This window comes from Cynocephalus volans, chromosome 11 (genome assembly GCF_027409185.1).
Source record: "Cynocephalus volans isolate mCynVol1 chromosome 11, mCynVol1.pri, whole genome shotgun sequence".
NCBI classification, from domain to species: domain Eukaryota; kingdom Metazoa; phylum Chordata; class Mammalia; order Dermoptera; family Cynocephalidae; genus Cynocephalus; species Cynocephalus volans.
In genome coordinates this window covers 90,919,316-90,990,560 of record NC_084470.1, presented here as the reverse complement: position 1 = coordinate 90,990,560, position 71,245 = coordinate 90,919,316, and the positions used below count along the sequence as shown (strand labels likewise).

The following is a 71,245-nucleotide window of genomic DNA, read 5'->3' as shown; positions in this document are numbered from 1 at the left end:
AAGCAATCTGAATGGAAGTGTTCATGCAAACTGGCTGAACGTTGGCTCCAACTCACATCTTACGTGATTGCATTTATGTCAGTTTTCCCAGAGCCACTCATAGAGCTCAACCATTCTGGTCACTGATTATCAGTGACCTTATAAATCCCATAGCTTTTGTTTGTGTGTTAGTCCAGGACTTTCTCAGAAGCAAGGGGACTTTGCGGCCTCCATGGCCAGGATGGGATGGGAACTTGCGGGAACCAGGGCTTCAGAGACCGGAGTGGGGTTTGCTGCCATCCAGATGCGCTTGCTCTCACTCCCCGTGTCTATCAGGTCTCTGCTAGTCTCTAAAGGGCTCTGTGTCTTCCTTCTGCCAAAAACCTTTCTTCATTGAGCTGGGAAGGTGGCCTCAGTCTTATCTTGAAGTCCATCTGGCACAAAGGCAGGGCTGCTTCGGTCCCAGCTCTGAAGATGTCATCACCAGGGGAGGGTTATGCTAGTTGGATCTGGGCAATGGGGACCTGTGATGGCTAGCTCAGGTCTCAGGCTTACTCCTTGCTATAAGGGTCAGGCCTGGGGTGGGACTCCCTTAGCAGAAGAAGATTAGGAAAGCCTGTTGGTGAGACCAAGCAATATACTCACAATCCACCCCTGTGCCTGGGCCAGTGTCTCCTTAAAGTGGCAATTGAAGATTCCAGGAAGACTTTTGCAGGGTGCAGCTTACTTTTTGGGAAGAGATTTTTATCCTTCTGAATCATCCCATTTATTCCAGTGGAATAAAGAATAGTGTTGGGATTTTTTTTTTTTACATTAAATTCATTTTGGTCCATTCCCTAGCTGCGGAGGTGCTCATCTATAAATGTTCCGTGCAATGCTTTGAGTGCTTGCAAACGCTGACAGATCACTGGAAAGAATGACGGCCCTGCAGCATTATGAAGTCCTGGTGCTCCAGAGTTCTAAAATTCTATAGCTGAGAGAAAGCCAGGAGTTCATTTAGCCCACCTGCCCACCTTTGGGCAGTTTCTTTTCTTCTGCAAATTCATCAAGACTGGAATCTTTCAGCTTCTTCTGGTGAATGTGGAGGGCATTTTTCATTCTTGGCCACCCAGAATCTGAACTTCTTTCCTTTGTTTGGAGCAGTACCTCACAGGCCAGAGTCCACCTTCTGGGACAATGTGGCGGCCAGTTGTCCCGGTATGGCTGGGACTGAGGGGGGTTGCAGGATGTGGGACTTGCAGTTTTAAAACCAGGACCATCCTAGGCAAATCAGGACAGGTTGGTCACCCTGTTCTAAAAATGCCAGCCATCCACTCCCAGCCTCCCTTGCAGCTGAAGGGGGTACATGACCTGGAATCCTCCGATCAGGTGCAGCCACACCTTTGATTCAGATGCTGGGATTGGAGGAGAGGGGCAGGCAGCATTGGCGGCCTCGTCCAGTTCCTATGGCAGCAATTCTCATGACAGTGCCCCTTATCCCATGTGGGAGGTTTGGGGGGTAGCAGGAGTGCCTATGCCCAGTGGCACCTTCACTGGCCCAGTGCTGTGACATAATTTTGAACACTGGTCCTGGCTGGGCAAACCTAATGTCATAAACCTCTTAAAAATTCTGTGAGCTCCCAAATAACCTTTTATTGTATTAATTCTCTGTTAAAATCTGCTAGTTTCAGTTGCTTTTGCACTATTTTATCAGCTCATGTGTAGGACATTTTTCTTCTTTTACAGCTGAAATCTTTTTTATTTGTTCACCTCTCTGGGTGTCTAGAGAAAACAGTTGGCTAGAATCTTAGCATCTTTTCTATTTAAAAAAACAAGCAATCAACTAACTAAAAACAAAGTTTACAACTGAAAGTATTCTTTATTCTGCTCTTCTTGTCATTCAGATCATATTAATTTTTCCTCATTGAACTAAAACTTACTCTCACCAGTCACTTCTGCTGTGTAAATTTCATCTGAATCCCTTTCTGTCCACTGGGACATTGGGAAGCACTGGGATTTAGAGGGTAGGGGAATCCTATTTTGTGCTTCCTGTGACTGAGAAATATCATGCTGTGAAAAATAGGAGTAACCCATCTTTCTATGTTTGGTTTTCAAGTCTGCATGACAAGTCCCAACTGGGGGTGGCCCATCCTGAGCTGAGTGGCATCTTAAGGTTGATAAGCAACTGTTATTATTATTTTTAGGTCTTCTGTGAGCTGTGTCTACTGGCCACACCTCTCGAAGTGTGTCTGTTCAGGGGGCCACATCTTGGCTTGGCCCCTTAGACTCTGAGTGCCTCCCTGAGCCTCAGTTTCCCCATTAGTAAAATGGGGATAAAATGCCCTCCTCACAGCCTCACTGGGCTGTGGGGAGAACCAAATGCAATAGGTGATAATAACAATAATTATTATTTTATTATGATAGTATAATGACATGATAACTGTGACAACAATATTATTACTTGTAATAATAATAATTATTAGTGTAGCATAATGGCTAAGAGCATGGACTCTGAAGCCAGATTTCTGGGTTCAGATCTTGGCCCTGATACCTTCTAGCCGCATGACTTTGAACAAGTTTCTCAGTTTCTTCGTCTGCAAAATGGGAATAGTAATCATAATGCCAACCTCAGGATCGCAGGGAGGATTAACCGAGATAATACATGTGATATGTATTATCGCATCGTCACTATTGCCACCACCACCATCGTTATTCCTTTAAAGGTCCCGCTATTAACCTTGAGCATGGATGTTCCACATCAAACACCGTGGGGACGCTTAGAACGAAGGCCCAGGGCTTTCCCCAGCTCTTTCCTCCATTCTCCCTGCAAACCCGGGGGTGAGCAGGCTGAGCAATTTTGAAGTCCGCCTTCTTGGTACTATGTAAAAATGTCACCATTCTACATTGCAACTTTTAAAAAAAAATTTTTTTTTGAATCAAAATTGATTATACATATTTTTTGGGTTCAACATTGAGATATGTTGATCAAATCAATATTACTAGCATATATATTGTTACAAATTGTAATTATTCTTTATGCCCCTTGTCCAATCCCTCCCCATCCCCCTCTTCCACCCCCCTGCCCCCTCTAATTACCCTAGATTTCTTCTCTCCTTCTGAAAGAATAATGGTTACTCTGTTACATTGCAACTTTTTGAATTCACGGTAGCAGCCCCTTATCTGTGGTTTCACTTTTCATCGTTTTAATTACCCATGGTCAACTGTGGTCTGAAAATATTAAATGAAAAATTCTAGAAACAAACAATTCATAAGTTTTAAATAACTTTTGTTACAGTAGACTGTTATAATTGTTCTTTATTATTATTAAGTATTGTTAATCTCTTATTGTACTGAATTGATAACTTAAGCTTTATCATAGGTATGTACAAGGAGTCTTCAAAAAGTTCATAGAGAGATTCTTGTAATCCTAATTCCATCTTTCAATGAACTTTTTGACGTACACAATTATAAGAAAAAAACCATAGTGTATATAGAGTTTGGTGCTATCCATGGTTTCAGGCATCCACTGGGGATCTTGGAACATTTCCCCCAAGGATAAGAAAGGGCCTATTGTACTTTGAAATAGGGTGGGGATAGAAGATGTTATTATATCAATTTTACAGAAGAGGAAACTGAGGCCCAAAGCAACTTTTCTCTGGTCACTCAACAAGGGTGAAGCAGGATGCCTGACCCAGTGCCCTTCCATGATGCATGTGGGTTCTCCTAATCCCTGTCTCCTCTCTCTTTCAGAAGCCCTGATCGCATTTAACCTCTTTAAGGAGACCATACTGTCACTCTCCAGAGGACGCAGCAGATAATGCTCAATTTTCAGAGTGAACACTCTTAAATTTCTGTTTCTTTTGCAGATGTAACGTCTGTTTAGAATTAGCTTTAAGTGAGGTTCCTGAGAGACATATTTATCCATCTCAATTTCCATGCTAAAATCAAGGATGGAGAACTCTCCAATAGACAATGTTTGCAGAACTGAGGGGGAGTCCTATTGATTGGAGAGGCTGACGGACGCTTGGGAAGACCATCTGACTTGGTTGTTTATGTGTTTGCTTCCTGCTCTACATGCTGAAATCATCTAGAGACTTGTCTATGATTGTTTGCAGAATGCCCTGTGCCCAGATGTCAGGTGGTAGCCCCTGTCCCTCGTCATGGAGATGACATTAACTTGGAGTTCCATCTCCATACCCTGCGAAAGTCCAGACCCCCTCCCCAAAGTCTCAGTGAGTTCCCAAGGAGGGATTCTATTCTTATGATGACTTTTAACTCTGGACTCCTGCTTCTTTAACATATAGGTCATCCTGCTTTCTCTAGTTTGCACTTGCCAGGTCCAGATGTGAAACTGTAATTCCACTCCAGGTCAAAGCCCCATGCACGAGTGGCAGCTTACACATGTGGTAGGCTTTCCCTTGTGAAGGAAGGAGGGAGAGGAAAGATTGGATCCCGCATCCCCACTGTGAATGGAGCAGTGCATGACTCTGCCTGAGCCCTGCAGCGCCCCCTGCAGACCTTTGGTATAATGGCGCCTCTGTCATCTCTAGAGCCCCCCTTTTCAGGCCATCTTGTCCCCATTTTCTCTCTCCCTTCCTTCCTCTGCACATTCTTGGACAGTTCCAGTGAACCGCAGTTTGGTTCTCCCTTCCTTTTACTCTGACATCCTCTCTTGACATCTTCTCCATCAATGTCTCATCCAAGTATCTTCCCAAGTAAAGACAGCTTCCTCATTAAGAGGATGAACATTTTACCCCACTCTAGATGGACAATGTCAACTAAAATGCCCAGGTCTCCAGCCCCTGGCATCCCTGCCTGAGGCTTCTTTCCCTCCTTAGAGCCACCATCATTCTTACAAAGTCTTTGAAGCAAGGGGGGTTTGGGCCTGAACCTCAGCTTGTCCACTCAGTTGCCTTCCTGAGTGAGTCCCATGTCTCTTTTGGGACGTCAATTTTCTTATCCAGTCAGTTTCCAGTTGACGCACTGTGACAGAGATGGGTGGATTTAACATACACTGAGTGAAAAATCATACCCAGTATTTATAAAGACTACAACTCTCGGGACAAAAATCCAAAAATGTAAGAATGATATATCACATCACAAAAATTGCTTGGCAAAAAATATAACTCCAGGCTTCCCATGTTGATAAAGTAACTTGCTATTGTCTGTTTTGCAACCAAGTCCTCCTTTAGTTCCATTTTAGAATAAGCTTCTCTAACATCAATTTGTCATTGAGCAGACCTTCTGGATAATGCCGCAGGCAGGCTGGATGATCAACTGCAATATGGAGCATTATCTTCTTTTGTGAGCCAGTGAGTCCAGCTCTTTGCACTCTGTTGTTCTTTCTACCCACACAGCAATAACAGTTTTCAAAGCTCTCACACACTGGAAACACTGAATCTCTGAGACTAGCCATGAGACAGGTAGGACAGCGGCTATAAGTCTCATGTGATCGCTGAGTGGGCTGGGGTTTAGAGGGTTAAGAAATGCGTCCCAATCAGGCTGCAGGTGGAGCCCAAGACTGGCTGCAGAGGCAGGGGTGCTGGCTCACTCACCTTTCCTGCTCACTTCTGCCCTTGCTGAGCCCTGGGAGCACCTGGCCACAAGGTGTCTGATTGGAATGTCAGCTGGAGCTCTCATGTGCTCCTCTCTCTGGAGCTGCCCCAGCCATTTGCATCTCTGAGTTCATGAAGCAAAGGAAGTGGGAAAGGATCAGGGTGCTACAGCCAGAGGTTGGGGACTGAGAGACCTGCTCCTCATCCTGCCTCTCTGCTACTTTGCAGTGTGTCCTCAGGCAGGTCATTTCACTCCTCAGAGCCTTGGACAGTTGAGATTCAGCTCAGTCTGGAGCTAAATGAAGTTGTGCAGTGGATCATTCATGGCCCTCACCCCTTTGGGGATTTCTTTCTACCCGGTCCTCTCCCAGATGACACCTCTATTATAATTGGCCCCAGAGTGCTGTGATTTTTGAAACTTTTAAATGCCGTACGTAGCTTTTTCATTTCTTCTCTCTCTGCCAACTGCTCCTTCTCATCACTTTCAGACACCTCCCAAATTTCTGCCTCCTTTTAATTCATTATTTCTAATCTGCTGTGATCTAGAGTATCAGATAACTAACCTTGTTAAAATTCTGTCTCAGCTATGAGTCATGGCTACGAGCAAAGGCTTTGGTAGATGCACTTGGTGATGACAATAGCTTTGACTTTGTCAAAGCCCTTTTGGCTTTTTTCTATACTGAGTCATGTTCTGAAAGGTGAAATTCCCAGATCAAGTGACACTTGACCCTAGTGGGCAAGCGTAATAGTGTGGCTCTGGGGTGGAAGGAATGGCAGATGAGATGGGATATTGCTGGTGGCCTTGTGCTCAGGTGGGTGGGAGGTGAGCAGCCCTGAAGGCCCGTCCGGGCTCCCTCCCAGGCAAGCAGCACCAGGCACAGTGATTCCCCCTTTCATACCTGCAGACAGGTAAGTACCTTGACTCCATGGAGAACCACTTCAGGCCCTGGACTTAGAGAGCTGACACTTGGCGCTTGGTTATTAAGAAGCAATAGCAACTGTAGCCAAGATCACAGGCCATGGATGGAATTGAAAGGAGCTAATGTGATTAATCCTGGCACTGGAGACTTTAAAAGGTAGATCTTCCAATCATCCAAGGCTCACATACATTAAAGAAAAAAAATCCAAATTTAAATAATCTAAAAAAGATTATCAGTTACTTATAATGGCAAAAAATTAGAAACAATAATTAAGGAACACGTATATCTGTAATAGGGTGCTGTACAACGATTAGAATGTTGCACGTTCACTGTGTGCCAACATTCTGTTTAGCTCTTTGTATACATTATATCTTTCTGAGCCTAGTTCCTGAGAAAATCACAGTACTTATTTCATAAAGTCCTTGTGGGGATTAAATCAGATAATCCAAATACCATGCTACAATAGGACAGAACCCAATAGACAGCAATTCCCTTTCAGTTCGAGGCCTGGGGTTTCATTCCTTGGTGGAATCTGTTCCATTTCGCCTGCTCCCACTAATTCAAGGACAGTGAATGGATGGTGGGAATGATTGCAATAGATTGCTTACTCAAAATACGTAATTTTCCCCTTTTCAGTACTGATTCAAAATATTTAATTTTTTTTCTTTTCTTGGTTTCTTAAAGAAAGGAAGCTCATTCCAATCACAGAGATGGTTTACGAGTGGAAAGTAAAATATGACTCATATTCTGTCTTTGGAAAATTGCTCCAGGTATACCCTGAGAATAATCCAGTCCCCTCCGCCACCTTCCACAGCCACTGCTTGGCACCTGCGGAAGCTTTGGGAGGCTCTGTTATGCATGCAGTGCCGACTTGTTTTTCTAGTAAAATTAGATGAGCATGTAAGCACTTTCATATAAATGACTTTGTCAGATAAACAAAACTTCTCTAAATTCCAAATACACACACATACACACATATATATTTCTGTAAATGGTCTGTATATTGTATCCTTTCAGGATGGAGGGTTTTTAGCTGCCAGCTCGAGCTCAGGCACTTCATGTACATTCTCTCTTTAGCTCTCACAACAACCATGTAAGACAGGGACTGACTCCTCGTGCCAAACAGTTTTTTTTTTTTTTAATGTGGTTGCTACAGGAAGTATCAAAAGCAATCATTCTGATGACTTCTTCTTTTTGACCCCTCCCATGAGTTAGACTCCCTCCTGCCTTCGCGGGAAAGAAATCAGAGTAAGTGTGCACAGGTCTGCCCCGGCTCCCTTATGCAGAGGGAGGCTCGGCTCACAGGCTCCCGCTGTGCCATCTGTGTCTAGGGAAAGACACAAGGATTGTGACTGATTGGTCCCAGGGATAACTAGATTCCATGGACCACTCCCCCCCGCCCCAGGCCACCCCTGACACTGTTGGTCACTCTGAACATGCAACCAGCCTCGCCTCATTTATGTCCCCCCCTTCTTCTCTTGGGATGCTGTTTACTGACTGTGGCAGCAAATACCCTCTTCCCTTGTATTTCCAAGGCTCATATCATGTGTGGATCCATGTTAATTGCAAAGAATGGGACATAATTTGTTTGGGAGGGGTTATGTCTAAAAATGCTGAGCAATGTCACCACAGAGTCCTGTTGTCTTGAAAGAAATTTGAGTGAAGTATTGTGTGGCGAGAACACAGATATTGATATATTCATGGCTTCCCTGTCCCCTTGAAGGATCCTGTGTTACTTGCTTTGGACTCTGGTGGGGAAGCTCGTGCTATGGGATGGGCCGGGGCATCTGCAGGAGCCAGGAAGGTTAAGTTCGTTTCCTCCAGAAAGGAGAGGGAAGAATTGAATAAATGGAGGATTTAGGGGGCTGTGGAGGGCATGAGATGAATAAACAAGGAAGTCTGTGCGCTAGGAACAGTGAAGAGATGAGTGGAGACTGTAAGAGCCCCAGCATGTATTGATGGGGTGTCCTGCAATAGAATTCTCTATGGGAGTTTTTTAAAGAGACTTGTGGAAAGGTTTAATCAATAAATATTTACCTTGCTTTTCACAATGGACCCAATAAAAAAAAATCAAATAAACAAAAGACAAAGGGAATACATATGTCTGTATGTATTTTTATGAGCAGAAAGAACTATAAAATTAACACCTAACTGGTCATTTCAAGGGGTGGGCCTGGGGTGGGGGAGGGAGCGTGAAGTTTTTCTTTGTGCCTTCTGTTTGGTTTGACTTGTTACAATAAGCAACGTGCTACTTTTTTAAAATTTCAAATAATTGTAGCCTTGCAATGATGTTACAAAGAGTTCTCATGTACTGTACTCAGTTTCCCCTAACGTTAACATGGCAGACTTATCAAAACAAAGAAATGAATGCTGGTACAATACTAAATAAGCTACGGAATCTATTCACATTTCACCAGTTTTTCCATTCATGCCCTATTCATGTCCAGGGTCCCATCCAGGACCCCATGTTCCATTTAGTCATGTGCCTTCTTGGTCCCCTTCAACCAGTGATTGTTTCTCAGTCTTTTCTTGTCTTTGATGATCTTGACAGTTTTAAGAATAGTGGTCGGGTATTTTGTAGAAGGTCTCTCAACTTGAGTTTGTCTGATGCTTCCTCATGTTTAGATGGATTGAGGTTATGGAATTGGGTGAAGGATGCCACCAAGGTGATGTGCCCTTCCCGGTGCGTGACACTGGAGGTGCGTGATACTGGTATGTCTATTTCTGGTGATGTTAACCTTGATCATGAGGTTAAGGGGGTGTCTGCCTGCTATCCCCCAATGTAAAGTTGCTATTTCCCCTTTTGTAATGTTTTGGGGGGAAATTCTTTGAGGTTATCAAATATCCTGTTTCTCTTTAAACTTTCACCTGCTGATTTTAGGATGCTTTGGTGGATCTTGCAGCAATTATTGCTGTAGAACTCTGAGTGGTGGTTTTCTATTTTTCTCTTTCCTTCTCCATTTGTTATTTGAATTCTTTTGCAAGGAAGAGTTAGCATTTCTCCCTCACTTACTATTTATTCCATCATTTTTAATATCCCTATGGGCTTAGGGTTGTTTATTTTATTCTTCAGGTTATAATCAAATATTATTGTTATGTATTTTATTGCTCAGATTGTTCCAGCTTTGGCCACTGGGAGCTCTTTCAGGTCAGCTCCTGTGGTTTTTTGACATGATACATCACCTTTGTAGTTTAAAAACACAACAAAGTACAAATAATGAGAATTGCTGTTCACTGCTCTTTATTAAGTTGAAGTGGTGTTTTATATGAAGTTTGCTGAGAAAAAAAAAAAAGTTTGGAGCAGCAGTGGGTTATCTGGGTTTCACAGACAAATCTTTACACAACCCCTTCCTTCCTTCCTCCCTTCCTTTAAAGGCACAATTCCCTTTGGCATATGAGGTTGGATGGTACTGGAATATAGAATCAGGAATCTACCTATGTTATGAAATTAACATCTGAAATAATTTTTTTTAATCACATAGAAAGACAAGAACTTCATGCTGTTGAAGAGACTCATGACATTTCTGAAACTGAGTGTTGCCAAAACTTCACTTGGGGAGGAAATTACACATAAATTCCAGAGTATTGTTTTGTCTGATTTTTACAGTCAAAGGATGAAAATATGACTTAGCCAAGAAAATCAAATTTCAAGGTTAATTCATCACCGGTAAAGGAAAATTGTGCTCTCGGCTTGTTTATGCAAGTTGCATTAAAAAAACAAACAAACAAACAAACAAACAAAAAAAACTGTGTTCCTAAGCCCAGGAGACTGCTCTTTAAATTGATCTTTGAAGCACAGTCAACATTCTTGGAAGTAATGAACTGGATGAGAAATTAAAAAAAAAAGATTGGGTGCCTACTGATGCAATTTCAGCAATACTAGATTCAAGATTAGCATCCTGGACAAAAATCCAAGAAAAGATTAATCTTTTTAGGATGTCTATCACTGCCCAGCATTGGAGTGAAAAACTCCATGACAGTAGCTCCACCTGCCTGTGAAGGTGGTCAGCCTGTGAGCGACAGTGTGTTAAAACATCAGCCCATTTGCTTTTGTGTGTGAAGATTTGACTGCTGATCCCAGGATATGCAGGTTCTCAGGCTTGTTTACTGCCACAGGGAAATTAACCTGGCTGGAATTGACAAAGACAGTAGTTGCTTTATTTGTGGAATACCCAGGGAAAGACCTTTTCAAATTTTCAAATATGTTAACTTTGCACATAGTGGGGTGTAGCAGACACTCATAGGGCTTCACCTGGAGTCCCTGGCTTCTGTGAGCTTTACTTCTGGGATTGGCACCTGCTGGTTTCTCCCCGGACCACCCTTGGGCTGCTGGGGCCCTTTGTCCACAGGCACCTCCTGGGGGTTTCATCGCCTGGGGTGGCCATAGCCAGTGATGGTAGAGGCTGAATGTGAAAGCCCAGCTCCAACGTGGGAGGGTGGTTGCAGGTTCTAAGGTGTAACTCATCTTCCAGACATGGTCCCTGCCTGGCTTTTCCCTGTCACTGTCCTGCTTCCCTCACTCCTTATGGGTTTCTCCTGCATAAACCGCTCACAGCTGCGTCTTCCCCTGGGTCTGCTTCTCTGGCCTAAGATACTTGGCCTTCTTAGCAGGTATATTTGAAACTTTGGATATACTGATTGTAAAACTTTAAGAAATAAACATCCGCATTATTTCTCAATATTGCCTATATCAAGAAATTATAGCCTGCATTTATCTATAGATGCATTATATTGGTGTTAAAAATTTCTTTTTAGTGTTTATATTCGACAATGTTCCTGCTCTTGAGGGAAAAGTAAGTTTCACCTAATGCATCTGCAGGGGGGATTCAGGATGTGCCTTTTTCTTCCTTCTGATATCGTGGCTGAAGAGCACATTTGAAACTCTGCAAGGAAACCTTTTCTCACTGGTGCTCAGTCTTTGCCAGATCTCTCAGAGGTGTTTTTGGGACTCAACTTGACTCAGAGGCCAAGACAACTTAATCAAATTGGCTTAAAAAAAATTTTTTTTGGGGGGGTTGTGCAAATTATCTCCTTGATCCCCTGAACACAAGTAAGCATTTGTGGTACCTCATTTCTCATTTTGGTCAATATGATAAAGAGGCAGGCAGCAGCCTTGATGTTGAATACGATCTTGGTTACATTTCAGCTGCCAGTTTTGACCAAGAGAGAGGAATTTGGGCCATCAAGCAGATTGATATCACATGAATAAAACAAAGATTCTATTTCTCTTGCAGGAAAAATAAATTGTTTTCATCTAGAATTGCATAGCCTCGCTTTGTTTTGAGTAATAATATCTAATTTGTTCAGACATTTCAAGTGATATTAAAGGAAGTGGGCGTTTTTTGTTTGTTTGGCTTTTGGGTGAACAGAAAGGGGCCAGAAAGTCGAGAGGACTCCCTCAGTGATCTCTGTGGTCTTTCCCTGCTCTGACATTCTTTGATAATAGGATTCATTTTTTTTCTTAGCTAAGGCTTAAGTCTGAGTCAGACTGCCCTTTCCCCCAACCAGCAGCTGTTGGGGAAGTTGCATTAAATTTTGGTCTCAGGCTCAAGAACCAAGGGATAGATGATCCCTTCCTGTTTCGACAGATAGTGCTAATTAACATGGTTGTCTTTGGCTGTTCTGATGTTTATGGCAGGAACATCCACAGATGACCCAGGGTCCTTGTTATCCAGACGTTGTCCCTCTCTGACCCTCCCTTGCTTTTCCTTTCTTCTCTCTTTTCCTTCTCTTCATCTTCCTGCTCTTCCAATTCATTTTTCTTTCTTTCTTCCTTTTCTCTTTTCCCTATTTATCTCACAGCAACTGAAATGCACCCATACCAAAATGACTACAGTCAGCATATTATCTTTTTGGCACTAAATGTTCCAGTGCACTGACACAAGAGGTCTCCCGCCATTGAGCATGAAGCAGAAAATTCAATGGAAAAAGAGTGGGTGTAGATGGCAGGAATCATTCTTATGAGGGTTATTCTTCAGGGGCATTTCTAAGGGTGAAGTCTGCAGGCACTAGATGCCAGACAGAATAAATGCTCAGTGTCTTAGATGTTAATTCACATTTGGAAATGACTTGCAGGAATTGAAATGTGCCCTTCCTGAGAAATGTTTGAGTTGAGTTGATGTGGATCTTGAAAACCTATCTAAGTTACCTTCTGGATGCCTTAACTTGCTTTTCTGTAGAATGGGGCAACAATTTTGGCTCTTTTCTGTAAGTTAGAGACATTGGGAGGGTCAGTGTTGCATTGGAAGGCCGGGTGGTGGCGAGGAGGTCAGAGCACCAAGTCAGAAGCCAGATCTGGGCCTTAGACTCAGCTCTGCTATTTTCCAGGTTGGTAATCTTCAGTGAGTACTTAGCTTCTGAAGATCTGTTTCCTCATTTGTGAAATGAGACTGTCGGATTTCTCAAAATGGGATGCATTTCCTCTCTTCAAAGCTGTGCTCCCACCTCCCCCACACTTTTGAATAAATGTTTAAAAAAAGCATAGAATCTGGCAAAATACAGTCCTCAGAAATGTTGTGGAATGAGCAAATAGATGGATGAAGGAATGAATGCTCGTATTCAAGGCCTCCAAGCATGGCTGTGCAGGCTGTGCTGTAGACAAGTGCAAGGGGAAGGGGGCACCGCTTGTGAAAACTGTGATGGGAATCACAGCCCCTGGAGGTGTGTAACATGGCAGCCTGCTCCCAATGGACAAGCATTCAATGACCTGAAATTGTTAAGAAGAATGTGAGGTTCTTGAAAGATGTCACATCCTGATGTCCCTCTATCCTGCTTCATTTTCTAGAAGCTACAGAACAATCCACTTGGGCTCCCCATCTCTTACCTCCAGAAACACAGGTCCAGGAATGCTTTCCAGGCTAGCAGTAGCCACAGGCTCCATGACCTGCAAAGAGCCTCCGGCAAGACACCTGGACCAGCAGACGCCTTGCATTGACATGGGTTGGGCTAACTTATTAAATAATCTAGGTCTTCAAGCCCTTTCATTAGAAGCTGTATTTTGGAATTTAGAAAATCAAAGAATCCCTCACTTCCTACCCAAGGAAAATAATTATGCCCCAGCCAGAAAGCAAATCTGTTCTTTGCCAAGTGCATGTAGCTAAATGAAAACAAAAAACTTTTTAGAAGATGCATAATTACTTATAAAAAGTTTATAAGTTCACCTGTGTGCCTTCAGCAATTACCTTGTGTGTCACCAGTGGTACCCAGGGGACCACTCATTAGGAAACCTTCCCTGAGGTAAAGACATCAGGTGGCTTTGGGCTGAGGCTGCTTAGTTCATCAGTTAACAAATTCATAGCACCCCCTGGTGGACATCACTGCTCTAATTGACTTAACCAAATTGAAAATGGCATTCTCAGCCAGACATCATCCATCCCACCCTGATGCTGTGATTCTCAGCCATTCCACTATTTCATCCCCAACCACAGTTTCTTAATTGCCTCTGTGTTTGTTTCTAAGTGCTTTTGTGTTTGTTTCTCACAAAGTCCTGATGAGGCTGTCAGAGAACAAAAGATGGAGACAGAGACCTGAAGCTGGAGCTAGGAATTTCAGTTCCAGGTGCTTCCTTGGACTCCACACATGAACTGCTGTTCTCCTGGCCTCTGTTCCTCTCTATATTGAATGGGAGGGGTGGCCAATGTCCAGGGCTCCTTGTAGCAGAATAACGCTGTGTGGTAAAGCTTGGGCTTTGGGGTCGGGCAGGCCTGGGTTTCTATCTGAACTTAGAACTTGAGGCAAGTTGTTTCGCATCCATGAACTCTACTTTTCTGGCATGCATAATGGGGATAATAGTGATAATAGCTGTCCCTGGGGTCATGGTGAGAATCACATAGGTGCACGTAGGTAAAGCCCTACTCAGCACCTGGCACTTTAATTATCATGTTCAGTTTGTGGCAGTGGCTATTTTTATTAGTGCTATGATCTGCTTATGATTTGGCTCATGATACAGCTGCTGAAGAGAGCAAAGCAATTTCTAAATGATAGTAGGAATAGCAGCATGGGTGTTGCTTTGGTACTTATCTTGCATTTGGAAAGATTCCAAAATGATTTTTTCATCTCAGTTTTTTAGTGGGTAATAAGTTGTCCCAAGTCAGTACCGCTGGAGCCTGGGGCCCTCTTCAGCCATGTGGATGTCATTGCATCCCATCTGTGAATGTAGATTTGGAATGGAGACCAGAGTCAGTGGTGTAGGAAATCACATCTGCCTAAGTGGCCCTGTCAGAGCCTGGGGAAAGGAGGGCTGGGTAGGTAATGATGTGCCCTAACTTTCTGCAGCTGTAGTTTTGCTCCCTGTTCCTGAGCAGAGCCAGGATGCTCAGCCTTCCTCTCCTTCTGTAGATCTGTTCTTCTTCCTCCTCCTCTTCCTTTTGTCCCTTCCTTCTTTTTTGCAAACACACATAGCACTTACAGTGTGCCCTCCTAAGTGCTGTGCAGGAATGAATTCATTTCATCCTCTCAGTGACCCTGTGAGCTGGTTACTGTAATTGTGCCCCTATTACAGATGGGGGCGGTAGTGCCACTGTGGGTCCTAGCATCCACTGGAAGGGAGACTGCAGGAAGGACCAGGTCAGGGCTTTGACTAGATATTCAGTACTCTATGTTTGGTATCAGGAAGGCAGAGTGAGACAAAACAAGTGCATTTCACATTTAACAGGCCCCACTAGCTTCTGTTAGGGACAATTTCCTAATGGATCTCTCACATTTCTGCATGTCTTGCAAGCAAAGGCATGATCAGCTGTTTGTTCTGTTCTGTCTTTGTACAGTAAACAGCCTTAGGAGACAGAGACAGTGTCTCTGTCTGGAACAAAGGGCTGCATGCTTGCTTCTCACTATAAGATATTCAGCTTCCCTAAGCCCAGAGTTGCTGTCCTGTAATGCAACCCACTGTATGTATAGGTGTACCTGGTCCTCTTCATGTGATCCTGTGGGAACTGGGGCACAGGGAACTGGTGCACAAATGCCTATCATCTGGCTACTAATATTGCTGTGAGTAATAAGGTCCTTTGTCTCTGTTCCAAGAATCTCATGTCTTCTGCCAGCATCCATGAAACTGGCAGGTTAACTTGTTAGCTTGCAAGTAGGGTAAAATCTCTGCTCCTTCACAGTCTTGACAGGTTCTAGGTTTGTGACTTAAAGAAGGCAGAATTGCAGAGTTTTAAAGATGAATCAGCCAAAGCCTCCATTCTTAAATTGCTCAAAGACTAATGAGAGTGGAGGAAAAAGACGCATGAGAGAATGAAAAAAATGCCAAAAGATGACTGCTTTCTGATGTGGAAAAGGTAGCCTTTGACTGTGGCTTGAAAGAGGCATGGGATTTTGATCAACTGGGTGGGTGGGTGAGGGAGTTCCAGGCACAGGGAACAGAATAACTAAAAGTACAGTAGTGTGAAGGCCCAAGTTGGATTCAGGGGACAATGATCAGTCCAAGAATGTGGGAACCAGGGATGTTTGGCTGGCTGGGCTGGACAGCTTTGTGTGCCCTTTCAGGGTTATCCTGTACCCTTCCCCACCCTGCTCACTGCCCTGACAGCCTGGCCTGGTTCCCTGCTCTGGCTGGGTTGGCCAATGTGGGGAACCACCTGGAGACCAGCGGGTGGGAGGAGAATGAGGCAGGGTATTGATCCTTTTGGTTCCCTACTATGAGGTTGCCTCAGGCTGCTTGCATCCTTTGGTAGAAAGCTGCTGTTCCCTCAAGGGGACCTCTACCCAACACTGTCCTTCTGGATTCTATAAGCTCTGCCTCCCCTCACCCCCAGGCCTGGGGGGTGGAAACAGCTCCATTGCAACTATCCAGGCACTATCCTGTGTAGTTCCCTCACCCATCCCTTTTTGTATAATTAATTGTCCCTATGAAAACAAACACTTCTTTTGTGATCATGGCTTGGGTGAGCCAGCTTCCCCTGCTGGGACCCAACTGGCACAGTGGCTGATGGGGACAAGGTGAAAATCACATCAGGTCAGAACTTAGAGGGAGTGTCGTGAAGCCTGTCTGAGGAATGGTCTTCTAACTCCACCCAACTAACCTGCATTCTTCCTTTAGGATCCCACGCAGGTGTCTCCTTCCCCGGAAAGACCCCCATGACCTCTGTGCCTCCTTTCTTATCTGTCTCTCCTCCTACAGCAGGTGTCTGATTAATTTCCATATTCCTTACACTGCATACGATAAATATTGATTGGATAAATGAATAAATATGTGGATGTATTGATGGATGAGTGATGCATGGGTAGATGGATAGATATTTGATCCTAAGCCATTGAAGGTTTGGTGGCAGGGGAGTGATGTGGACAGACATGCAGAAGCTCGAGAGCAGCCCCTGCTGTCTAGCAGCCTCTTCTAATCCAGTTGGGAAGACATGACATGGACATGTGGCATCTCTAACATTGAAAGGCCACCCCTGCTGAGGTACTCCATGTTCACAGACAGTGGGTGTGACTGGAGGTCAGATGGGAGGGAGCTCACTCTGCTCTGGGCAGGAGGAGATCAGGGGAGGCTGCCTGGAGGAGGTGAGGCTGGAGTGGGCACTGAAGGGTGAGAAGAGTTAGATGCATGAGGAGGAGGAGGGAACAAAGGCCGAGGGGCTGGTTAGGCCAAGGTAAGACAGGAGACAGAGGACAGAGTAGTGAAAGTAAAGCATGAAGATTTTGTCAGAGAGAAGGAAGGGAAGAAGTTGTTAAGGTAGGAAAAGTGGCACCAGAAAGCCACTGAGAATGTCCTAGTGGAGTTTATTACTTAAAACAAAACACAGAAAAAAGCCCAGAACAGTCAAGCTTTTAGTAAGGCTTGGCTTACTAAAAAAGTAAGAAGTGGCATGGCTGGAGAAAGAGCGTGGGCTTGGGAGCCAGGCAGACCCAGGCTGAAATCCTGGCATGACTGAATTTTAACTGTGTGACCTCGAGGGGGTGACTTCATGTCTCTGAGCCTCAGTTTCTTCTTCTACAAAATGGGGCTTGTAATACACACCTCCCAGGGCTGCGGTGAACAGATGAAGTGAAAACAACACTCTGTCATAGTGTTTTGTGTATGTCAGGTGCTCGGTGGCTGTCATTATTGTTATCACTATGGCTGCTACAACCTTCTTGTGTTTTGTTTGAGGGAATGTGGCTTTTGAGAGGCCTGGGCATTGTCTGCAGTAGTTTTGGCAGCTGTGATTGTGGGTAACAGGAGGAGGGATCATGCAGCCACAGAGCCTTTTCTCTTTTTTCTTTTTCTGGCCTGGAAGAGTGAGATAGTGGAATATTAATACAGCTATCTGTAGGCTTGACGCTGGGGCCTGGCGGGGGCTTGTTTTTACAGCCTGAAATAGTCTGGCATTTGTCTTGCCAGTGGGCAGGCTGCCAGGCTAGCGAGTGTGTAAACCACTCAGCCAAACAAAGCAAAACTATTTTTACCTTGGAGAGCCCAGGAATGCATCATAGAGTCCCCGTGGCTGCCCCACCCGCCTGGTGACCTAAGCCAGTCGCCAGTGGAGGCTGGTCCCCTGTGGGCATCAGTGGACAGCAAACGGCTCTGGCCCTTGGGGACCAGTTTTCCTGGCAGGGAGGCAGACATCCCAGAAGGCTTGAGTGCCCCACCTCCTCCCCTCAGCTGGGCACCAGGAGACCAAAAACTCTCGCTTGGAGTTCCTGAAGTGGTCAGACAAGAAGCAATAAGGATTTAGTTTTACACCCTAATATGATATGAATAAAGCAATTCCACTAACAGTAGTGATGTTCGCTTGTTAAGTTCTACTAGACAGCAGGCACTGTGAGAGCTGCGTGTGTGCACCACCTCTGTAAGGAACATCCCTGTTTCCTGATGTTTCGGAAGCTGAGGCTCAGAGAGGCCAAGTGACTTGCCCAAGGTTACCCAGCTAGGAAGCAGTCTGACCCCAGCCCAGTCACTGCAGAGTGGATGCTTGTGTCACTGCCTCCCCCACTGCCAGCCTCTGCAGGGGGACAAGAACACGTGGGAGTGGGGGAGCTGGCCTTGGTTCTGGTCTCGCCCCTAACCCAGACCGCATCTCACCTCTCGAGTCTCCTTTATGCCTCAGACCCATTATGGAGAGAAGGAGGCCTGTGCTCCTGGCCACACCAGGTTTGAAAGCACAGAGGCTGGGAAGAGATTTGGAGAGCACGTTGATGTCAGCAGGTGACACCCACACACTCAAGGGTGAGGGTGTCAACACGCCCGATGCTCTGATGAGCAAAGGGGAGACTGGGCTGTCAGAAACCTGCAGAGCTGAATCCTGCATGGGTTTCCTTAATGAAGGGTTTTCTTCCTCCATCCGTTCCCCCCTTCCTTCTGTGCTCACCTCTTGGGAGGAGGTAGAGGAAACAGCGTGGTCTTGGAGTCAGGCTTTGTCCCCTTCCCCTTTCCATCCATCTTACTTCTCACCCTTCAGTGCTCAGCTCCAGCCCCAGCTCCTCCAGGCAGCCTTCCCTGACCTCTCTCCTGTCCAGGGCAGAATGGGGTCCCTCCCATCTGACCTCCTGTCACACCCACTGTCTGTGAGTGTGGGCACCTCAGTGGAAGTGGCTTTTCAGAGTTAGAGACTTTTCATGTGTCCATGCCATGTCTTCCCAACTGGACTGAAAACTGCTTGAAGGTGGGGGCTGAATCTTGTGCTTCCTTATGCCACTTTACATAGCTCCTCCGCCCCCAAACCTTCAAAGACTTCTTACTGCCCACAGGATCCAGTATTCATTTATACATCTGCTCATCCATCCATCCATCCGCCCATCCACCCACACACCTATTTACCCATCCACTTGTCCATCCATCCATCCGTCCATCTATTCACCCATCCACCCACCCGCCTATTTACCCATCCACTTGTCCATCCATCTATCTGTCCATCCATCCATCCATCGACCCATCCACCCACCCACTCAACAAATACTTACTGAGGGTAATGTTAGGAATGTGGAGGTACACTAGACACTGCCAAGGAGTCTGGAGTCAAGAGGGGAAGGGTGTTAAAGAAGGAAGCGATTACAAAACAGGGTGGTAAATCCTATGGAAGAGGAGGTAGAAAAGTCGTGGGAACCAAAGGACCCCATGTTCAAATCATGGCTCTACCACTTCCCAGATGTAAGAGCTTGTCAAGTCACTTCCTTCCTGTGCCTCGATTTCCTCATCTATAAACTGCGGGTGATAACAATTCTCACCTCACAGGGTTGTAGTGAGGACTAAGGGAGAGGATGCGTGGAAAGTACCTGGCCCGTTCCTCCATTCTGTCATGTCAGCTCCACAGTCAGGGACCCCATCTCCCTTGCTCACCTGCTGTTGTCCAGTCTGGGAACGGGGTGGGGCATGATAACTGTGTGTGGAATGGCTGATTCTCCATCCCCGTCACAGTCAGCAATGGCCTGGTGCTGCCAAGGGCAGCTGAGAGCCTGAGAATTGGAACGATCAATCAATCAACAAGCAGGTTTTTGCTGGCTTGGCTGCAAATGCGCTCTAAATCAAATGTCAGCAGAACCGGTCTTTCATCTCTGTCCAGTCTCTGGTCTGTAGAATGCACTTTGGGGAGAGCGGTTTCCAGAGGTCCCTTCCCTGGACTAGCTGCAAACCTTATCTCTCAAGCAGAGAAACTGAGGCCCGGGGGAGGGGGAAGAGGACTTGCTGGGGTCATGCTCAAAGATCACATCTCAACTGTGGTTCATCACCTTGCTTTTGCTCTTCCAAAGATGCTGGGAAGATCCCTGGGGGCCTGGCGGTTTACATTCCTGTTCCACCTCAGCCCCTCGTTTTCCAAAGGACACTTCACCCCACTGCGACCTGAGCACACCACACCACAGCTTCCAGAACCAGTTCATTTTCCCTGGAAGTTTTGGAATTGCACCTTCCACATGAAGACAGGGAGGACACCTTGGCATCTTGAGCACCAGCACACCCATCCCAACAGAGCGAACCGCAGACTCAGGACGGGGCAGGGATGGACGGTGGAAGGCAGCAGCGAGGGTCCAGGAGCTCATTTCCCGTGTTCCTGGAATAAGGAGTAACATTTGTCCTGGGCCAGACCTTTTGTTCCCTTTCCTGCTGGACTTGTTCATGAGAAAGTTAGCTGTTCAGTAGGAGATGAGAAAGGGGTAGTGTGTATGTTGCCAGAGGTTTAAATTTCTCCATTTTGAGCCTAAATATGAAGGCTTTTGAGTTGTGTGTTCTGTTTAGGACTTGCGCAAATCTGGTCTCTCTCTCTCTTAAAATCTTATTTCCTTGGTCATTGTTGAACTGGGGCACAGATTATTAAAATGAACAAACAAAAAACCTAAAAACCTTCTTTTCATAGCAGCACAGGGTTATATTTAGTTAGAATAATATTCTTTTGAAATTCAATTTTCCTGGCTCCACAGTGGTACGAGGGGAAGAATAAAAGTGGAGAAGTCTGAAAAATTCCCCAGTGTCATGAACTTCAAAAAGAACGCAGTGAACTTTTGAGTCATGGCCTATGTCTGTTAACCAGTGATTGGGGTCTTCTGCTTTAGAGACCTTGGTGTAACCTGACGAGAGCAGAATGGTTATGAGGTTGTGGTGTCAGGCCGTGTGATTTGCTCTGAACAAAAGAATGGCAGTGTTTTCTGTCTGTGTTCTCCACACACTGATGTCAGCTGGAAAACTGGCTTGAGGCATATTTGGGATTACAGTTGATATGTGTACATAACTAATACTAAGTCAGTATTTTCAATGGAATCAAGTGGATAGACGTAGAGTGGACAACTGATCAGTTATGGAAAGTCAGGGAAATGTGATGCTGGCATTGCCTATGCCACCACCCACTGGGAACCTGGGGATGCCACACACTGTGACCTTGGGGAGATCATCCAGTGAGATCTTGGGGAGGTCATCCACTGAGATGTTGGGGAGGTCACCCACTAAGACCTTGGGAGGTCATCCAATGAGATCTTGGAGAAGTCACCCACTGAGACCTTAGGGAGGTCACCGACTGAGACCTTGGGAGGTCACCCAGTGAGATCTTGGGGAGGCCACACACTGTGACCTTAGGGAGGTCACCAACTGCGACCTTGGGAGGTAACCCAGTGAGACCTTGGGAGGTCACCCAGTGAGATCTTGGGGAGGTTAACCACTGAGACACTGAAGTGTTCATATTTTCATCCCGAGCCCCAGAATCTGTCTGTAAAATGAGGCAGTTACCACAGTTCTATTTCTACTAGTCTACCCTATGGAAACATGCGCACATGGGTAGGTATATGTGTGAGGATATTAAAAATTACAACACTTTATAATTGTAAAAACCAGGAAACATTTTGCATATATATCAAGAGAAGAATGGTTAAATACATCATGGTAATTCCTACAATAAGATATAATGAAGCATTAAAAATGAACGAGGCTGAGACAACACAGATGGGTCTCACAAACATGGTGCTGAACAAAAGAAGCCAGACACCAAAGAGTACTGCTGTGGACTGAACTGCATCCACTAAAATTCAAATTTGAAGCCCTAATCCCCAAGGTAATGGTATTTGGAGATGAAACTTTTGAGAGATAATTAATTAGATGAGGTCATGAGTGTGGGACCCTCACGATAGGATTAATGTCCTTATAAAAAGAGGAAGAGATACCAAGAGCTTGCTTGCTGTCTCCCCACCATGTGAGGACACAGTGAGAAGGTGGCCATCCACAAGCCAGGAAGAGAGCCCTCACCAGAACCGAACCAGGATGGCATTCTGATTTCGGACTTCCAGTCTTCAGAAAGGTAAGAGAATAGACGTTTGTTGTTTAAGCAACCCAGACTCTGGTACTTTGTTACTGTAGCTGAGCTGACTAATATAAGTACCTACTGTATGAATCCACATGTATAAAGTTCAGCAATAGGCAAAACTGAGCTAAGATGTTATAAATCAGGGGAATGGTTACTGCTGGGTCAGGGTGGGGTCAAGTGTGGGACCAGAAAGAAGCCTGAGCTGGCTTCAGGATCTGGACATGATCTGTTCTTGATCTGAGTGTTGGTCACATGGGTACAATTACTTTGTGAAAATTCAAGTTGTGTGCTGAAGATTTGTGAATTTTTATGATGTGCTATTTTCAATAACATTTACAAAAAGAAAAAAGTCCCATCTAAGTACAAAAATAATAATTGTCAATAAAAGCAAAAGGCTTGCAAACACTATGTTAGTTATTTTATGTTACTGGTATCTAGCCCAGTGCCTGGATTTATACCAAGTGTGAGCTACATGTAAAATATGCTACAACAACAAAATGAACAAGGCAAAACTGTGTACACTGACACAGAAGGATGACCGTAATATATTTTGATTTTTAATAAAAGGGGCTGAGCAATATTTATAGTATAATACTATTTATGCTTTTAAAAAATTCTAAGTGTATGTACATTTATATGCAGATCTACATATGAATTTGCATATGGCCGTTGGAGGGGGTGTGGCTATTAATTTTTAATTTTTGGTCTTTCGTAAGTTTGATTTTTTTCACATTATTAAAGTATTTGTTTTATAAATATAAAGAACTATAAAGATAAATAAAAGGGGAAAGAAAATGAGAAGTTTGGAGCAGATGACACCTGAGGTCCCCCTGCTGGCTTTGGGGTCTGTGATTAACTTTGAACACCTACATGCCCAGCAATATTGATGGCCAGGTGTGACTTGAATGGCACTAAATCTCCGTTTATGGTTCTTACTTTAGATTTGCAAAGGTGTTTAGCCTTGTCCATTCCTGTGGTTTTTGTTGTGGATTCTCTTTCTCCTCGTCAAGTTTGAGGTAGAGCCTGATTCTGCAAGCAAGGTGCAATGGACATGCCTCAGGATGGCCATTCAGGTAGCCAATCCCCAGGATAAAGAGGAGCCAAGGCAGGGAGGCTCAACCCCTCCCCCTGTAGATGCCCTGGGGGAGTGTGGACACAGTCACATGCCCATAACCATAAATAACAGCCCCGGGAACAGTGGCCTGGACACACAGAGCAGACAACAATTGGTTCTGCTCTGGGAAATCAGGGAAGGCTTCCCAGAGGAAGTGGCATCTGAGATGGTCCTTGGAGGATAGGTAGGAGTTTGCCAGGCAGAGAACAAAGGAGGAGAATGTTCTAACCAGAGGGAAGCCTACATGCACAAAGGCTTCGAGTTGAGCATGGAGGTTGGGGGCATACAGGAGCATAGTGGGGCCGCTAACTCAGGGTCTGGGTGGAGCAGGAGACTTAATTAGATTGAAGTGTGGCAGGAAGGAGCTTTCAAATCTTCCCCTTTCTCTCCTCTCTCATACCCTCTCTTCGAATGAGGGGGACTCCGGCCAGCATAAATAAAAGAGTCTTGGCAGACATTATAAGCATTGAGGTTATGCTGTGGGAGACGGCCCCTATTAGTGACACAAAGGTTTGCTTTCTTGTGGATGTTTTATTTAGGGAATCTAGAGCTGGTGAAGCCACTTCCATTCCAGGTCTAGAAGGTTGCTCTGCTGCTCACAGAGCACGTGAGGCCCTGGAGGTGGCGGAAGCAGTGCTACAGGGAGGGAGGCCCGAGAGAACGGGGTCAGCAGGAAAAGGTGGGAGTGTTCTGCAGCATCCTCTGGACCCTGCATGGAATCATGACCTCCTGGTCATTTGGTTTTCCCTCTGACCATGGACCATTTACCTTGACCCTTTCCTGGTCCTCACCTTGTATGCACAGCTCTTGTGGGCTGGCGCTGCTGAGCAGGTGAGAGGAGGCCCAGAGGCAGGAGGAGGGGTGGTGGGGGCGGTCACCATGGAGACAGGGAGGCGAGATGGGCAGGGGGTGTGGCCGCGAGGGGAGGCTGGAGTTGAGGACAATTAGAGGTTCCCAGTGTGAGTTGTTGGTGGCGGGGGTGTGTGTGTGGGGAGCAGTGAAGAGGTTGAGGAGGGGCGGGGCTGGCATGGGGGGCACCTTAATTGAGGGTGTCTGACATTACTTATGGCTCTGGTACATGTCAAGAAGTCAGAGCTTGTTAACGACGATGATGAAAAAAATACCGAATGCCTAGTCCTAATCCTGCTCCCAACTTCCTGTGTGGCCCCAGAAGTCACTTCACATCTGGGAACCTCAGTGCAAAATGTGAGGCATCTTAGTCATGGAAGAAATCCTGGGGTGTGCCTTGCTGCTCACTGCCAGGTGACCCTCGGCAAGCCCCTTCCCTTCTTTTGGCCTCCATTTCCGCGAGTGTACCATGAAGAGGTAGGACAAGAGGATTTCTGCGGTTCCAGCAAGTGTTCACTGTCAGTGATGATGACTCAGGGCAGGCCCAAAGCATTCATGATCCAAGCACCCTTCTGCAGACACTGGGGCTGGGAGCTAGTGCTGGTGGCTTTGGGAGGGCTGGCAGTGCTTGCCAGGCAAATTGCGTTTGTGTTTGAAGATTTCAGTGGCCAAATAGACTGGCCTGTTAAAATTCCAAATTGGTTTTGGAGACAAATGAATCAGATTAGTAGGAAGGGAGGATGGAATGGAGGGATAGCGTGACTTGCACGGAGTTGCTGGCAGGCAGCCTTTTGAGATCAGCATCTCTGCCTTTTGCTGGAAACAAGGCACTCTCTGCCAGGAGCGGGGAATGAAAACCTCCCCCGTTTTCCAGCCCAGCGAGGACAGCAGCCAGAGCTACAGAAACTGTGGCTCTAGTTGGTTTAATCTGAAGTGCCCAGGCTGGCGCCTGTTTGGACCCTCTAAAGAGCTCCGCGAAGAGAGCCTTTCAGCTCCTTTTAGAATGGGAAGGAGCTGGAGCTGTCACTGGTCAGTTTTCTGACCCTGTGGGGACAGAGCTTCCCTATCTCCAGCTTCCAGGGGAGCATCCTCAGTAAAGTATTTGAGTCTCAGTGTCAAATTGAATATCCTTCTGCTGTTCCTGTAAGGAAGCACTCTGAGACTGGCTCCCTATTTGAGAAAATGTGAATATCTATGAATATCTAGAAACATTTTAAAACTGATATTTAAAAATTGCTAGTGATCCTTTTTTTTTTTTTCCCCCCTTTCTTTCTATTGCTCCTCTGGAGGAGCAAAGCTCAGCTTTGGAGAAAACTGCTCAGAAGTCCAGGACAATGGGAGGTTAAAGTCCCTAAATAATAATATAGAATGTATTTTCATTCACTCATTCATTCACACATCAGTTCATTCATCCATCACATATTTATAGACTGTCTGTTATTTGCCAGGCCCTGTTCAGGGTGCTGAGAGAGTTAATGTGTTGGATAGTAATAAGTGCTATGAGAAAAAAATGAAAGCAAGAAAGAGAAATAGGGAGTTGGTAATTTGGTTGGGGGGTGGTGGTTAACTTTAAACAGAGGGCCAGGGACAGCCTAACCAGAAAGGTGAGATTTGAGCAAAGGCCTGAAGGAGGCGAGGGAGCAAGTCATGTGGAGATCTGGAAGGGAATTCCAGGCAGAGGGCACAGCTAGTGCAAAGGTCCTGAGGGGGGAGTGTGCTTGGCATGGCCCAGAAACAGTGAGAAGGCTGGTGAGGCTGGAATGAGGGGTAAAGAGGGATGAGGGCAGAGATCTTAAGGGGTGGGGGAGGGAGCAGGTTGTCCCTCACAGATCACGGCAAGGGTTTGGCTTTCAGTCCGAGTGAGATGGCAGCCAGAGATGGGTTGACCAGAGGGGGTTTTCATCTGACTTACAGTTCTGACAGGATCGCTCTGAGTTCTGAGTGGAGCACAGGCTCCATCAGGGCAAGATTGGCAGCCAAGAGGCCAGTGAGGTAATCCAGGTGAGAGGGTTGGGGCTCAGACTAAGCGGGGGCAGTGGTCAGACTGTGACATGACCCAGACAGCGATGTGACTTGCTGACATGGAACGGGGGTCTGTGAAAGAGGGGTGTCAAGGAGATGGAGATCAGGCGCTCCGTGTTGGACATGCAGAGTTGGAGATCTCTGTTAGACACCCAAGCGCCATGTCCTAGCTGGACAGAGGAGCCTGGAACTCAGAGACATCCAAGCAGAGGTGGACATTGGGAAATGGTCAGCATGTGGACGGCCATCATGCTGAATGACGTCACCGAGGGAGTGGGTGCAGATGGACACAAGATAGGAGCAGGCACCCGACGTTTAGAGATCGGGGGTGAGGAGGCACCACGCCCACCTCACCCACTGCCAGGAACTGCTGTGAGGGTGAGAAGTGTGGTTCCTGCCACCTTCATGAACCGAAGGGGCCTGGGGACCCTCACAGGACCAAAGAGGGGAAAGGCCCTGTCGCAGGCAGAGTATTGGGTAGAGACTCCGAGGAGGAGAAGATTCGCATGTGGGCAGTTAGTTGGCGGCATTCTTCGGATCAAGTCCCTTGAGGGAGCAAAGGCGGCAGGACTGTGTGGCAGGAGGAGTTGAGCCATGATGCAGCCACAATAAGGACCTCAGCCGGGTCCCTGGGGAGCTTGGGAGCTGGGTGGCCCTTCAGACCTGCCCCGAATTAAGGTGCAGAGGCCCACTGATGTGCCCCATAGGAAGGTGGCCAGGCCAGGCTGTTAGAAAAGCTGGGGACCTCTGGAGAGGTGGGACTGGTGGGATGTGGGAGCTGCCATGTGTCACCTGCCCAGGACCCAGCGGAAGTTTTGTTCTGTGACCTGTAATTTCTCCACTGAGTTTGGACAGCGAGACAGCTGGTTCTAGAGACTCAGGAGGGGCCTCACTTATGCCAGGCTGGTGCGGGAGGATGGGCAGAGGCCTGGAGGAGGTGAGGGGGGAGCTGAGAGCAGCAGATGGGAGCAATGGAGTGGAGCAGTGCATGGGTGAGAACTCCTTGGAAGCTTCCAGAAAGACCCAGGGTGGGGGGAGGATCCGGAGACAAGGGTTCAGACTACTGCCACTTGGTTAGGAAAGGGAAGGGCGGAAGGGAAGGCCCTCCTGAAGGCCAAGGGCCTGCGAGCACTGGAGTTTCACAACTTCCCCCGCTGCTTTCCCATCGGTCGGCTGGCTCATAGGCCAAGCCATTTTCTAGCTAGGCCAGTGGAATCCATGTCCCTCCATTCCCTCCAGCTTCTTACAATGACACATACAAGGGACAGAATTGTCCGTAGTCTGCATTAGGGCCTTGGTGCCAGCTGATCGTGCTCGGATCCTGGCTCTGCCACACAGGAGCTGTGTGACCTTGGGAAAATCACTCAATCTTTCGGAGCCCCTGTCTCCTCATTTATAAAGGGAGCAGTATCTACTTTTTGGGGTTGTCGGGAGAGTTTAGGTGAAGAAAGCACTATGAAAGCATCTCCCTTCATCTTGGCACTTGGGAGGTATCAAAAGATTTCAGTCCCTGTTTTTTGTCTGTGCAGTCAGAAGCCCATGACTTGAGCCTAAAGAGATGTGCCAATCTCCCTGGCTTCCAGGGAGAGGAGGGTGCTTTTGTGCCCTGTTCCAGAGACCTTCCACTTGGGCAAGTTTCTTATTTGTGTTCAGACCATTCTCCTCCACTCCATCCTCGATTCATGTGTGGGCACCACTGGTCTCCATCCAGCCAGCTCACAGATAAGCCAACAACAATGTTATCGTGGCCACCAGGCCCTTTGGGCAGAATTCCTTTGTTGGGCAGTTTTGGCTCCTGCAGGGGTGCTGGGTGGATCCGGGTTTAGACAGACTGCTGCAAGGGCCTGGGGCAGGGTCTAGCTCCTAGCAGATGCTCAGTGAGTTTTCCCTGAATGAACAAGTGAGTGAGTGAGAGCTCTGTAGATGGCGAATGATTTAGAAACTGTGCTCACATAGCTGTCAGGTGGGGGACGATGCTGGAGTTCAGAGACTCCAGCCTGGTGTTGCTCCATGATTTTGACCAAGTGCTGTGGATTGATTGAATTGTGTCCTCCAAGGTTCATATATTCTAAGCTTCAATCCCCAACATAACTGTTGAGAGTGGGAAATCCTATTATGGTAACTGAAAGGTGGGTCCTTGAAGAGGTGATTAGATTGTAGGAACTTGTTGAGTGAATGAATTAAAAATGGTCGTCAGGGGGTGGTTCTGAGAGCTTTTATTATTTTTTTTAATTTTTATTTTTTTTAGTAAAGCATTTTTTACTGTCATTTAATTTATTTATTTATATATTTATATATTTATTTATTTATTTATTTTCAAATTTTATTTTGTCGATATACATTGTGGCTGATTATTGCTCCCCATCACCAAAACCTCCCTCCCTTCTCCCTCGCCCCCTCCCCCCAACAATGTCCTTTCTGTTTGCTTGTCATATCAACTTCAAGTAATTGTGGTTGTTATATCTTCTTCCCCCCCCCGGTTGTGTGTGTGTGTGTGTGTGTGTGTGTGTGTGTGTGTGAATTTATATATTAATTTTTAGCTCCCACCAATAAGTGAGAACATGTGGTATTTCTCTTTCTGTGCCTGACTCGTTTCACTTAATATAATTCTCTCGAGGTCCATCCATGTTGTTGCAAATGGCAGTATTTCATTCGTTTTTATAGCTGAGTAGTATTCCATTGTGTAGATGTACCACATTTTCTGTATCCACTCATCTGATGATGGACATTTGGGCTGGTTCCAACTCTTGGCTATTGTAAAGAGTGCTGCGATGAACATTGGGGAACAGGTATACCTTCGACTTGATGATTTCCATTCCTCTGGGTATATTCCCAACAGTGGGATAGCTGGGTTGTATGGTAGATCAATCTGCAATTGTTTGAGGAACCTCCATACCATTTTCCATAGAGGCTGCACCATTTTGCAGTCCCGCCAACAATGTATGAGAGTTCCTTTTTCTCCGCAACCTCGCCAGCATTTATCGTTCAGAGTCTTTTGGATTTTAGCCATCCTAACTGGGGTTAGATGGTATCTCAGTGTGGTTTTGATTTGCATTTCCCGGATGCTGAGTGATGTTGAGCATTTTTTCATATGTCTGTTGGCCATTTGTATATCTTCCTTAGAGAAATGCCTACTTAGCTCTTTTGCCCATTTTTTAATTGGGTTGCTTGTTTTCTTCTTGTAAAGTTGTTTGAGTTCCTTACTTATTCTGGATATTAATCCTTTGTCAGACGTATATTTTGCAAATATTTTCTCCCACTCTGTTGGTTGTCTTTTAACTCTGTTAATTGTTTCTTTTGCTGTGCAGAAGCTTTTTAGTTTGATATAATCCCATTTGTTTATTTTTCCTTTGGTTGCCCGTGCTTTTGGGGTCGTATTCATGAAGTCTGTGCCCAGTCCTATTTCCTGAAGTGTTTCTCCTATGTTTTCTTTAAGAAGTTTTATTGTTTCAGGGTGTATATTTAAATCCTTAATCCATTTTGAGTTGATTTTAGTATATGGTGAGAGGTATGGATCTAGTTTCATTCTCCTGCATATGGATATCCAGTTATCCCAGCACCATTTGCTGAAGAGGCAGTCCCTTCCCCAGTGAATAAGCTTGGTGCCTTTGTCAAAGATCAGATGGCAGTAAGTGTGTGGGTTCATTTCTGGATTCTCTATTCTATTCCATTGGTCAGTGTGTCTGTTTTTATGCCAATACCATACTGTTTTGGTTATTATAGCTTTGTAGTATAGCTTAAAGTCAGGTAGAGTTATGCATCCACCTTTATTTTTTTTGCTCAGCATTGCTTTGGCTATGCGTGGTCTTTTATTGTTCCATATAAATGTCTGGATAGTTTTTTCCATTTCTGAGAAAAATGTCTTTGGAATTTTGATGGGGATTGCATTGAATTTGTATATCACTTTAGGTAGTATGGACATTTTCACTATGTTGATTCTTCCAATCCAAGAGCATGGGATATCTTTCCATCTTCTTGTATCCTCTCTAATTTCTCTCAGCAGTGGTTTGTAGTTCTCATTATAGAGATTTTTCACCTCCTTGGTTAACTCAATTCCTAAGTATTTTATTTTTTTGGTGGCTATTGTAAATGGGCAGGCTTTCTTGATTTCTCCTTCTGCATGTTCACTATTGGAGAAAAGAAATGCTACTGATTTTTGTGTGTTGATTTTGTATCCTGCTACTGTGCTGAAATCATTTATCAATTCCAACAGTTTTTTTGTAGAGGTTTTAGGCTCTTCGATATATAGGATCATGTCATCTGCAAACAGGGACAGTTTGACTTCATCTTTTCCAATCTGGATGCCCTTTATTTCCTTCTCTTCTCTGATTGCTCTGGCTAGTACTTCCAACACTATGTTGAATAGGAGTGGTGAGAGTGGGCATCCTTGTCTAGTTCCTGTTCTTAAAGGAAAAGCTTTCAGCTTTTCCCCATTCAGGATGATATTGGCAGTGGGTTTGGCATATATGGCTTTAATTATGTTGAGATACTTTCCCTCTATACCTAACTTATAGAGGGTCTTTGTCATGAATGAGTGCTGAACTTTATCAAATGCTTTTTCAGCATCTATAGAGATGATCATATGGTCCTTGTGTTTGAGTTTATTAATATGGTGTATCATATTTATTGATTTGCGTATGTTGAACCAACCTTGCATCCCTGGGATGAATCCCACTTGATCGTGATGAATAATTTTTCGTATGTGTTGCTGTATTCTGTTTGCTAGTATTTTAGTGAGGATTTTTGCATCTATATTCATCAAGGATATTGGCCTGTAGTTTTCTTTTTTGGTTATATCTTTACCTGGTTTTGGTATCAGGATGATGTTTGCTTCATAGAATGAGTTTGGGAGATGTGCATCCATTTCAATCTTTTGGAATAGTTTGTAAAGAATCGGTGTCAATTCCTGTTTGAATGTTTGGTAAAATTCTGCTGTGAATCCATCTGGTCCTGGGCTTTTCTTTGTTGGGAGCCTTCTGATAACAGCTTCAATCTCCTTTATTGTTATTGGTCTGTTCAAATTTTCTATGTCTTCATGGTTCAGTTTTGGGAGCTTGTGTGTGTCCAGAAATTTATCCATTTCCTCCAGATTTTCAAATTTGTTGGCGTATAGTTGTTTATAGTAGTCTCGAATGATTCCTTGTATTTCAGATGAATCAGTTGTAATATCGCCTTTTTCATTTCTAATTTTTGTTATTTGAGTCTTCTCTCTTCTTTTTTTTTGTTAGCCATGCTAATAGTTTGTCAATTTTATTTATCTTTTCAAAAAACCAACTTTTTGATTTGTTGATCTTTTGAATTGTTTTTTGGTTTTCAATTTCATTCAGTTCTGCTCTGATCTTAATGATTTCTTTCCATCTGCTAACTTTAGGTTTGGATGGTTCTTGTTTTTCTAGTTCTTTAAGGTGAAGTGTTAGGTTGTTCACTTGCCATCTTTCCATTCTTCTGAAGTGAGCGTTTAATGCAATAAATTTCCCCCTCAATACTGCTTTTGCAGTATCGCACAGGTTTTGCTATGATGTCCCATTGTTTTCATTAGTTTCAATAAATTTTTTGATTTCCTGCTTGATTTCTTCTTGGACCCATATGTCATTAAGTAGAATGCTGTTTAATTTCCATGTGTTTGTATAGTTTCCAGAGTTTTGTTTGTTATTAATTTCTAGTTTTAATCCATTGTGGTCTGAGAAGATACATGGGATAATTCCAATTTTTTTGAATTTATTGAGACTTGATTTGTGACCTAATATGTGATCTATCCTGGAGAATGATCCATGTGCTGATGAGAAGAATGAATATTCTGAGGTTGTTGGGTGGAATGTTCAGTAGATATCTGCCAATTCCAATTGGTCTAGAGTCTTGTTTAGATCTTGTGTTTCTCTACTGATTCTTTGCCTAGATGATCTGTCTAATATTGACAGTGGGGTGTTCAGGTCCCCTGCTATTATGGTATTAGTGTCCATTTCCTTCTTTAGGTCTAATAGAGTTTGTTTTATAAATCTGGCTGCTCCAACATTGGGTGCGTACATATTTATGATTGTTATGTCTTCTTGATGGATCAGTCCTTTTATCATTAAGTAGTGTCCCTCATTGTCTCTTTTTATGGTTTTTAGTTTAAAGTCTATTTTGTCAGATATAAGAATAGCTACTCCAGCTCGTTTTTCTTTTCTGTTTGCATGGTAAATCTTTTTCCATCCTTTCACTCTTAGTCTGTGTGAATCTTTATGGGTGAGGTGGGTCTCTTGTAGGCAGCATATCGTTGGGTCCTGCTTTTTGATCCAGTCAGCCAGTCTGTGTCTTTTGATTGGGGAATTTAAGCCTTTTACATTAAGAGTTGTTATTGAAAGGTGTTGATTTATTCCTAGCATTTTATTGGTTGTTTGGTTGTCTTAGGTGTCTTTTGTTCCTTGCTTTCTGATTTACTGTTTGGTTTCTGTGTTTGTTGGTTCCTTAGGTCGCAGATAGCGTTTTTGTTAGCTTGTTTTCTCTTCATGAATGCCATTTTTATTATGCTAGTGGGTATTGATTTTTCTTAGGTTTTTATGGCAGTGGTAGTTATTTTTCAGGAACCAAACCCAGTACTCAATTGAGGATTTCTTGTAAGGGTGGTCGTGTGGTAGTGAACTCCCGCAGTTTTTGTTTGTCTGAGAAATATACTATTTGCCCTTCATTTCGGAAGGATAGCCTTGCAGGGTAGAGTATTCTTGGCTGGCAATCTTTGTCTTTTAGTATTTTGAAAATATCATCCCATTCCTTTCTAGCTTTTAGGGTTTGTGATGAAAAGTCTGATGTTAGCCTAACTGGGGCTCCCTTATAGGTGATTTGACGCTTCACTCTTGCAGCTTTTAAGATTCTCTCTTTGTCTCTGAGTTTTGCCAATTTGACTATGACATGTCTTGGAGAGGGCCTTTTTGGGTTGAATACGTTTGGAGATCATTGAGCTTCCTGGATCTGAAGATCTGTGACTTTTCCTATACCTGGGAAGTTTTCTGCCACTATTTTTTTGAATATGTTTTCAATGGAATCTCCATTTTCCTCCCCTTCTGGAATACCCATGACTCGGATATTTGAGCACTTGAGGTTGTCTGATATCTCTCTCAGATTTTCTTCCATGTCCTTGATTCTTTTTTCTTTCTTTTTGTCTGCTTGTGTTATTTCAAACAGCCCATCTTCAAGTTCATAGGTTCTCTCTTCAACTTCGACAAGCCTGCTGGTTAAACTCTCCATTGTGTTTTTTATTTCGCTGAATAACTTCTTCAGTTCAGCAAGTTCTGCTACATTTTTTTTCAGGACATTGATTTCTTTGTACATTTCCTCTTTCAGATCCTGTATACTTTTCCTCATTTCATCATGGTGTCTAGCTGAGTTTTTTTGTATCTCATTCAGTTTCCTTAGAATTATCACTCGAAATTCCTTGTCAGTCATTTCAAGGGCTTCTTGTTCTATAGGATCTAGAGTTTGAGATTTATTAACTTTTGGTGGTGTGCTTTCTTGATTTTTTGCATTTCTGGTATCTTTTTTTTGATGTTTATTCATTGTGGCAGGGGGTTTCACAGTCCACCGGTTTGAGACTAATGAATAACTAGGATGTTGCTGTGGTTGCCAATTTCGTATGGCTACCTCCGTGGCTGCTCAGTTGGCCTCTAGTGCCTTGTGTGTGTGGTTGCCTCGGGTCTTGGGCTTCTCCGGGGAGCCACCTTTCTGGTCAGCTTGGACTCTGCTGGGCTGGTGGATCACGTACCACAGGGTGTGTGATCGCTGTTGAGCTTTCACTTCCTGTGCAGGACTTCTCCCTGTTCCGTGTGCTCTGGCCCAGGCTGTTGGATCGTGCAGTGGCAACCCCACAGGGTGTGTGGTTTCTGTCGAGTCTCAGCCTCCCTGGCCGCATGTCTCCCCACTCTGTGCGCACTGTGCTGGGCTGGGGCGTGTCTTCTGCAACCCTCGTCTATCAGCTGGGCCTTCAAGACCCTGCTCGGCACCGCCTCACCCAGGAAGTCTACCAGGTTTCTGCTAGGCACAGACGACCGGTCACTCTGGGTGCCTTTGTAGCACTGTGTAGATCTTTCTCGGGTCTTGTTCACCTCTGTATCCCCCTGGTATAAACCGAGTCTAGTGCCCACCTGCAGCCAGCTCTCTGGCAGGTTCAAGCGGACCTGGGAACTCTCCTACCACACTACTCCCAACCAGAAATTGGTTAGGCTTTTATTTTTCCGAACTGGTGGCCGCAGAGATGGTATCTGCCTCCCAATAACAGGAAGTTTACCGGGGGCTGGAGTCCAGGGTGTGGTGGAGCGACAGTTGGCCTGCCCGTACTTCCTTGCCCTCCCGACACTGGCCGGGGACGCCCCACACCACCAACCCGCCAGAGAACCGTGGAGGGAGTGGGAGGGGAGGCCGGCCCACAGGCTCCGGAAAGCCCTGCGCCGGGCCAAGCAAGTGGGAAGGCTCAGTGATGGCCGAGCCGGGCGGAGCTGCCAGGACCTGGGAAAATGGAGGCAGCCCCGGGGCGGTGAGTGGCCTGGTGATGCAGGCGGGAGCCGGGTGGGCGTCAGCCCCTCAAACAGAGCTGGTCCAGGGGTCACTCACAGTGCTGTGCCAGGTCGGGCGCTCACTCTCTGCCTCTGGTTTGCGCCTTCCCCGTTCTTGGCCGCTGCCACCTCGGGCTGTTCAGTCGCAGCGCGGCTTGGGCGCTCCCAGGAATCTTCTTTAAGGCCGGCCTGAAACCTCGAATCCTGAATAGGGCAGCTGGCCATCTTCAGCGCGGCCCCGGCCTCCGGGATCCTGTCTGCATCCACAGCAGCCCTGGTGCTGTGTTCCCTGTTTAGAGACTCACTTTTGCAGCTAAGAAACAGTTCTTTTCCTGCTCCGCACTTCAAAGCTGTTGCCTGTAAATGAGGCAGCCTCTCCTGCCGGGGGCAAAGTGGTGGTCACCCCCCACGACTGGCCAGCAGCTGTGGTCCTCCCTTAAGAGATGGCAAGAGGAAGTTCCACAAGTTTCCTGGCTGCCTGAGGCCCAGTGGCCGCCTTTTCCACCTCAGCTACTCCGCGCCAACCGCTGCAGCCACCGCCATCTTGAAACCTCTTGAGGGCTTTTAAAGAAAAGCAAGAAAGCCTGCCCATTTACAATAGCCACCAAAAAATTAAAATACTTAGGAATTGAGTTAACCAAGGAGGTGAAAAATCTCTATAACGAGAACTACAAACCACTGCTGAGAGAAATTAGAGAGGATACAAGAAGATGGAAAGATATCCCATGCTCTTGGATTGGAAGAATCAACATAGTGAAAATGTCCATACTACCCAAAGTGATATACAAATTCAATGCAATCCCCATCAAAATTCCAAAGACATTTTTCTCAGAAATGGAAAAAACTATCCAGACATTTATATGGAACAATAAAAGACCATGCATAGCCAAAGCAATGCTGAGCAAAAAAAATAAAGCTGGAGGCATAACACTACCTGACTTTAAGCTATACTACAAAGCTATAATAACCAAAACAGTATGGTACTGGCATAAAAACAGACACACTGACCAATGGAATAGAATAGAGAATCCAGAAATCAACCCACACACTTACTGCCATCTGATCTTTGACAAAGGCACCAAGCCTATTCACTGGGGAAGGGACTGCCTCTTCAGCAAATGGTGCTGGGATAACTGGATATCCATATGCAGGAGAATGAAACTAGATCCATACCTCTCACCATATACTAAAATCAACTCAAAATGGATTAAGGATTTAAATATACACCCTGAAACAATAAAACTTCTTAAAGAAAACATAGGAGAAACACTTCAGGAAATAGGACTGGGCACAGACTTCATGAATACGACCCCAAAAGCACGGGCAACCAAAGGAAAAATAAACAAATGGGATTATATCAAACTAAAAAGCTTCTGCACAGCAAAAGAAACAATTAAAAGAGTTAAAAGACAACCAACAGAGTGGGAGAAAATATTTGCAAAATATACGTCTGACAAAGGATTAATATCCAGAATATATAAGGAACTCAAACAACTTTACAAGAAGAAAACAAGCAACCCAATTAAAAAATGGGCAAAAGAGCTAAGTAGGCATTTCTCTAAGGAAGATATACAAATGGCCAACAGACATATGAAAAAATGCTCAACATCACTCAGCATCCGGGAAATGCAAATCAAAACCACATTGAGATACCATCTAACCCCAGTTAGGATGGCTATAATCCAAAAGACTATGAACGATAAATGCTGGCGAGGCTGCGGAGAAAAAGGAACTCTCATACATTGTTGGTGGGACTGCAAAATGGTGCAGCCTCTATGGAAAATGGTATGGAGGTTCCTTAAACAATTGCAAATAGATCTACCATACGACCCAGCTATCCCACTGTTGGGAATATACCCAGAGGAATGGAAATCATCAAGTCGAAGGTATACCTGTTTCCCAATGTTTATCGCAGCACTCTTTACAATAGCCAAGATTTGGAACCAGCCCAAATGCCCATCATCAGATGAGTGGATACAGAAAATGTGGTACATCTACACAATGGAATACTACTCAGCTATAAAAACGAATGAAATACTGCCATTTGCAACAACATGGATGGACCTTGAGAGAATTATATTAAGTGAAACAAGTCAGGCACAGAAAGAGAAATACCACATGTTCTCACTTATTGGTGGGAGCTAAAAATTAATATATAAATTCACACACACACACACACACACACACACACACACACACACAACCGGGGGGGGGGAAGAAGATATAACAACCACAATTATTTGAAGTTGATACGACAAGCAAACAGAAAGGACATTGTTGGGGGGGAGGGGGGGAGGGAGAAGGGAGGGAGGTTTTGGTGATGGGGAGCAACAATCAGCCACAATGTATATCGACAAAATAAAAATTAAAAAAAAAAAAAAAAAAAAAAAAAGAAAAGCAGAGTCTGTCTTGCTCTCTCTGCTTCCACCATCTTGCAATGTGAGACTCCTGGGTCACTGTCACCGCCACCAGATGGACTTTGGACTCCCCAGACTCAGAAACTGTAAGCAATAAATTTCATTTTCTTCATAAATTACCCAGTTTCAGGTATTTTGTTATAAGCAACAGAAATGGACTAATACACAAGTCACTTAACCTCTTTGAGCCTTTTAAAAGGTTTTCCAAGTGGAGATAATGATAACAATTGGTAAAATTGCAAATGCTATATAAACAGAAAATAACAAGCATTGGTGAGGATGTGGGGAAACTGTCACCATTGTTGCTGTCAGTGGGAATGTAAAACGATGCAGCTGCTGAAGGAAACAGTGTGGCTAAAACAATTAAGCATAGAATTACCATATAATCCAGTAAGTCCACCTCCGGGTAAATATCCAAAAGATCAAAAGCAAGGACTTGAAGAGAGATGTTTACACCCATGTTTACAGCAATGTTATTTCCAACAGCCAAAAGATGGAAGCAACCCAAGTGTGCATCGACAGGTGAATGGATAAACAAAATGTGGTCTATCCACACAGTGGAATGTTATTCAGCCTTAAAAAGGAAGGAAATTCTTATACATGCTATGACATGGGTGGACCTTGAAGATACTATGCTAAGTGAAATGAGCCAGTCACAAAAGGACAGATACTGTATGACTCCACTTATATGAGGTCCCTAGTGTAGTCACATTCACAGAGACAAAGAGTAGAATGATGGTTTTCAGGCGCTGGGGGAAGGGGAGATGGGGACTTCGTGTTCAATGGACACAGAGTTTCAGTTTTGTAACATGGACAGGGTTCTGGATATGGACGGTGGTGATAGTTACACAACAGTGCGAGTGTTCCTAATGCTACTGACCAGTACACCTAAAGGTGGCTGAGATGCTAAATGGTATGTGTTTTTTACTGCAATATTTTTGAAAAAGTGCTATATAACCACGACCGCCACCACCTTCATGAAGATGACTTGACTGGAACTGAGCCTTTCCACTTGCCTGCACGTAATGCCAATGGCCGAGTCCTGAATAATTGAAAATTCTGGGTGAATTTTCAATGCCACCAATTTATCAGAGAGTTTGACAAGTACTCTGGGGTTAGGAGAGAGGAGACTTAAACATAAAATAGATGGCATCTTCATTTAAATGTCCTTGGATTGCTCAAATTGAAGCTGTTACCAACTGAGGTAACATTTGGGAAAATGCTGTGTGACTGTAAACTTCTCCACTTCTCATCCTTGTGGTTGTTATTGTTACCCCATAAGATTTCTGCCCTGAGGGAGCAGGATGAGAGTGTGTTTCACGGCTGGTAGGAGAACGACCTCACTAAAGAAAGCACTGCAACGTTACAGAAAGTCTTTATCTGAGCCAAGAAAGACCCCTCCATAAAGAGGGAAGAAATCTAGGACAGATAGTGGCCTAACCTCATTACGTTTCTGTTGGTTGTATATTGAAATGACTCTTTTCAGAAATAAAAAGTTATATTGCTAAGTTGGGCTGACCTGGTTCCCTAAGCCACTGTTCTAAAAGTGTAGACTGCCTGAGTTGGAATCACCTGGGGGGCTTGTAGAATATTATTCAATCCAAGGTTCCAACCTCAGTCATCCTTGGTCAGGATTTCTGGGGATGGAGCCTGGGAATTTGGATTATTGACAGACCCCTTGGTGATTCCTAGGTGAGTCCAGGGCCATCCTAAGTGAGTCAGATAGGAAGCTTGGGACAGACACAGTGGCCGTCTTAGGTGGCCACCATTTTAAAGGGAGAACAAACAGTGACAGCCGGCAGGGGACTGACGTTTAGTCACAGGGAGGAGGCAGGTAGGGGCCGATGCTTGTGGGGAAGGGGACAAGAGCTGAGCATCTGCTGCCTCCTCTGAGATGAAAGAAATCGTCAGATGGGCACTGGGTAAACTTCTGCCCACTGGGAGGATTCCCCTTCACCACCGTCCTTCAGGAATGTTCCAGAAAGGGTCTGTGGTGCTGCTGCATTCGCTTTTGGGCTTTGAACCCAGTTACCTTGACTCTGCAGCCATAAACTGTTGGGTTCCACTGCTGCCCATTTGTTTAATCACCAAGTTGCTGCTTTAATGTCCTCCAGAGAGGCCCAGCACTGTGGCAGATCTTCTCTTCACCAAGGCGATCATGGACCCCCATTTTGGACCAGCTCTCAGTGTGTCCTGCAATTGGGTTCTGCTGCCTCCTCCCCAGGGCAGTCCTTTAAATACTGAGGACAATTGTGGAGCCTTCTCCCGAGGCATTTTCCTTTCCATGACATTCAACCAGGGCCCTTTTAAAGCCCTGCCCCACCCTAACATGTTTCCTGTAGCCATGACGTACCCCCAAGACCGAGATCAACTTATGAGATTACATAGACTTTATTTCCAGGAACAAACAAGGCTCTCAGGGAACAATCAATGGATAGAGTTAGTCCTTGGACAGCTGTGTTAACTCAACAAATGTTTCATGAGCACTCACCACATGCAGGACACGAAGCGTGCAATGGCGCATGTCTATGGACCACTGAGCACCAGCTCAGGAAGAAGAGCTCTCAAGAGCCCACTCTTGCCCGCAACAGCACTGATACAGAATGGACGTGGGATGTCTGGCTCAGTGTTGATGACTCCTCTCCACCCCAGCTCCCTCTAATACCAGCAGGAGGTGGGGACAGCATTAGCCTTAGAGTGGCCTGGGTCCTAGAATTAATGATGCTTGCTCCCGATGACACCATGAATGCCAGATGGTGCATTTTTTTGCCCTGAGTCACTCATACATGTGTTGCAGACAGCATTCCCGTACTGATGCCTAAGCAGGATTAGCAAGGTCTAGAAGTTGGTTTGTTCATTTCCCATGTATTTTAACAGCTATTTATTAATGAACGACTATGTGATCTAACTAGTGTGAAGCAAAGGACTGTCGTTCCATTGATCAGCACTCCCTGGTTCCTAAGACACAGCTCATGGTTGTCTGCATTTTTGCAGCCTCAAGATTTCTGGTCCTTTTAATGCTCAGCTCTATATAACATTCCATTCCTTCTATTTCCCCTTTAAGTAATTTCTTATGGTTGTTTCTTTCAAATGCTGAGGAAGGTTTTAGACAAGCATATATTGCTGCTTAAATAGTACTCAAGATGTAATAGTGGTATATTGTATTAGTTAAGCCACAAGTATTCTATCACTGATCTATTTCCCTGTGTATTATCCATCCATCCATCCATCCATCTATCTATCTATCATCCACCATGTTTAGGCTCAAACACACACACACATACACAGACACCCAGACATGTACACACACGTATATTATATTTAGGGTAAAATGCACATGCACAGAGGCACACACATACATGATAATCCTATTATTGTGGGGACAATTCTACAAGGGCTTAAATCATTGCTTAATCTATAAAGGTATCAAAAGACTATATTTATTCCTCAGGATCTTGGTCTTTCTCATGTATAAACAGTCATAAAACATATACTTCTCAAGTTTTAAAAATTCAGAGCTCATACCAATCATAAAAACCTATCTGTGGGGATGGAGTCATCTGACTGTATTTAAGAAGTGTTTGTGAAAACATTGCTGTTGCTTTCGTGATTGTCACTGGCATTGGGGGTGGGCAGTGAGTGATGGGGATGAAAGCCATGGAAAGAGGAAAGGCACTTTGGGGAGCAGCTGGGAGCCATCTCTGTGTGCAGCATGCCCATCCCAGACAGGCAAGCTTCAGGACACCGACAAGAGGTCCGGTGCTTCCGGAGTGGATGCAATCCCCAGTCTTCGTTAGGGAGAATCATGACATGTCCCCATGTGCACTGCTGGGCTGGGCAAGTCGAAGAGGGCAGAGGGTGTTTGTTCTGCCCTGTGGAGCAAAGCTGCCCAGGCCGGAGAAGCCCAGGCCTGGCTGCAGAAGAGTCACTGCCTAGGCTGCGTGGAGGGGTGGGACCAGTTCACATCCTCCAGGTGACCCAGCTCCAGGTATTTAGTCTCATCCAGAGGGGAGGCATGATCTTCCAATGCTTGGGGTTGAGGGAGTTTTCAGCCCCAATGCAAAAGGCTTAGGAAAAGACCTTTAAAATATCCTCAGCTGCTTCACAGGGACTGGGCTAGCGTGGTGATGGAATGGCCCCGCGGCCTGAGTTGGAGCCAGCTCTGCCCCACCTGTGCCGTGTGGCTCTGGAGGGTCGCCTCACACTCTCAGCCCTACTTCTTCCCAGGGAGACGAGGAGACTGGTGCCAAAGAGACCAGAGGTCCCCCCGACCTGAGTACCATGCCTTTTGTCCCCCTTGGGGAGGCAAACTCCTTGTGGTTATTAATGCTCTGTGTCCCTCATGTACTCAGAAGCTGGCCGCCCACAGATGCGGGTGGGGTGCCGTGGTCCCGTGCTCCGCCTTGAGAGTCAGGTTTTGAGCCTCAGCTCACGATGCTAGTGCCCCTCTCACAGGGCTGCAGCGAGGACACAGGGTGTTAGAAACTTCCACAAGAGCCCGGCAGGTGGGAGGCTCTGTGAGGAGGAGCTCCAAGAACCCCGTGGGCTGGGGGCAGGGTGGCCACGATGGTGGGCACGGCTGTCGCCCTCTGTTGTATTCAAATCGGTAACAATGGGCCTGCCCTTCTGGGAGGGGCCTGTGGGTGGTCCCTTAGATTCAGTAGCCCGAGTGCACTGGAAAGGCAGACACCTCCTTGGCTGGACGTCTGGACCATGGACAGAGATCTGAGTGAAGACGACAGTAAGTAGGGCCCTGGAGATCCTAGAGAGGGCAGGGGAGGGGGCACCTCTGCAGCTAGCACTGTGCACAATCTTCCATCGGCCTAAACACCGCCTCAGGTCTGCATCTGTACCCGAGAGCATCCCTTCCTTCCTTCCTTCCTTCCTCTCACGTGTAAAGCCCATTCGCAGCCTGCAGCCTCTTCGTCCACCGAATGCCTGTGGACCATGGAGAAAGAAGGTAAAAAAAAAGATGAAAACTTTTCTCCCCGACTGTGGTGACACCATCCAAGCCTATATTCTTTTTCCTTCCTTCCTCTAGTTGACAGTCCCCCGCAGCCCCCAGCCAAATGTAAGCGTGAATATCAGGATTCTTACTTCAGTGGCAGTGTGGTTCAGTTTTTAGATGAGGTTAGGTTTACAGAAAGGTCCTGAAAAGTCTTTACTCGTGATCTTCTTGTTCATTACTGCTCAGGAAACCTATCCCCTGGGGACCCCTTCTTGTCATTACTAGGACAGAAATACAATGGACTATTTATAAACTTGAAGAAGGAAATTATATTCAGGAGGAAATGTGCTATTTTTAGAAAAAGGAGATTTTGGATCCTGAATTTGGAATGGGCAATGTGGTAGTTGGAAAGAGCCTCAGACTGGGAACTGGGGACTAGGGTTCAAGTCCTGGTTTTCTCTGAATTGGCTGTGTGATCTTGGACAAGTCACTTAACTTCTCTGACCCTTACTTTCTCTATAAAAGGAGATTGGATCATGAGTTCTTAATGTGAGGACCTTGATGGTACGGGGAAAATGTCATGTGAATGTGCTTTTCAGAGAGTGTGGAGAGAGTCTACAGCGTTCATCTGAATCCCAAAGAGGCCTGTGACACTAATACATCTCCATAGTCACCAAACTTGGTGACCTGAAAGGTCCTTTGCAGGTCCGACACTCTTTATTGTCTTTAATGTTAGTGTCTTAAAGCTTTAAGTTTTAGAACTAACCAAAGTAGAACATAAAACTAATTTATGCTAATCCTACAGAGAGCTCAATTTAAATTTTGTGGGAATCCTTTTTCATATTGACGTGGGAGACTGGAGATATTTTAGCAAGTGTCTGAGGAGAACCTAATCTGATCTCTGATATACTGGAAATTGTGTATCCATAGTCTTGTTCTAATAAGCTTTTACTCACATTCTAACACAATCTTTTCCCTTCAAAACACTGTTCATCAGCAGACTTTCAATTTATAATTAGAGTTTCTCTTAGTAGCAGTGAACTAGGTCAGATTTGGATTCAAACCCAAGCCCTGCCTCCTAATTGCTGGGCGACTTTGCTCAAGTCACTTAACCTCTGTGAGCTTCATTTCTGCTAATAAAAATGGGGTGTTGTCATCTTGTAGGACTGGTCAAAGATTCACTGGCTATCCCAGAGTAGGCAAGGAGAAAATATTGACTCTAGAAAATGACCAGATTATGTCTCCAGAGCTTTAAGAATAAACTGCTACTAATGGAAAGTACTGTCACCCGTGAAGTTTCTGCTTTAGCTTCATGCCTTTTGGTGAGCAAGGTGAGAACAAGATGGACGCTTTAGTTCCCTTACAATTCGACAAACCCTGATTATGTTATAGGGTTATGGTTTCTAATTCAATGGAACTCAGGTCAGCACTTAGGGTATACTACAAGGTACAGAATCATCCAGAAAAGTTTTTTAGAAATTAAGATGATGAAATCTGAAACTAGGTAAGTTTTTGTCCAGGTGTCAGACAGGGAGCCTGCTACAGGACCTCCATAATTTAAATGTGCCTTTTGGGTGGCTGCCCATTTCATCTGGTTGAGTGCCTTTCCTAGTCACTAATGTGTTGTGCCCTCAGTTTTTGGGTCTATCATGTGGGCAGCTTCAGAGAGAGAAAACCTTTCAAAGACAGATTTTTGCACCAAAGTATAAATGGATAGGGACCTTCTGGGATGTGGCTCCCATGTGCAAGTCACCTTGAAGGCCTGTTAGCACCGCCACTGTCAGTTGCTGGGATGCCTCTGACAGCATCCCCAACCGGAGCAGCATCTCCCACCGTTGGCTGGGACACTCCCAGTGATGGCCTGACCCCTTGTACAGCTGGCACTGCCCACAGTCCTTTTTTACGTTGAGTCGCCATCTTTCTCCCTGGAGCTCCTACTCTTTGGTCTTCATTCTAGGCCCCAGGGCTACTCAGAACGTGTCTCTTCCTTCTCTAAAATAAGAGCCATTAGAAGACTTTTCTCTAGCTTAACCAGATCCTATTTCTTCGGTGGCCCCAGATGAAGTGTAGTTTTAATCGCTCCTCTTTGAGTGCAATGTCCTACACAGAGCAGAAGAGAAACAGTCCTCTCCCGTATTCCATGTACTATGTCTCTTGTAATATGACTTCTTTTATTGCAGACTGAAACCCCTCCCAGAAATGGTGAGCAAGAGCCTCTTCAAGTAAGATGGGCTATCACTAGACCCCATGGTAATTTTAGGAGGGGGCTTCTCTGGTGTAAGACTATAACACGCAGGTTGCACCTCCTTACTCCCGGGCATTGGTCCCTGTGGAAGGGGAGAGGATTGAGCTCATGAGTGAGAACCCTGATCTGAGGCCACACCACCATCACCATCAATGGCTCAGTGCTGAGGAGATGGGACTCTCCCCTTGTACCCAGGCCGGCTCTGCCCCCTAAAGTTTTATTCATGAAAGTGCCCCCCTCACACCAAGCTCTGAGTTGGAGATCTGAGCCTGAGGCTGTTATGATGTCTTGGTGCAAAGGTGGCTGGACTTCCTGGCAGGGGCCCAGCTGCCAAGACCCATGGTGACTGAGCATGGGGTCTGAGCATTTTCCGCATGTCCCTTAGGATGGAGCACAACCATCAGGAACCACAGTCTTCCCTGCTAGATTTGCCCTGGCCTCACGGGCCTATTCAGTCTTTCCCACAGGCTGCCACATTGCTGGAAGGGGATGGCAGGTCCAGTAACCCCTAATGGAAAGATACAGCGTCTACACTGGGGAGTGTATAAGAAATGAAAAGCTTTACTGAAATCATCTTCTACTTAGAGAGGACCCCAAGAGCTCTCTAGAATCAGTTTCCAAACCCCTCTCTTATCTATTGTCCCAGGCGTTCCTTTCAGTGACTGTACTACCTGGGCCCTATATATTTCTTCTTAGAGAAGATAAATCAAGGCCCCCCAAGAAGTGATTTCCTCTCAAGACTACATAGCAGGCTTGGTATTTTGTGCTGTGCTCATGGCTGCGGGAGAGGGGATGAACAAAACGGTGACCTACCCTCAGGGTGCTCAAAGTCTGGTGGGGGATGCAGGTCCCATGTGGACTTTTTGCAAGTATTCTTATAAAGCCATTTGGCAAAAGCAACAATAGAGAGTAGGACAGAGTACTCAGGGGTTGGGGGCAACCACACCCAGGCAGGCTTTGGGGGCACTGAGGTCTGGGCTGAGTCAGTCAAACTGAAGGGGGTGCCTGAGGTACCAGGGGCAGGGATAGCCAATGCAAGGATGGGGATTAATGGCCCAGGGTGTGTGTGTGAGGGTGAATACAAGTGCCAATGTCACAAAGTCACAAGCTGTCTCTGGAAAGGCAGCAACAGCTCTTAGAAAGCCCAGCCCCTGGATGGCTCTATCCTTGCACGATGGTGTTTTCTATAAAGCACGAATTTCACATCCTCAATAATTGAAAAACAATTGCAAATAACAATTTAAGTCAAAAATTGCAGTGTTCGCTGTGTTCTCTCTAGGCACAGCAGGGAGCCTCCACTCACTGAGCCTCCACAACTCAGTGAAATTTCTCCCAGGTCGTTGTCCCCCGTTCCTCTCGATGTTGGTCTCACCACATGGTGGGCATTTGCTGCCCCAAATATTTCTTCAGTGGCTCCCAGCGCAAAGCAGCCACCTTCTCTCTGCTGCCTCAGGCAGGCTCATCTTGCTTCCATTTCCCCTTTCTGCTCTGTCCTTCAGCCCCACTGCCACCCCCTCCCTCAGCTAGCTGTCATCCCTTCTCACACTCTGGTCTGGACAACACTGGAAGGCTTTTACCTGGCATGAGGGCAGACATGGGGCAAGGGCAAGTCATGTAGGGCCTTATCTGCCAAGTTCAAGGGTCTGAATTTAACCATGGGTAGTAGTGAGCCACCGCAGTGTTTAGGTGTGACATGATCAGGTTTTCTGTCTGGTCTTGCTAGGAAGTCCCTTAAATAGTGTAGCCAATTATTTGTTTGCTCGTTCTTCGTGGCAAACAGAAATTTCTTTTTTTTAAATCTTATCATCACCGGAATCTCTCCTTTCCTCTCCTTAAAGTTATTTTCATTTGTGGTAGAATACACATAATATAACCTTTACTATCTTAACCATTTTTAGGTGTACAATTCAGTGACATTAAGTTCATTCACGTTGTTGTGCGACCATCACCACCACCCATCTCCAGAATTCTTTTCATCTTGCAAAACTAAAACTCTGAACCCATTAAAACATCCCCCTCCCCCCCAGTCCCTAGCAACCACCACTCTCCTTTTGTCTCTATGAGTTTGACCACCGGAATCTCTCTTACACTTTCTTAAGAACAATTCAAATCATAAGGCATTTATGCACACCAACTGTGTGGATACCTGTTAGGTGCTTTGTGGGCCTAACACTTACATGTGCCTACTGTATGCCCGCTCTTTGTTGGGATATACAAGAGACAGGGGTCCCTGTCCCAAAGTCACGCTTACACCTGTTGAAGGAGACAAGATATGAAACAAATTAAGGTAAGATGGCAGTGGGGAGCCATTGGAGCATAATTTCCATGCTTTTAAGGTGATTAATTTGGAATCAAGGGCAAAGGACATGGATTCCTTTTATCATCTGAAGTAAAGGGAATGCCATATTAAAAAGAGAAAATCATAACTATTCCTTCCTCCATAAGGAAAACTCCTTCCTATACAAATGAAAAGTAGCCTGTGGCAGGTGAGCAGAAACTCTGCCCTGGTGACTCTCTTTGCAGAGTTTTCTCAGCAGCCACTTGACGCTGTTTGCATGGAGGAGCCATGGAGAGTTCAGATGTATAGAAGGTCAGTGGGCATGGAGTCAGGATCTGGGTTCTAAGTACTATTTCTACCCATGCTGTGAATGTGTGAGCTGGTTGCCCAAAATCACATCTCTGAGCCTCATTTTGTTCTTCTCAGAAATGGGGATAACTGGTTGTTACGAAGGGCAAAAGAGATCATGCCTGCAACATTCCTTTCCAAGCCACAGGATCCCAGTGTGTGTATTAGGGTGTGGTGGCCCAGCTGGACAACTGCCGTGAAAAACTGCCCCAACACCATGGGAACAGTGACTCGGCTGGTGGCCCCTTTCTAAATGCTCCATGCTGGGTGTCACACAATGCCCAGTGACGTCCATGTTCCTGTTATGCTCATCGAGATCTGCATAGGAAATGACACATCCTCCTGCAGTTCAGCCTGGAGTCTTTTACTTTTGTGTGTAACATAATGGTGAGATGAATTTAGCTCTGACGGATGCGGCTGCCCCGAGAGGTCAGGGTGGCTCCCAGCTGATGGATGGAGCTCTGCATTCCCCACCTCCCATTCTGTCTCTCTTCCTGCCCCTTTGGTTTGGTCTCCAGCAGGACATCACAGCCACATGGCATTTCCCCGTCTTCCTGTCGAGGGGAGTATTGATTGATGTCCCAACAGAGTCAAGACTTCTGGGTGGGGCGGGGGCCCTCCCAGGGGAGCCGGCCATGATGGTCTTTCTTTCTATGCTTGACATTTTGCACCGTCATCTCCTGGTTTAAGGGAGCACAGAGAAAGAGGAAGATCCACCCTCCTCAGGTTCGAGGCACTGACTGGCCGGGCACGGGACAGAGGACTGTGCTCCCATTGTCTCATGAGGTGGGCACTAGTGTCATCGGCTTCTTTCATAGATGGGAGAGTTGAGTTCTGCAGGGATGTGTGACTTGCATGATGCTGTGACTTGCATGGTGTTGTGACTTGCATGGTGTCATGTCTTACATGGCAGAGAGCCCAGCCCGGGTCATGCGTCAGAGCCGGTGATCCTCACCACTCCGTCTCTGGGTACCGACTGCAGTTACCCTGGCTACTGTCCAGCCCTGACCTCGATCTTTAATTCTGATAACTGGGCTCACAGGAACTGCAATGGACAGGCATGGGCCCCGGCCCCAGAAAGGCTCATCTTCCGGCCTCCACCTCTCTGCCCCTTAAACTCCTCCCCACAGGTGAGTGTCTATATCAGGGGTGCAAAATATGGCTTGAGGACCAGATCTGACCCACTGCCTGTTTTCATAAATAAAGCTGTATTGGAACAAAGCCACACTTATTCAATCGTGTATTGTCTATGGCTGCTTTCACACTACAATGGCTGAGTTAAGTTATGGGGACAGAGAGTGTATGGACTGCGGGGTCTATAATATTTACTACCTGGCCCTTTACAGAGAATGGTTGCCAATCCCTGGGTCCCTGGTGGCTAAAGTAGCTTTGAATGCTTATAAAGTCATTAGAATCAAAACAGTATTGAGAACCAAGGCATTAATAATAATTCCAGATGAATCATCACATTGGGGACTTCAACCCACATAGGTGGCATCGATTTGAAATTCGGGACGATGTCACTTTGCATCACAGCCACATCTCTCCCAGGTCTCTCGCTGTTTCCGGGCAGAACCATCTACTCACAAAGGTGACTTTACCTGCTTAGAAAGGCTCTCTCTGCATCTACAGACCTTCTTCAACCCACCTTCCTTTGAAGGTTTCCAGCAAGGAGAAAAAAACCTTAGAGATGCAGACGGTATTTCTCATTGTCAGAGGACAGGGGCATTCCTAATTTGGGAGTGGGTGGCAGCAGGGGTTGCTCACTTGTCTTATCCACAGACCCTCTTCCCTCTACTGTTCTCGGCCACGTGTTTGGGGATTCCAGGTTCCTCACCCCCTGACATCTCCACTTCCAGATCAGCCTAAGTTCCTCTCACTTAGAACAAGAGGTGCTGCTGCTTCTGGCTTTTATCAAACTTGAAAGGGTAGGATGTACTATTTTTATTTTTCTGGAGCTATAGAGCTAGAGACTTTAAAGAGAGGCCCCCCATAAAGGGTGTAGGAGATGGGGTGTGTCGGCGGGAAGTCTGTCCTGAGTGCAATGATGGGGGCAGGAAGGACCACTTCCACTGACCACTTCACAGCTCCCCTTTCAAGTCAACTCCCCTCATGCTTTCAAGTCAGAGCCTAAGGATTTTTCCCCAGCATAAGGGCTTGTGGGAACAGTTTTGAGGGGTGGTCTGGAACTGGTAAGGAGCCTTTATCCTGCTCTACCTCCATGGCTGTGTGACCTAGGGATACTGGAGGAAACTCTCTGAGCCTCTGCCTTCCATACGTGCAGGTGGGAGGGTGGGGGAGGCAACAGTGTGGGGAGGTGCCTCACGAGATGTCCAGTGCTGCAGGGGGCCAGCTCTTCTGGGGGCTTTCCTCATTGGACTTGCAGGGCCATCTCTATCTGTGTCACACCTGACAGGTCAGGATGAGGCTCTCAGAACAGATATGTAGGGAGTAATTTTTCCATAAGGCTTTGCCTCATGAAAAGGACTTGGAAGGAACATGAGCTGTGGAGTCAGACAGGACTCATTTTGAATCCAGCCGCACCCAGACCTTGCTGGCTGTATAATCTTGGGCGAGTCACAACTTTTCTGAGCCTCAGTTTCCTCACTGGTAGAATTGGGGGTAGTGTGAGTGTGTCAGTTTGAGTCATCCAAGAAGCAGACACCAACATAACATTAGATGGTCAAGAGGATCCTGGAGATACCTGCGAAGGGGAGGGAGGGAGTGTCTTCAGACTGTAATGGGATGGACACCTGTGAAGGGAGGCAGGGAAGGAAGGAGACTGAGGAGGAGTCCCACACTGTGGTGTGACTCTCAGAAAGTCTTGGCCAGCTTTGTGGGGAGTCCCAGAGCAAAGATTTCCCAGTAGAAGCTGCATAACAAACTAACCCACATCTCGGTGCTTTAGAACAACAACGATTTTATTATGCCTCATAATTTGGGGGTAAGGATTTTGGGCAGGACTCAGCCAGAAGATTCTTCTGCTCCAGGTGGTATGGATTAGGGTCACTCGGTGGTATTCAGCAGTGGCTGGTCTGGCTTGGAGGTCCAAGATGGCTTTGCCTGCATGCCTGGTGGCTTGGTGGGGATGGCTGGAAGGTAGGCCTGTCTCCACGTAGTCTTAGCGTCTCTCCTCATGGACTCTCCAGCCTGACTTCTTACAGCTCAGGGCTCAAAAGCAAGTGCTCCACAAGGCAAGAAGTAGAAACTGCAGTCTCTTAATTCCTTCCGCTGTATTCTCTTGGTTGAAGTAGTCACATGTCTGCGTAGGTGCAAGGGAAGGGGAACATCCAAGAATGTGTGGCCATCAGTAACTCAGCACAGCATGTACATCCTAGAGTCATGGAACGTAATCATGCCTGTAATGCACCTCTCACGGTGGCTGGCACAGAGTAGGTGCCCAGCAAATAGGAGGTGCCATTCTTAATGCTGTTCTTGTCTTTGCTGTTACTGCTGCTGCTACCACCACCCCCACCTGCCCTGCAGACGTGTCCTGTGTCCCAAGGATGCCCGAGTGAGGCTGGCTTAAACTGTGAGGCTTTGTGTAATGCACCTGCCCTCATGTTTTAGCTTCTTCCTCCCTCCCTAAAACTCAGCCCTGCCTGTCTTTCCGCAGGTGTGGTGGACCTCAGTTTCGAGGCTGACAGTCCTCTGGTGCCCCCCACCGAACTCCTGGAGAGACTGCCCAGCTATGACTGGATTCTGCAAGGTGGCGGTAAGTCCATGGGGCCTTGGTTCCTGCGCCCTCTTCCTGGGGTTCATGCTGGTTGGTGGGGATGCCTCTGGAACAGGTTGGTGTTGAGATCGCTCCTCTTTACCTTGGGGAGGCCTGGAAAGCCCCTTGTCATGGCTGTGTGGGACAGGGAAGAGCTGGGGCATGGGCCCCATGCTCATGAACATTTCCTCTGAGATCCAGATGACATTGGTCTTGGAATCCCCATTCTTTTTGCAGTAGATGCCTCCAATGCATCATTCTTTTTCCTCATCAGTTCCTTCTCACATTCGGTCAGTCTTTCCTTCTTTCACCCCACAAGTATCTGTTCCTTTGAGCTGGGCTTTCCAGCCCATGACTCTATCCTCTCCTCCAGGACAGCAGATATTCTTCCCACCTTCAGAGGCCCCAGGGAGGCCCCAGGAACAAAGGTCCTGGTCCTCGTTCCTGGAACACAGGTGAGTTTCGGTTGTGCTCTGGGGACCCCGAGTGTTTCCACACAACCCTGTTGCCCCACAAGATCTCTCCTGGGGGATTTCAACCCTGAAAGTGTGTCAGGATCCCAGCCCAATGGGACCAGATTCTCCAGGGACAGGGCCTGGGAATCTGCATTTTACCAAGCTCTTCAGGTTGTTTGGCTACAAAGCCAGGGCTGAAAGCCATAGTCCAGATCAGGGGTTGCAAACTCCTGCCTGTGGGCCAAATCCACTTTACTGTCTGCTTCTGCAAGCAAAGTTTTATTGGAAAACAGTCATGCTCATTCATTTGTGTATCATCTATGGCAACTTTTGTGCCACAACAGCAGAGTTGGGCACAACAGCAGAGTTGAGTCAGAAACTGTGTGACCCACAGAACCTAAAATATTTACTATCTGGCCCTTTGCAGAAGTTTGCCAACCCCCTGGAGAGAACCACACCTTCCTTGTTTGGAGAGGATTTGGGGCAGAGCTAGGGGTTTCCAGCCAGCTTTGTGCAGACAGAAGCTGGAGCCGCCCCCTTTCTGGGTGCAGCCTCTCAGTGGGGCACCGTGGCCTGCCTGAGAGGAGCCTCCTGGGTGCTCCTGGCCCCGCTGCTGCTGGAGGCGCCTCCCCTCTCCTCCCTGGCCGCCCACCTTCCATGTCCAGTGCAATCCCTGCTTCCCCTGTGGAGCCATCTCCAGCCACTCCGCCCCATCCTCAGGCATGCGAGTCCTTCTGTGCACTGGCCTGGCAGGTGCTGGTGACACTAGTGTGTATGAGTTGGTGGGTCCGTGGTTCTCTCAGGACTGCTGTAGAGAACACAAGAAATGCGAGGTGGGAGGATGGAGGAGAGGATTCCTTTTTACTGGAGATGTTGGGGCAGGAAGAGCTTCACTAAAAGGTGGCATGGCCTCAGGAAAGAGGGGTTTTCCAGGAGGAGCAGGGGAAGCATCCAGAGGGAGGGCCTGGAGAGGGCCCTGAGTCTGGCTTCCCACCCGTCATCCTCAGGGTGAGTCTGTGGGTGCCACTGCGGCCTGCTCTCTGCTGGGGTCTTCCTGGCCATGTTGCTCACAGTTCCTCTGGTCAAGGTCAAGTTCTCTGAGGGCAGGAACCTCATCCAGCCCATCTCTGCCTCCTTCTAACTGTGTGACATCCTCTCTGGACCTCAGTTTTTCCCATCTGTAAAATGGTGTAACTCATCTGTAAGTTTTTTTCTTTTTTTTAACTTTCGATTCCATCAGCTCCTCTCCTGAGCTCTATGCTTCTGCTAAAGTGGTTTTGCTGTCCTCTGGCTGGAAAGACCTGCCACTCGCCACCCTGGGCATTTGTTCACACAGTTCCCTTTGCTGGAGGTGCCCTTCCCTGTTGGGGCTTTTCCACTGCTGTGGTCCTCTGGCCTCTTCCTTTGTGTACGGGCCTCAGTTTCCCACATGCACATTAAGGAGCCTGGCTGGCCTGGATGAGCCCACAGGCCCTTCCCTGACCCCTTCTTGGTTCTCAGAAGAGTCCCTGCAGTGACGGAGGAGGTGGCCCGTGAAGCCCTCCTCAGCTTTGTGAACTCTAAATGCTGCTATGGCAGTGCAGCCGCTGGCAACCTCACCATCCGGGAGCTGAAGCAGCAGACCCTCTGCAGGGTAAGGGGGCTGGGCCTGGGGCTGGGCCTGGCTGAGGGACTGGGGGCCGGGGTGCTAGGGACTTTGGGACAGAGAGGGGTGTGTGGGATGTGAGCCAAGGGGAAGGAGTCCCGGAGGGCAGTGCATGTGAATGGTGGGGATGCTGAACCCCTTCTGCCACTGGTCTGGTCCGAGGCTGTGAGTAATAATGAAAAGAGTAAGTATCATTGATCGTCACTGACAGGCCCGCATGCTCGAGGCTTTATGGAAAGCACGTTACACACACGTCTTGTCCGATCCTCATAGCTGCCCTACATGGTAGGCATTATAGTCACCACTCTACAGAGGAGGAATTGGAAATTTGGGGAGGCAGGGTTCCTTGCCCAAGAACATGCAGCTGGAAGTGATGGGGCCAGGACTGAAACTGGCTTGCTAGCCCCAAGGACACAGGAACGAGGGATGGGCTGAGAACGTCCATTTACTCCCCTCGACTCCAGCTGCCTCTGCCTCTCCCAGATCGCAGCTGTGCCAAGGAATCATTCATTGATCACTCCAGGGAAATCCCACCCCTGGCACCCAGAACACAACAGACACTTCTCTGTCCTTCTGAAATGACAGGGCATCCTTCTGAAATGACAGGGCAGAGGAACAGCTCTTAAGTTCACATTTTCAAGTGTTGCTGACACAGCTGTCCTCTGATGAGCACACAGTCACACAGACATCGGAGAGCCTCGCAGGTAGTGGTTAGAGCAGAGATCTGAAGTAGCCACTTTGCAGCTGTGTGACCATGGGCAAGTCAACTGACCTCTCTGATCCTCCATTTCCTCACTTATAAAAGGAGGAGCCAAGTGATGTCCAAGATCCCTTCCTGTTCTGTGACTTTGTGGACGATCATCAAGAAGGAGGATCTTCACATCAGGCAGCTAATTTCCTCCAAAGGAGAACCCCAAGAGAGTGGATTCCAGTTGCCTCCATCCATCAAAGGGCAACTAGTGCTCCAAAACTTGCCTTGTAGAATGTTTCTATATATGAATTCATGGGGAACTAAAATTGCTCCAGTTGTGAACCTGTCAGGGGAGGTTTCCTGGGGCTGGCTGACCCTACAGAAGTCCTGGGGCATCTGGAAGAGAAGTCGCTTTTGCCAGCCTGTTCCAAGCAGTCCAAGTGTGCTATGAGTGGGAATGTTTGGTTTTCCCACTGAGCCCTGGCCGGTGGGGAGCTCCAACTTTCTACGTGATGCTCTGCCTTCATAAAGGGCACGAGTGTGAACATGCTGTTTTTCTTTACAGTATCGACTAGAGACCTTTAGCGAATCCAGGATAAGCGAGTGGACCTTTCAACCCTTTACTAGTAAGTGAGTTGTCTGAAATCAGTTTAGTTGGGAGCAAATAGGGAAGGGGGCTGGCGGAAAATGTCAGGACTTGGCTCAGCCACTAACCTTGAATAAGGTGCTTTTCTGCTTGAAGCCTCAGTTTCCCCATCCCCTGTAAAACAAGAGGCCAACTTTCATCTCAGAGACTTTCCAGTGCTCATCTTAGGACATGCTTCCTGCCCAGGAAGTGGTTTGCAGGAAGACCTAGCTTTTGTCTCTGGCCACACGCTGGTGCTGCCACATGGGCCAGACTGCAAAGTCAGCATGTGTGCTTGGGCATTTGCCTGCCTCCCATGCTCGCATGTCAGTCCCAGTGTCCCCTAAGTCTCCAGACCCCTGGACTCCCTGTTTACTGTGCCATGCCCCCTTCTGCTGAACCCCACTAGAGGCTTAAGGTTCTCTGTCTGGGAAGCCCTTTGTCCTACCTGTTCTCTCTGCTGGGCTACTCTGGTTCCTTCTTCAAGACATGTCGCCTTCTTTATGAAGTCCTTCAGAATTTCTTCTCTCGCTGCCTCCCTCCCCAGCGGATGGGTCAGTCTTCTCTAAGTGTTCAGAGCCCTTTATGCAACTCTGGTGATTGTGATTGTACGCTGTGATTGTCTCCTCGAACAGAGGAGGAGAAAGAGGAGGAAGATGGGATGGTGAGGGGGATGGTGATAATACTGACGATAGTTCTTTTTACTGACCCCTCAGTACATGCCAGCCCTTGTGATCAGCATTTTCTATGCATTCTTCTATTTAATTTTCACTACCATTCTGTATGATAGGTGCCACATTATCCCCGTTTTAGAGATGAGAGAATTAAAGCTCAGAGAGGTTAAGTAACTTGTCTGGAGTCACACAGCTAAAAAGTAGAAAAGCCAGGAGTATAGCCCAGGTCTACCCAACTCTAAAGCTTGAGTGCTGAGCCATGGACTCCAAAGGGGCCCTTCTCTACCCACCCCTGCAGCTCTAGGATCTACACTAATTCCTGGCACCAAGTGAAGGCTCGGTGCTGTTTGTTGAATAATTGGAAGTTTATCCCTGTGGCCCTTTGCTGTTCTTACGAGGATCCCTTTCTGTGTCAGACCACTCAGTAGATGGGCCACAGAGAGGCACCTCCCCCAGGCTCTGGGACATCAAGGTCCAGGTCCCCCCGATGTTTCAGGAAGACACCAGGAAGTTCCAAGTCCCTCACTCATCACTGGTCAAGGTAACGTGAATATTGGAATATCTGCTCTTCTTCTCTCTGAGCTGGTTTTCCAGGCATTGCATAAAGTTTCTTCAAACTTTATCCTTTTAAGAAGGAAAACCCAAATCCAAGCTAGTGGTTCATTTTAAGCTTGTAAAAAAACATAATTTAAGAAAACCCAGTGTATGGAATGTAATTCCATACAAAATTCCATGCAAATTAAGGAGTGAGTATTCATGTAGCATAAAGACTATCCCATTCAAATAATTGTCACCAGCTTTAAATAGTGAGCAGTAACATTTCTAGACCATTTGAATGTTTTTTATCTTTTATTTTTTGCCTGTCAGTAAACGGCTGGAGTGCTGAATGAAACTGATATGAAATAAAAAGTTAGAACATTGTTGGGATTTTCCATGGAAGTCAGTGTGAAAGCAGAATTTGATCTCCATTCTGTTTTACACAAATACATTCATGGCATGAAGTGAGGGAAAACTAGTGTATTACAAAAGCATGACGGATATTTTATATTATGTTCTCATTTAATTGCTGCCTTATTTTCACTTTAGGACTTGATTCACGAGTGTAGTTTTACTCTGCATGTTTTCAGAGTTGTAAGATGAAGAGAACGTTGAGAGACTGAGAAGGTGCTCTGTTCCTTTGTCGAGGGTGGAGAAGCTATTTTGACTCAGTGATTCAGTTCTAGCAGCTAGCATGGTGTTCTTCACAAAAACGCCGTCCATTTTGTACAGCTTCTGTTCCCAAAGTCCACTTTAGCTACCCCATGGGCAAATGCCATCAGCCTTCATGGTTTAGCCTTGCAGGAAACTTCAGAGTGTGAGTTAGGATGTGGGACCCTGAGAACATGTGTCCCCTTCTTAGCATCCAGGACAGATGGGACTGAGGATCAGAGAAAATGGTGACACCATCTCCTCAACTCAGCATTCAAGGTTTTTAGGACTCCCAGTCAAATGGCAAAGGCTTTTCCTTCCCTGTACCATCTTCCTATCTGGCCCTGAATTGCTGCCACTCAATTTGAGATGGTGACATCATGGGGGTGGGAGGGGTGGCACTTGGGAAACTAGATCCATGGACAGCATTTCACTTTTAGGAATGTCACAAATGCCATGGGCGTGGGCGGTACAAGTGCAGCGGCTGCCACGGGGCAGGTGTGGTGAGTCATTGAGGGCCACTGGGGAGTAAGTGGTGATGGGTGGGGGGGGACATGGGGCTGGCTGGGGGCCTGGGCTCCCTGCACTCATGGTGTGACCTCCAGCAAGTCATCCTCCCTTCTTGGCCTCCATTTTCCCATCTGTAAATGGGAAGTTGGATTGGGTGGTCTCTAATGACCCTTTCACTTTGATGGTTTATGATTTTAATTCGTCTCCCCTTTTCTCATCCATTCAGCATTAGGACTTAGAACAGGACTAAGACGTGGGGTCTTTCCCACCAGGGACTCCTTGTTTGTGGGGGAGACCGACAAGTGGCCAGCATTTGTAGTACAGGTGGTGAGTGCTGAGAAGGTGAAATTTGAAAGGCTTTGAGAGACAAGATAGACAGGGGACTCATATTCGTTTCCTAGCGCTGCTGTAACAAATTGCCACAAACTGGTGGCTTAAAACAACAGAAATTTATTTTGCAGAACTGTAAGCTCTGGAGGGCAGAAGTCCAAAACCCAAGAGTGGGCAAGGTTGGTTCTTCCAGAGGCTCTGAGGGAGGAGCTGTCTGGGCCTCTCTCTAGTTCCCAGCCGCTGCCAGCAAACAATGGTCCTTGGCTTGTGGCCGCATCACTCCAGTCTCTGCCCCCATTGTTACCTGGCCTTCTTGTGTGTGTCTTTTGTTTTCACATGGACTTCTCATAAGGACACCTGGCATTGGATTTAGGGACCATCCTACTCTGTATGAGGGTGTATGACCTCATCTTAACTAATTATGTCTGCTAAAACTATTTCCAAATAAAGTCAGTTCTGAAGTTCCAGTGGACTTGAATATGGGGGGCATGGTATTCACTCCAGTATGGACCCCTAAGCAGATGGCTAGGCTTTTGTAGCATGAGTCTTCTTTGCAGAAAACTTCAGGGCTATTAATGTCCTGGGGAATAAGGCCCAACTCCTATGCTCTTGGCTGTCCCGATCTGAGCCTGATCCTCTGGACACACACTGGCCACCTGCCACTCTGAACCGTGTCTTTCTCTGTCCTTCTCTCTGCCGGTCAGCCCTTCCGCCCTTCTGGTGGCCTGCTCTCCACCTGCGGATGCTCATGCCCACCACTCACGCCCCATCTGTGGGGCCCGGCGGTGGCCTGAGCCTGGCTTCTCCCTCTCCCCACCTGCGTCTTCCGTCCTGCCATTTGCCTCCTTGTGGCTTTCCCAGGGCCTGTCCCTGTGGTCTTTTCTGTTTCTCCCTCCACCCTCTGCTGCTGTGCACCCTCCCCCGCCACCTTTTAGGCTTTCCCTGCAATGTCTCCAGAGCCCACCCTGACTGACGGTGGGACCACTGCCTGGGCCTCCTCTGGGGCCACTTCCAAAAAGGAGCTTCCTGTCTCCAACACCAAGTCCCTGGCCAGCGGTTCCTCTCCCTGCTCTCTCTTGACGCTTGGTCAGGGGAAGTTCTTGGGGTCATGGGGATCAGAGAGGAAGCAGGAGGGGCTGATGTTTCAGAAGAAACAGGGATGTCAGGACGCGGAGTCTTCGAAAGCTACAACTGGAAGGGCCCGAAGATACCACCACGTCCAGCCCTCCCCTTTACAGATGAAGGGGCTGAAGCCACGGGGGAGGAAGTGTCTTGCCAAGGTCGCCAGGCTGGGATCAGAAGGAGGTCACAGGAAGCTCTAGGTCCACTTCCTGGGAGGCCCGTGGGGGCTGAGGCTGTGGCATGTTGCAGGTGAGGTGCCCATCCTGCAGCAGAGCCAAGCGCAAGGCCAAGCAGCCCCGGAGGTGCCAGATGTGCTCGGGGTCTGGCAGGCGCAGGTATGAGTGGGTCTCCCCGGCATGGGCGAAGTGCTCTTGCTTACTGGCCTTTCTGCTTTTCATTGTCTGCCCATCTGGAAGGCCACCGGGTGTCCTGGCTCTTCACTGCCATGTCCTTGAGCTCTGTGCACAGCAGGTGCTCTGCGGCTGTTCATAGAGTGGGTGAGCTTTTCTTCAGGCCTGGCATTTTGGGCAAGCCCAGAGCTCATCAAACGATAATAGGTCAGGTGTGAGGAAAGAGGTGGCACAGGGAGGAAGGGGGTGGGGAAGGGCTCTCGAGGAGGGGACACCTCTTCCTGCCCACATGGTAGGGAAGTGAATATTGAAAACCACCTAAAGGCAAGATTCTCAACTCTCTGAGGATCAGGTCCTGGACAAATCCCTGTGTATAACTCGTAGCAGGGCCTGCGTGGAGGAGGGTGGAGGAAAGTTGGTTGATCAACGAAACAATTAGCAAAGCTCCATCTCGGCTCGCAGGGCTTTGCAAACAGTGGGCCACTGCATTTTGTAAATTGTGTCCTTTAACATATTTATAAATCTTTGAAGGGAGACAGGAAACCATGAGGAATGAAGGTACTTAAAGCTGGGCTGGTTAATGATACTTTTGGCTCATTGAAGCCGGGGCCATCCTTCTGACAAGCCAGAAGGTAAAGCTTTGGTGTACCTTCCAGCAGGGATGGAAAGAGGATCTTTGGAAAGAAACTCAGATTTCTTCCATTTGCAAGTGAAAGAGATCCAATTCAAACTAGCTTTGACACAAAAGTCAGCTTATAGGCTCAGGTAACAATAAAATCAAGGGGTATATTTCCAGGATGGCTTCAGGCCCAGCTGGATCCAGATGCTTAAACAATATCAGCAGATATCTTTCTCCTCCCTTCATTCTACTTTCCTTTGTGTTGGCTTTATTCTCAGGCTGGCTGTCTCCTGTAGAAGTGGAGGGGACCACTAGTACCTCCTGGCTTAGTATCTCCAGTAGAAAAGGAAGCCTCTTTCCTGAAGTTCCAACAAATGTCCTGGGGCAGATCTCATTGCATTCTCCTGGGTCATGTGCCCATCTTTGTATCAGCCACTGTGTCCAGGGAGATAAGATGATTGGCCAGGCTGAGATCCCAAGCTGGTTGCAGAAGGGGTTGGGGGCAAGCCCAAGAACCATGTGGGCTGGGTGGGGGAAGGGTGGTCCAGCCACTGGGGCCCAGCCACCACAGGAAGGAAGAATAGATGACCAGTAGGGGAACACATACATGACCACCACAGCCCACCCCCATGAGGAAGGATTTGGGGGTGGGGGCCTCTGGAAGCCCCTGGGACCCTGTGACCGATCTGAGGGTACTGACTGCGTGTCACTCTTAGGTGCAGCACATGCTCAGGTAGGGGGAACAAGACTTGTGCCACCTGCAAGGGGGAGAAGAAACTGCTGCACTTCATCCAGCTGGTCATCGCGTGGTATGTGGCAGCGTCTCAATGCTGTGGCCTGGCTGGGGTGGCCAGGGACATGGCCAGTCAGGTTTCTGCAGAGAAACTCTACCTGGTTGGGGCTATCATGGTGCAGGGACCTGCCAGGACTTAGAAGCGGGGAGATCTCTGGGAAGAGGCAGTGGTGGGTGGTGCGGTGCTGACAGGCTTCAGAATAGACAGATCTGAGTTCAAATTCCGACATCACCACCATCTGGTGCAGCAGCCACCCAATAGCTGAGCACGCCTGCCTGGGAACAGAGCCACTGTGTCCTCCTCCACCCCTAAGTCACCAAGGTTCCCATGCAGGATGGTTTCTCCTGTGCAGCACCTTGCTAAGTGCTTTGAAATGAGGTAATAGGACTGGGCTGTCAGTATCCTTTACTAGCTTCCCATTTTACAGATAGGCATGCTGAGGCTCAGAGAGGGTTATGAACTTTCCCAAGGTTCCACCAGCCCTCATGCCCAGGTCTGTCTGCTTCCAAAGCCCGTGTTCTTACCTGACACCCTGTGTGCTTGTGCCCCCATCTGCTTTACTTCCAGGAAGAACAGCCTGTTCGAATTTGTGTCTGAGCACCAGCTCGATTGCCCCAGGGAGCTCCTTGCTAAAGCCAAGGGAGAAAACCTCTTTAAGGATGAAAACTCAATGGTAAGGAGGGCTTTGTAGAGGGGAACAATGGAAGCCAGGCTCCTCCTCCCCTCCTGTGGGGTGGGGTGTGGCTGTCTGGGGGCTGCATTCATTTGAAAGGACAGGCTGCGGTAGGGGGTGGGGAATAGAGCTGCCCAGGAAGGAAAGGCTGCTGGAACGCGTGGGGCTGCCAGTTCCCCCTTGAATTTCACACACTCAACCCTTCGTCCCTTCCTCCCACCCTCTTACCCTCTTTTCCTCTCTCCCTCACTGCCCCCTCCCTCCTGCAAATCTTGAGACCCTCCCCTATACCAGGCACTATTCTAGGCCCTGGGGATATCACAGCAAACAAAACAAAATCCCTGCCTGTGTAGATTTTACAGGGCCATTGGGAAACACTGAAGCAGGATAAGGGGACAGTCAGGGGTACAGGCAGGGATGGGGTGTTGTTGCAGCTGGGGGCAGGGAAGGCCCCTGTGGAAGGGACGCTGGGCAGAGTCTGGGATGCAGTGGTACAGTGGGGGAGTGGACCACGTGGTCACCAGAGTGAGGGAGCAGCGGGGCAGAGGGCAGTGAGCCACAGCAGGAGAGGCAGTGTGGGGTGGGCAAACTGGCCCACCACCTGCTTTTATGCATAAAGTTTTATTGGAACACAGCCTTGCCCATTTGTTTACATATTGTCTGAGGCTGCTTTCCTGCTACAGGGGCAGAGCTGAGTAAGGACAGGCTAGATGGCCCACAAAGCCTCAAATATTTACCATTTGGCCCTTTGCATAAAAGGTCTGCTGACCCCTGTTGTTGGCCTTGACAGAAAACTTGGCTGCAATGGGACTTCTGAGCTTCCAGGAGAACTTGGCTGCAATGGGATTTCTGGGCTGTAGGGAGGGGTCCTTGGCCTCCTTCCTTTGCCCCAGTAGCTCAGCTTCCCCAAGGCTCACCTCAGGCATCACCCCCTCTACCAGCCCCGCACCCCACCCCCTGTCTGAGTGAGGTGCCTGCCCCCTGTGCTCATCCTGGCCTGAGCCTGTCTGGTGGTGGCGGTCACCTCCCTTCCCTCAGTGTCCACACTTGGCAAACATTTGAGGAGTGGCGGAGGGAAGGGGCTATGGTTCTGCATTGGGGGCACAATGAGGAGCCATGGAGGAGAGCGATGCTTGCCCCTGACGTGGGCAGGAGGATTCCAAGAGTGGCAGAGGGGATGTGGGGGGTGGGGAACTGAGTGGATGCCCTCGTGCTTGGACTTCATGTAGGCTGACTGCGAGCTTCTTGAGTTTATTTGGGGTTCCTTTTGTATCTGCTGCTCATGGACAGTGACTGGCATGTAGTAGGCAGTTTGAATGTTTGAATGTGAATCTGAGTTCCTATCCCTTTAGAAGCTAGGCCTGTACAGACCACAAGTCCATGCCAACAGGGACCACAACAGCCTTTGTCATTGCTGTGACCCATCACTTAGCATGATGGCCAGCACACAGTCAGCATGCAGCCAGGGTTTGCTGGGGAACGAGTGGGCTGCGGGTGAAGGGGTACTCTGATTGCAGCCCCCCTTTTGTTGGAATTCATGGGATTGGAACGTGGGTAATCACGTAGGTTAAACAAGTCCCACCAGCTTGCTGTGTGGCCTTAGGGCCCTTCCCTCTGGACTGTTCTCTGGCTGGCTCCAGTCAGCCCCGGTGACTTCCAAGCCACTGAATGCTGATGCTCCGAGTCTGTGTTTGAGACAGCAAGGTGGTCTGTCTCCCCCAGGTGTACCCGATTGTCGACTTCCCCCTGCGAGAGATCTCTCTGGCCTCCCAGAGGGGCATTGCTGAGCACAGTGCTGCCCTGGCTTCCCGCGCCCGCATCCTGCAGCAGGTGAGTGTGGGGGGGACCTGGGGACTTGAGGGGTGGGGCAAGGGATGGAGGGGTTGCCCTGGCTCTGATGTCTCCTCCAGGGGCTGCTGATCCTTCAGGATCTGGCCTGGGGCTGTCGAGAGGTGAGGCTCCTGGGGCCAGGCTGGGGGCGCTGTTTTCTGGTCATCTGGAGGAAGCTGAGCCTCCTCTCTGCATGGAGGGGAGGCTCTTTCCTGAGAATGTCGGGGCTGCAGGACTGAGGAGGTTGGAGGGGAGGGAGTCCCAGTGTGAGGAACACAAATGTGCTAGAGACTGACCTGAGGCTTGTGTGGCCGGAGGGCAGAGAGCAGAGCAGCGTGAGGCTGCAGAGGCAGGAAGGGCCACAGGCTATGGTGACAAGTTTGGATTTTTATTCTGAGAGGTGGCAAGCTATTGAAGGGTTTCAAGCACAAATGTGGCATAGTGTGACTCGGATTCAAATTCCCTGGTATTCAGAGATGGGAAGGGAAAGCTGGAGATCCACGTCATGGGCTTGGCTGGAATCCAGCGTCCTGCTGCTCAGGCCAGCGCACTTCCCAAATCTCAGCCTGTCCTCCTGCCTGGGTGTTTTGGCTGCTATATTCTGATGGCCACCAGGTGGCGGGGGTGCTCACCGCTTCTCCAGGTGCAGACTGAGATGCCCCTCTGGCCACCGCTGCAACTCGCCAAGGGGCCATAAGATGGGGTTGGCCAGGGAACACTCTGCCCATGAGGGGGGATATCTGGCAGCCGGAGACTGAGCCTGGCAGACTGGGCTCAAATCCTGGGTCTCCTGCCTCCTAAAAGATCCTGAGCTAGCTACTTCCTCCTCCTTTAAGTCCAGTTTCTCATCTGCAAAAAAGAGACAGTGATGTCACCTCAGAGAGCTTTACAGGCAGGAGATAATTTGATTAAAATGCTTGGCATCTGGTGCTCAAAATGTCCCTTTTCCTTCTGTTTTTTGCAATGAGCATTTCCCCTTCTCTCTCTCTGCACAGCTCTCCTGTTTTCAGAAGAAGGACACATTTCATCTAAAATTAATACAGACCATGTTGGAGCTGAAAGGGGACTTAGAAATCATGCAGTTAAGGCTCTGCAAACTTAAATGCCAGGGCCAGGCAGTGACATGGGGGGGGGGAAGTTTCCCCTCAGCCAAAGGGGCCAGGCACCACTCAACTTTGTGTAGGCTCAGGGCCCAGAGTTTCCAGACCTTCTAAAGTTCAGAGTTTTATACGAAACCTTCCAATTTTTCAATATTGACAATGAAATTTTTAAAATGCTAAGAATCCTGTGTGGGCTGATGGGCCTGCATTGGCCCAAGGGCCACCATTGGCTTCTCAAGGTCTAATCCAAATTCATGACTTTTCCCATAAATCAGAGGAGGCCCAGAGAAGGAAAGTAATTTGTCCAAGGTCACAAAGCCTCTTAGTGAACAGCCCAGGAAGAGAAACCTGACTCCAAGTCAATGTTATTATTCATTGCATTCAGGAAACACAGGTGACTCTTTGAAAGCTAGTACAGCCATCCCTAGTCCCTCTGTATCTGCAGGAGATTGGTTTCAGGACCCCTACCCCCACTTCCTCCCTACAGAAACCAAAGTCCAAGGATGCTCAAGTCTCTGATATAAAATGGCATCGTGTTCACATATAACCTACCCATATCCTCCCAGATACTTTAAATCGTGTCTATTTATAATACCTAATGCAATGAAAATGCTATGTAAATAGTTGTTGTACTGTATTGTTTTTTATTTGTATTTTTTAGTGTTCTATTTTTTTTTTTAACTTTTTCAACTATTTTCAATCTGGATTGGTTGAATCTGTGGATGAGGAACCCACAGATAGGGAGGGGCAATGGTACAGGCTTGTAGGAATATCACTTGCTGGGAGTGGGATTTAGGGCCCTTTTCACTGGGCCAGACAGTGCAGGGACAAGCGCTTACCAGGGGAGGACCTGCTTCCCAGCACTGACGCTCCCTCGTGGCTTTGAGCCTCTCTCTTCCTTCCCATGGGCCTCAATGTACTCCTGGAGGCAAGAGAGCTGGATTTTGTTCTTTGGCACTGTATGTCACTGGGCACAACCTCCTGGGGCTACCTGCACTCTTTATGGGAGGTGAGCTCCACGTCTCCAGGACAGGACTCTGAACAGAGCTGAGCTGTGAGCAGCCAGCACAGAGAAGCTGGGGTGGGTGTGCAGAAGCAGATTTGAGGGAGTCTGGGTAGGGTAAGAATGATCCACTGAAGACCCCAGAATGGGCTGTAAGGGAGCTGGCTCTTGCAGTACTGGTGTGCTATGGTTTGGGTTACATCTAAGAACCCCAAATATTGAGGCATCTACCCTGGGGATGAGAAGAGGAGACAGAAATATTAAGTGGGGTAAGGAAATGATTTTAGCAGCTTTCAAGCACTGGTGGTTATCTGGGAACTTTTTTTACTTCTGAGGCTGACAATTTGAGTCCTTTCTGAACTCTTCATTTGGCTGCTGGTGAAACTGAGGCCCAAAGAGGGGAAGTGACCTGCCCCAAATTACACAGTTGTTGGTGGCAAGTCCAGGACTAGAACTCAGGCTCTAGCCTCCCTAGAACTGAAGCTTCTCTCCTATAACATAGTCCTGTCTCAGGCAATGCAGGTCATTTGTAAACAAGTCCTGGGGCCAGAAGGGTAAACCAGGGGACAGATGCTCATTTTTCTTTAAAAGAGACCATAATGGGAGATTAGGTCACTTCTGTGAATCTTTCTAAATTGGCCTTTGGTCCTGGAGCTGTCCAGGCTGATGTGTTACTCAGAATGGAGCAGTTAGTGCATGGACTCCAGCCACGAGGAGAGAACTGCCTCTGCTACGTGCCTCGCCTCAGCGGGCTGTGACTCTGAGGCCTGGAATCTGTTTCTTGCAGGGGCACGGCCAAGCCGGCAAACAGATAAGCAGCCAATTACAAGATAATCACTTGAGGGCTCTCAGTGTCTTGAGCAATTTGTGGTCTCAAACTCGGAGACTTTAGAAACAGAAGCAGAGGGAGGCGAGCACTCGCGTGTGTGTGTGTGTATTGGGTATCTGTGCTCTCCTTTTGATCTTAGTGGAAAAGTCTGGAAATGAGAGAGTGGTCCTGACCGCACTGTCCAGGCCTTCTGAGCAGTGACATTGACTCCATGTCCTTGTGCCCCTTACTTCCCATTTGGAGCCCTTTACACCCTAAGAGTGGTCTTCTCCCTTCTGTTTCCAAAATTGTCATTTGGATACCAGTTTCTCCATCGGTCTCATCGTCTCATTTGGGTGTCTCAACAACTCTGTGAAGTAGAAGTTTATATCCCCATTTCACAGATGAGGAAACTGAGGCCCAGAGAAATGGAGCCCATGATCACACAGAAAGCTCTGGAACTTTCATGTCTTCACTGACTCCTCTCTTCCTTCTTCAGTGTCATGCTGCCCCAGCTCTCCTCCAGCAGAGCAGGGAGACTGCTTCTCAAAATGCCCTCCCTGCCCTGCTCTCCTGTGGGGTTGCTAGGGCAGGTTTTCTGGAATGGAGAGAGAAGTCCAACAGCTGGATGGCTTCAGCTCCAGCTCCCCTCCCGGCCTGTTTTACACTTTTGCCTGGGGCCTCTGAGCTGCCAACTATAGCCAGAGGACTTGGGGCCCTTTTCCAGATGGGGAGAATTTCTGCAACTAAAGAGGGTTTGACTCTGGGCCAATCATGCCACCTCTCCCTGAGTTTGGGATCCCCAAATCTGAGTCCAGGACAGGGGAGCAGCTTGTGCAGAAGAAGTGATTCTGGCACAGAGCCTGGCCACAGTAAGTCCCCAAGAAAGCTTAGCTGAAATTATTGGGAGTAACATTTTTGCATCAACTATGTAGCACAGTTCCCAATAGCAAAACAGCACAGAGAGTTAATGGAGATGAGGTGCCTTGATGAGAGCCGGATATTTTCTCCCAAGGTGGGGCTGTTGTGTCCTGTTCAGGGCCTTGTGATTTAATCAAGTTATTGAGCAACTGCTCGGAGAAGGGGCCAGAGAATGAGGGACTTAGCTTCACTCTGTGGGCGGGAGGTAGTTCCCTATTCTGTTTTGGGAGCATTTAAAAAGAGGTGGATGTTGGGGAAGAGATTTGAGCATTGAATGGGTACAGTGAGGAGATAGGCCTTGAACTAAATAATCTTCTAAACCTGAAGTTTCATGAGCCCACAGGCCTTAGTTTCCCCATTTGTAAAAGGAGGGGAACATTTGCAACTGGATTTTCTCAAAGCAGGTTCAATACAACACATGGTGGTGGTCGGGGAGGGGGGTCTGAGAAAATATCCTGACACAGCCCACCAAACTGTGAAATTTCTTTGGTGTCAATGTTTTATTTTAAAATCTAATTCAAGTTTTATAAACCACTTCCTAATATTTCCATGGTTGTTTTAATATGTAAGTGTTTAAAGACTTTATTCTTCATATTTTCCCACCCCTGATCTAAAAATTAATGCTTCTAGAAGACGTCACGTTTGGCTGGCGGCTTTCCATACACCCTGGAATTCCCCTGGGGATGCCTGTGCCCACTTGGTGAAAACTAGGTTCAGATGGTGGCTAGAGATGAGTCAGTTTTGGCCAGAGCTTCGGGTATGTGAAGGAGCATAGCAGGAGATACATCTAGAAAGGAAGATTGGAGCCAAATTGTGCAGAGCCTAGAATGTCAACTCCAGAACATGCGCTTCATCCCACAGGTAGTAGGGAGCCACTGAAGGTTCTTGAGCAGGTGAATGACCTGAACAGAATACTGAAGGTTTTCTTGGCTATTTGTTTCCTCAGCGCCAGACCATCGAGCTGATCCCCCTCACAGAAGTTCACTACTGGTACCAAGGAAAGACTTATGTCTACTACATCTACGGCACCGACCACCAGGTGTATGTGGTAGACTATCCTGAGCGGTACTGCTGTGGCTGCACCATCATCTGACATGGTGCAGCTGTTCCCAGAGCCTGCCATTCACTTTTGCCGAGGAGGACAACAGACAGTCTATGAGCCCAATCACTGCTGGCTGCATTGGACAATCACATGCAAACCCTGGCATATCCTTCCAGAAAAATCAGCTAATTGTCAAGCCACAACTCTTTATGGAGCCCCTCTGGTGGAATCCATCCCTCTTATGTTTAAACTACAAGAATTCAACTACACAAATTCCCTTAGGCAAATGAGAGAAATAATTTAGATGGCGGGGGCTTTGCCTCTGGTCTCCAGGCTAATGCCCCAATCGAGTGTGTGGCTTGACACTGCCTTTTCCTCCATCAGTCTCAGTTCTGGTGTGCTGCTTCTAGTGTGAGCCTCTTGCCAAGCTAAGTGTTATTGAAATGCTTAAAGATACCCACAAATTTGCTGTCTTTAATGCACAGCTATATTAGCAGTGTACTGAGACATTAAGTGCAAAATTTTATGCCCCAGTCTGTGGGTCAGGAATTGAGCCATAGCCTGGATGGTTTATTTCTGCTTCAGGAGGTCTTGGGCCTCACCAGGAAAGCTTGAAGGCTGGGGTGTCTCAAGGGTGGGGGCTGAAATCATCTGGAGACTGGTTCACTCAGATGGAGGTTGATAGTGGCTATCTACTGGACCTGGCTAGAGATTTGTCAGTGGGACCACGTACACGTGGCCTCTCCCTGCAGCCAGGGCTTCCTCACAACATGGCGCCTCATGCACATCTGTTCTCACACTGGAGAACAAATCATGCTGGATGGACTGAGGATTTATTTGCTGATCCCTAATGCAGTATGTATGTAAAGATTTTAGAGAGTGATTTTGTATAGATGCAGTCTTTTACATTGGCCTTAGAGCCTGCTCACTGAATAAGATGTGAACAGGCTGTACTGTGTACCTAATCATGTGCAGGAGCTCCTACCTGGTGGAATGAGGCTGAGCAGGTGGAGGGGACACCTGAAGACTGGATGCTGAGTCAGCTTTGGAGAGTTGGTGCTGAGCCGGGTGGGCCACTGTGCACCTGGTTGTGGGTAACCAGAGGCACCTGTCATATTATGATGCCTGCCCCACTCCAAGAAGGGTATGCTACAGAAGAAGTGACCTCTGAATCAGACCCAGAGAGGGCCAGTTGACACCTTCTCTTGATCTCCAAGCTAGAGCCGACATGCACTCTTTGCCCCCACCCGCTCCCCTACTCCAGGGATGTGGACATAACAGGCCTGGTTGGAGGAGGCGTGGAGAGACAGAGACTATTGCCCAGGGCATCACTGATAAATGATCAGCACTCATGTCCTCACCTGCTGCTACTGAAACCCTGGATTTCCCTGTTTCTGTTTGGACATTGCTGTTTTCCCAAGTCTGGCTGAACCACACACTGGCAGGATCTGGCTGACAGCATGGTGACTAGCCTTGCTAACTGGAGCAACAGGGTTCAGAGGTCTCCAGCTTCCTCAGGACTTCACAGAGCCCAAGGGGAACTTGACCTAGAAGCAAAGGACCAAGAACCAGGAGGCTCTAAGAAGCCTGATCCCAGCAAACCTTCCAGACTCAGGTTTCGGCTCCTGCTCTTGGTGCCTCCAGCAAGTTCCATGGGCTCAGCATGTAGGGGCTGCCAAGGACAGGACAAGGTGCCTCCTCGGGTCAGGGTGTGATGGGGCATGGGCAGCAGCTGATCCCTGGGGACAGAACCTGGTGGTGGCAGGAGAAAGAGGGATGGTGCCCAAAGAAGGTCCTCCTCCCTCTTCCTCCTGAAGCTCTGTCATGCTCAAGTCTGGGAGGGCCCTGCTCTGGTGTAAGAAGGGAGGCCACCACCCCCTGTCCCCAATGTCGCCATGGCTTACCTTCATGGTCCTTGAAGGGAATGCTTGTTTTCGTGGTAGCAATGACAGGAAGCAGCACTACTGGCACTGGGTGGATGGAGTCCAGGAAAACTAGTTGTCCAGCAATGCTTGGGGACATCTGCACAATGAAACACTGTTCCACATCTTACAAGACTTGCAAATATCCCACTGACGTTCACATAGAAAGTTACCTACTCAGAAGTCTCACAAGTTAATACCTAATGTAATGCTGATTTTTATTTAGTGTTTATCTCTATTCTTCGATTTTTCCTATATGTCTTGTTTAAAATGACTTTTGATCATCTTACTTCTCTTAAATCCAAATTGATGCCTTACACGTGGGTGTAACTATCTGTTGATTTTATTATGGCTCCTGAAGCAATTGTGCCTGGGCATTTACAGACTGAAATACATGTATCTTAAAAAATTACTTTCTTCTAATTTTTCCTTTATATTTCAATTTGGGCATTAAGTTGCTTTAAAAGAAAACAACAACTGTATGTAAGTGGGCTATATATGAATTTTATTTTAGGATAAAAGAGGGAGCATGGAGAATGTGAAGTTTGAGACCCAATGGTCCCCACACAGTTGGCTTGTGAACCCAACAAGAAAATACTGGCTGGAATGAGGTGGGACCAGGGACACTGTTGTAACTGAGCAGCAAGTGAAGAGGCACCACTGAGCAGCCAGCCCCAGGAGCACTTAGTTCTGATGATTCCACCAAAAACGCAGTGGGTACTGGGTCCTCCTGCCATTGGATAACTGCTGCATGTCTTCCTTGCAGTGTCATCTGTTTTTATGACATCCACTGCAGCCAGGTTGTGACTTCGTTTGCTCTTCTTGCCTCTCAGTTATCAAGGGCTGATTTGGCTGTTACCTTCCAGTCCTAGACCCAGCCGAAGTCACTGGGGCTGGATAGTAGGACATAAAGACACCCCAGCCCTGAAACTCACCATCATGGCCTGTCGCTGTGGGCCTGATTCAGTTTTGTGTTAGAAGAGCATTAGACTCAAGTGGTTTGCTTTTTCTTTGTTGCCCTGCCACAGGAGAGCACTAGCCCTATTCTTTACAAGTCACTGATGGTCACAGGGTCTCTGCCAGGTGTCCAGAGCCACGCTGGGCTTTGTAAGGTGTATTAGTCCGTTTCTGTTGCTTATAACAAAATACCTGGAACTGGGCAACTTGTATAAAGAAACAATATTTATCACTTACAGTTTCAGAGGCTGGAAATTGCAAAGTCCAGGGAACACATCTGGCAAGGGTCTTCTTTGGTGGTGACTTCAGTGATACAGGGTATCACATTGTGAGATGGGGGATGGCTTAAGCAGAGAGAGAGAGAGAGAGAGAGAGCTCTTCATGTGCTCTCCTTTTAAAGCCATCAGAACCATGCCCATGACTACTATTAAACCATCAATTTACGAATCTGTTCACTAGGCATGGTCCTCACAAACTAATCACCTCTTTGAGGCCCCACCTTTCAGTTACTATAACAGGATTTCCTATCCTCCTAACACAGTCACAGTGGAGGTTAAGTTTCTGGTACATGGCCTTTGGGAGACACAATCCAATCTACAGACTAAGGGTTTTGGAAAGATTGAAGTCTCCAACCTAAGTCTGCAGGGTCATAAGAGAGACTATATGTAAACAGAGGAATATGAAAGAATCAACATTGAGTTAGGTAGTGTACAAGATGAGGATGCCTAAGACCCAGGTTGGTGGTGGTGGTTACAAGTGACAGAAATTCAAATGGACTTAAGCAGAAAAGGTCATTGATAAGCTCTTGGACCTTAATAAAGTTTACCAACTTCACATGCAGCTGGATCCAAGGATGTGATCAGTTTCATTTCAATATGATCTCCCTCCCCTCCTGCCTTCTGCTTTCTCTATATGTTTTTCTTTCTTTTGATTGTATTCTCAGGCTTTCCCCATGTTGGTAGTTAAGACAGCTACCAACAGCTGTAGAATTTCATCGTAGGAGCTCAGCAATCCCAGGAAAGAGGGTGCTGCTAGCTAATTTGCCAGTTAGGTCGCACAAAAGCCCCAGGGAAGGCTCTCAGTGGCTTGGCCTGGGTCACGTGCCCATTATTGAGCCAGTTGCTGGTTAGAGAATGCAGTGGCTGGATTGGTCAGGCAGCCTAGGTCACATGACACCCCTCTCTACCCTGAACTGGGGTCAGCCTCAGCCAAATCAGAAAGAGAACTGGAAGCTGGGAAGGCAGAAACATCACCTGTCCACAAGACAGAAAGTGCTGGGTTTATGCAGGATGGCATTCTGGAGATTTCCCAAATGACATCTTAAGCCATGGTGACAAGGGCTGAGTCCTTTCTCCACTGAGCCCTGTGTTTTCTTTCCCTGCATTTGC

General features: G+C 47.2%; 1 protein-coding gene across 2 annotated transcripts; it reads left to right on the top strand.

Moving 5' to 3' along the window:
* Window positions 1-41,777: 41,777 nt before the first annotated feature.
* On the top strand, window positions 41,778-67,029 carry SSUH2 (ssu-2 homolog). 2 transcript variants are annotated; one of them, XM_063115457.1, is made up of 12 exons: window positions 41,778-41,805; window positions 50,500-50,598; window positions 50,972-51,053; window positions 52,557-52,686; window positions 53,955-54,015; window positions 55,105-55,229; window positions 56,317-56,379; window positions 58,088-58,173; window positions 59,524-59,616; window positions 60,169-60,274; window positions 61,997-62,104; window positions 66,883-67,029. In XM_063115457.1, the coding sequence occupies exons 1-12, from the start codon at window positions 41,778-41,780 to the stop codon at window positions 67,027-67,029; spliced, it is 1,128 nt and encodes a 375-aa protein (XP_062971527.1). The 2 variants fall into 2 exon arrangements, with proteins under 2 accessions (XP_062971527.1, XP_062971526.1); XM_063115456.1 differs by having other exon boundaries at window positions 52,554-52,686.
* The last annotated feature ends 4,216 nt before the right edge of the window (window positions 67,030-71,245 follow it).

Bases quoted from the DNA above. Each gene is read 5' to 3' on its own strand.
- SSUH2 (XM_063115456.1), top strand. From the start codon at position 41,778: ATGGACAGAGATCTGAGTGAAGACGACA. The intron at 51,054-52,553 runs GTGAGTTTCGGT...CTTGGTTCTCAG, and splicing joins TCCTCGTTCCTGGAACACAG to AAGAGTCCCTGCAGTGACGG. The intron at 58,174-59,523 runs GTATGAGTGGGT...TGTCACTCTTAG, and splicing joins TCGGGGTCTGGCAGGCGCAG to GTGCAGCACATGCTCAGGTA.